The 72089-nt window shown below is 39.1% G+C and overlaps 1 protein-coding gene across 5 annotated transcripts; it reads right to left on the bottom strand.

Annotated features, from left to right (window-relative positions):
- Positions 1–11840: 11840 nt before the first annotated feature.
- Positions 11841–54718, bottom strand: NEIL3 (nei like DNA glycosylase 3). Of its 5 annotated transcripts, none has more exons than XM_082374590.1 (10): positions 54545–54718; positions 46010–46137; positions 38425–38559; positions 37901–38114; positions 34749–34823; positions 32988–33154; positions 23360–23529; positions 21495–21912; positions 15628–15802; positions 11841–14225 (listed from the first exon to the last, which is right to left on the bottom strand). In XM_082374590.1, the coding sequence occupies exons 1-10, from the start codon at positions 54698–54700 to the stop codon at positions 14043–14045; spliced, it is 1821 nt and encodes a 606-aa protein (XP_082230716.1). In that variant the 5' UTR covers positions 54701–54718; the 3' UTR covers positions 11841–14042. The 5 variants fall into 5 exon arrangements, with proteins under 5 accessions (XP_082230716.1, XP_082230717.1, XP_082230719.1 ...); XM_082374591.1 differs by having other exon boundaries at positions 38066–38114; positions 54545–54714; XM_082374593.1 differs by lacking the exons at positions 11841–14225; positions 15628–15802 and adding an exon at positions 19444–19552.
- Between the last annotated feature and the right edge of the window lie 17371 nt (positions 54719–72089).

Raw genomic sequence — 72089 nt, 5'->3', positions numbered from 1 at the left:
CACAACTCTCTTTTTTGGTGCATTTTTCTATAATTTTTGAAATACTTCCTCAGTCTTAACTCATTAAATACTTCCTTCATGAGGGCAATTAAGCCTGAATTTGGATCTCCCAGTGTAATTCTGATGACAGTATTTAACAATTATACTGGTCTCCCCAAATCTCTCCTAGTCTCCCCAAATCTCTCCTAGTCTCCAGCTACCCAGTACTCACATCACAACCTTAGACGTAGGAGAGTCATACAAGTAGTTCTCAGCCATGGTGTTCAAATCACTCACTTTGGAAATGCCCCATTTTAACATTCTTTATATACACATTATTCTTGACCTTGTTTTCTCATCTGTGGAGTGATCATAATAAAATCTATTTGTATATGTATATTATATCAAATATCACAGGGTATACCTCAAATATGTAAAACTTTTATTTGTCAATTATACCTCAATAAAGCTCAGGGGAAATCTTAAAAAAAAAAATCAAAATTATACTTGTCTCAGACCTAACCTATCTACATCTTTTATTCTTTAGTTTGACTCTGTTATCTTCCTGAACTTCTATGTCTATTCATTCTTCATTCTTTAAAGAATGCAGTGTACTTCCTTGTTATACGAGACAGCAGTTTGCTTGTGCTCTTTTTCTTCCAAAAGTTCTCCTTTTATATTGCTCCCAAGGCCCCAGATAGTTCAGTTACCCTTGACTTGAACCTACCATTTCCTCCTCTGCCTTTTCACCTGTCATGCACCCTTGTACATTTCTAATACATGCCCTTACCAGAGGCTTGCCTATGCTGAAATTCTTATTTATATCTTAATCATTTTCTATATCAAATACTACCTCTACCTCATTTACAGCCTTCTTAAATCTTTAATCTGTGAGTTTCAGAAGATCTAGGATTCTGCTGCTACACTATGTTACCTCTGCATTTTTCAAAGCTCTATATTCTCGACCTTTTCCTATAATCATTAAAGATTATACCTCAAGGCTTTTTCATCCTTTTTTTTTTTCCCTAAACTCTCAGTTACCAGCTCACTTGGTTTATTCTGGATATCTTTTAAACTTTCTTATACTCTACTCTTGAAATGGTCCCATTAAAAAAAAAAAAAAATCCCAATACAATGTACCTAATCTCCATTGTGTTTCTGTGAAGTTTATTTTCACAGTATTATTCAACATACAGCAGTTGAATTCCTATAGTCTGTGCTAGAAAATGTGTAGGGCACTGAATATAAAACGTTATGCTGTATATAGGGCATCTGTCATTACGTGTTTACTGAATTGATTCCTCAGTGTCATCTTTATGAACTTAGATTCCTATTCGAGGCTATAATAAAGGGTTGACTTTACAGTTGAATGAGACAGTAAGGTCCCTTACATTTTGAATTCTTGATCTCTGCTTTTTGTGGTTTCCTGCATTTCTCTGTGTTTTCTTGCTTTTAACAGTGTGGATACCAAGAAGCAACCTCTCTCCCTAACTCGCATTTCTGCTTTTGTCTCCCAAAGTCTGGAATAATAGACATTTATAATGAAAATAATGCACAAAGAGTAAATAGGCCGAGAAGCTGATCCTCATTGTTAAGACGGTAGGAGTTCACCCCGAAAGTAAGTTGTGGAAATTTAGTGCCTAGACTTGGGGAGCTGCACTTTATCTCCTCAAAAGCATGTTTTGCTTATTCCATGGTGCTCTACTTCTGTATGACTGTTGCATACACAGGTTCAAAATACAGATGTCATTAAATCTGTTAGTGAGGTAGCTAAGGGTATGCTAAAAATTTATTCACCTCTAAAATGCATGTGCCATGGCCACTCCTTTAGGTGAAGAGAATAATAATTTAGGGACGGACAGTAGGCAAGGAAGAAAGAGGAGAGTGGTTTGTGGTCTCCACAAGCCCCCCACCCCCCCAGTTATTTGCCAGGTGTGGTTAGTCCAGGGGAGGGCAGGAGAGTCACCCCGGGGAGTCTGAGATAAAGTTGTCCTCCAAGAATAAAATCAGGAAGATTCAAAAAGGTAATGGATGAGATTAGTTATCTGTGGAAATGACATACCCTAAGGAATAGCCAGAAAGATTATGTGGAGAAATTTAGAAACACCCTGAGGAATTTGACAATGGCAGAAACTTGATTGTATCCATATATTTCCAGCAACAATCGAATCAAAGTAAATGGATGAAGCTGTAACACAATCAGGCAGGAACCTAATCTGTTATAGTGAATAGATTAAGTGCTCTAATCACAATCAATTGTACTGTAACCCACCTGAAGAACGAATGTACTAGCGGATGCTGGGGGCGTGGAGAGTCCAGGAAGCCAGGATTTGTCTGTGACCAGCTCCCTCCAGCATGAGAAAGGCAGCCTCAACCTCCACTTCCAAAACTGAACCCGGGGCTGTTTCCATAGCAATTTGTATTTCAAAGGCTTAATTCACATGTAGATTTGCCTACTGGGGAGAGCCAGCTTATCAGCAAAGCAGACTTCCCCATCAGTTTGGAGGCCAAAGGATTGCATTCTTAGAATTAAAATAACAGCCAAAGAGCAGCCAGTAAATCTAGTAAAGTAAGAGGATAACGTTAATTCGACAGCCACTATGGAACACCTACCATATTGAAGCCGCTGGCCTAGGAGCTGGGAATCCCGTGTTGACTAAGAGAAAACCCGTGCCTGCGTGGAGGGTTCCGCGGAGGAAGACAGACATTAAACAGTTAATTATCCAGTACATTATTTCGTTACAACTGTGATTATTTCTAGGAAGAAAATACACAGGATTTACTTGAACAGAAAAAAACAAAAAAACAAAAAACCCGCAGAGGCCCCTGAACTGATCTGAGGTTTAGAGAAAGCTTTTATGGGGATCCCTTTGGTTGATTTACGCTTGTCTTACAAAGGGGAAAGGGATGGAGGAAGATGAGAATAAACACAAGTTGAGGGAATAAAATTAGATTAATACTGTGCATATAGTGGTGAGAGTAAGTAGCTCAAAAATGACCTGTGACAAAACAATTATCCACAGAGAGACTACTTAGAGGACTATTGCTAATATTCCTTTAAAAGTGGCTCCAAGAGAGGCTTACAGAGTGATCCACATTCTGGAGATGATGTACTCTTCAGAAGTGAACGCCTTCCGAAATATTTAGACCAGACAACAGCTTTGAAGATTTTACACCCCTGGAGTTGACCAGGGATCAGAATTACCTATGCTCGCTCCCGAAACAAAATGAAGAGTTCTGGAGACGTGTTCTGGACGCATGCAGCCCCTTTGCAGAGTGCTGGACAATCAGCTACAGCGGACAAGACCAATCTGGGGATGCAAGACCGGAAGACGTAAAGGTGGAATGACTGCAAAGTGATGCTGAAATAGAGCATTCTCCTGTACTTTCCTATTCGAGGCAGAGAAGGGTTACTGAAAAGTTTTAGATCAACCAAGCACATGCTCTAAGTGGGTCTCAAGGGTGCTCGAGCAGAAGCTGCATTACCCAGGAACGTGTTAGGAGTGGGGTGCTGGGACGTAAAACATGGAGTGCCAACATCCTGTGCTGTGTAAGAGAGAGGAGAGAGCCCGCATGTGTCAGCTCCCCAGTCAGAGATTGCATCAGAAAGGGAGCAGGGGCAGATGAAGCAGCAAATAGGTGAATCGAAAAACTGTCCCTCCTTGCAAGAACACAGAGAAAATATTTTGGAGAGATGATCCAAGGATTGTAAAGGGAACCAATCTTACTGGGGCTAAGATTATAAGGCATTAAGCATTGATTCTTTAAGTCTGTATCCCTTAAACTTTTATTGAGAAAGTATTTGTTAAGAGTGTTATGCTAAATGTTATGGGGGGGTTACCAAATCCTGCCTTTTAGAAGTTTACAGTTTCATATATGCAAGATTTGGTGCCAAAGCAGCTCAACAGAAAGCAAATCAGTACAAGAGAAGATGGATGGAAGGAAGGAAGGAAGGGAAATTCTAATGGACTGTGTACAAAGGGAAGGGTTAAGTTTTTTCTCTAGGTCTCTAGCTTCTGAAATCTTAACTTTAGTGAAACATTGTTTTCTTCTTAGTTCCCATCCCCTGTGAATTGTTCACTTGACATTCAAGGCAGAATATTTCACACTCCAAGATAAAGACTATTTGTTTTGTTTTCTTCTAAAAGTCTATTGGGGAGTTTTAATCAAGGAGCCTTCAGGGGAGTTTTAATATGTATCAAAGTAAGGGGATCCCATTTTAAATAACTATGTAGTGAACCAATCACTGACCCCAAAGTGGGAAGGTAGAAAGAAAAGGAGGTTTAAAAATGATGGACGGGAAACACAGCAGAGAGCAAGGGCTGGACCGCTTTCAAAAGACGCAAGAGGAGAACACAGCTGAAGATCACCTGCAAAGAGACTGACATGTATAAATTATTTAATTATGCAAATAATTACTGTTAAAACCCCTTCAGAACCACAGTATTTTAGACTTGGAAAGGGATTTTAGAAATCTTCCAATATAACCTCTTTGTTTAATGGCTGAAGACCCTGAGGTCCAAGAGAAGTTCAGTATCTTGGCGGAGTGAGACTTTATTTAGCGGCATTTATTGTTACCATTTAGAGGCAGGGCTGGAGTTAGAAACGAGGCGGCCTGACTCCCAGCGCATTCACTGTTTTCTCCAACCTCACGTCCCCATTTCACGTCAGATTAATTTACCTGTTAGAGCACACTTAAAAAAAAATTGTCACATGTTTATTCTAGTATATTAGATTCAATGTTGTCTAAAACACACGCAGATACTCTGCTCCAGAACAGCGGTTCACAAGCTTGAGCTTGTAGAGAGGTTACCTGGGGAGCTTGTTGAAGCGGGCCTGCCTGGGCCTGCATCCTGCAGCGGTTACCAAGCTCGAAGGCGACGCTGATGTGGCGGGCTCACATTTTCATCGGCACGTTTCCTAGCACTGGCCTTAAGGGACAGACAGTAGTGACAGTAAACCGTTCTTGGAAATCTGGATGAGAACAATCAACAACTTACGATGAGTGAACAACACGGGAAGAACGACCAGCGCCAGAGTTACTTGGTTAGCTCTAGCCATCGATCAGAGAGGCGCCATCAATAGCCGCTTTCCAGGCCAAAGCGCCTTGCACAAACCTTTCTCTCTGCCTACAGCCTCCTGCGTTCCACCTGGCACACTCCTCATCCCCAGCCTTGCCTCCTGGTGTCTTGCAGGTTGTCATGGGAGTTCTCTCCCCTATTTTCTCTTCGAACCCCGTATCTCTGTCACTCTGAACCGAGACTGCGATTGCCGCTTTGAACGCTCACTTCCCTGCGAAGACTTTAAACTCCTTGAGGCACTGTTCTTCATCTACACTTTCAGCCTCGCCCAGCAACAGGCACAGAAATAACATCTGTTGAATGAATGCTTTTATAAATGAGGATAACTCGAGAGAAAACAAATATAAAATACATATGATAGAACTAATTCTCGGTGAGTGAAATGCATGGTTCTTAGTTGTGTGTTTATTACCTTTTATTTATCTATGTATCTGTCTATCCATCTATCCATCCATTTTATCCTTAGTAGGCCTATAAATAAAATGAAAACTTCTGTCAAAAAACAATAAGCATGTGAACATGTGTAAATGTCATTTCACGTGATATCAAATCTTTAATGCAAGTATTCAGAAAATACCACCCAAAAGTTTAGCACCATTGATGATAATACATTCATTTATTGCTGTACTATCTCCTCTAGAGATGGGATTTTACAATGTACCTTCTCCTCTAGTGTCTGAGATTACAGTGGAAAAAAAAACCTTTGATAGAACCTGAGGTCCTTCTAACCACATCCAGCCTTGCAGGAAGTCAGGCACTGAATTTAGTTGATGACATTCCTGGCAGGACCTAAGCACCTTCCAGTATACTCATTTCCATTTTAAGAACTCTGAAAATTTTTGGAATTTTGCCTTGTTATTAAATCTATCATCTCATGTTTTTCTGGACTTGTACAGAATGAACATGATTCTTTTTCCCGTCAGTCCCTCAGATTTCTAGATTGTTATCATGGTCCATCCAGCATGTTTCCTTTAGTTAAAAAGGGATAGAAAACAATGAAACTGTGTTTTTTGCATTTTTTAATTTAAGAAATACTTATCAAGTACATTTATTAATTCAAATGCAACTATATATTTACTGCATATATCATCATTCAGATACATATCTGAATATAATCTCATTCAGAAGGGATATATGGGAATGATATACACTCATTAAGAGAACTTTACAAATTGACTTCTGTCTTATCCTATTTCAATTTCCAATTTTACAGGAGCTTTTTGGTCACTGGTAGTATCCTTGCTTCCGTATTTCTCATTTATAGAATTATATCCACATGAACATTAGGAATATTATCATCAGAAGAAAATGTAAAGTGGCCATCTGCCATCCAGCCTTAGAATCGTCCTTGATTTTATTTCATGGTGACGCTCCCACCCAGTTCAAGACATAGCTGATACACCTCCCTTCCACTTGAAGTCTCCATGTCTGTTAAAAAATGAGATACTTGAGTTTATGCAGCTGTTCACGAGCTAATAATCTGCAATCACTTCTGATTACTTAATAGGCCATGGTAGGATGTGTGTTTGCTGCTATGCGGAGTTTACACATTAGGTTTTAATGCGCTGATATGGTTAATTGTGCTCACTGCTGCCTGCTAATAGACCATTCCTGAAAACGAGACCATATCTCAATGGAATTTGCTTGTTTATTTAAATAAGTAATAATTACAAACTCAGATCCTAGATCTAGTGTTTACCGTTTTAAGAACACACTTTTCTTTTTTTTTAGTGCTGGTCATTCCTAATGCATTCAAATTATTCAAGTTTGGAGAAAATGAGTTATTAAACTAATGAGTCCATAACCAACTCAGATAGTTAGATTTAACATTTTTCCTGCTCTGTTCAGTTTCCTAAATTGTTTTCTGCCACTGACAGCAAAATAAATTCTTTTTAAATGGAGCTAAACACTCTTGAGTATAATAATATAATGAGAAAGATATATGCATATTAAAAGCAGATGAATATTTATTAATATGTAAACCAAGATGCCAAGGTGAGCAATTGGGAGTGATAGAGATGTGCACACACGGACAGTAGGTGTGGAATTGTAATGAGACTGCTCATTTGCTTTGCAGTTTTGCATTTTATGATAGCATTTAGTCCAAAAGCTAGTGCTTAGTTTTAAAAATTTACAAGGCTGTTCTTTTGTTGACTATCCATATATTTGTGTTTCTGATTGCTAAAAATGCAGGCATAGTGTCCGTATAGATGCTTTAGACATTTCTCTTTGTCTTTTCCTTTCTGTTCATAAGATCTCTTTTTTCCTACCATCACTTTTTCATTTCTTCATCTCTTTTAATTTCCTGTGTTTGCCCCTCCTTCACTACTCTTTCATTAGAGAAGCAAATACGATTTGAATAATAAATAGAAAGTATTTCAAGCCCAAAACCCTTGGCTTTTATTCTGCAACTTCCAAGAACAGTAGCGTTCATCCACTCTCCATGTGTTTGGGGGCCTTGCTCTGCCTGGTCAAGCACTGGATTTACCCCTTTAAAAATAGATTTCAGTGAATGGGACTCTATGCACTGCTGGGGCCCATCACTCTGGGTGAAACTGTGCGACCCAATGACCTGCTTTCCCAGAAACACTATATGCAGTGCTTCCACGTGCTCAAAGCCAGAATCTCTTCTGCAGTCAAAGAAATAGGGAGAGAAGGGGATGCGAGTGATTGTGGTTGATAAAGATTTATACTCATTGTTGGGATATATGATTTCTATCTAGAATAATGGATGCCTGGATTACTATGAATCTTCGGATCTCTCAATTCTTCATGAATGAAGGCTTTTCATAGTTCTTTCATGTTTTGTATTCCTAAATTTCTGATGCGTCACTGGAAACTTAAAACTGAGTCCACTGTCTTCTTCCTAATACCTTCCTTATAAAGTTCCAGGCTCTCCGTTCCCCAAACACAACTGCACTTCCTCCTGCCCCCACGCTTTCCTCCTATTGCTCCCTTCCATCCCGAGTCCTTCTCTGTCTGGTGAAATCCACATTCTTTTTTAAGGCCACCACCAGTGCTATTTCCTCTCTGAAACCTCCCACGATAACCACTGTAAGGGTAGGAGGAGGAGTAGGAATAATGAAGATAAAAAAATGAACTCTTGTGTTTTGACGGCCAGGGATTGTGCTCAGCCCTTTAAACAGATACAGCACTTTATCCTCAAAGGAGCGTTGGAGATGGTACCCTCGCCACCTAACAGGTGAGGTACCTAAGACAGCACACAGTATCCCAAACCTAATAAAATATCACGTTCAAGGTCACAGGGTCAAGGTCAGGGTCAGGGGTGGGGCAGGCTTTGAACTAGCAGTCTTGACTCCAGAACTCAATTGTTTTCTAGAATCTAAGTAATTAAACACTATACATACCATCTTGCACAGCATTGGCAGAATAATTCCTTTTTTCATTTGTTCAGAAGGCCCACTGGTTGCATCATTAACCCAGCACAGGTCCCAGTGTGCACTGGCTTGCTTCTCTGCCATGGGCTCCCTAAGGGGAAAGAGTGACTTTTTATTTTTATATCCTGGGAACAAAGAACTGGCCCATCTTAGGAACTCCATTTGTAGCAGCGAAATGGAATGAATTCTTCCTTTACAGATTTTCCCCCTGTATTCTCCTTCATATTCCCTATGATCTAGCCAAACAGGACTCTTTGCTATTCCCCACACATTCCCTGTGCTCTGAGCTTCTTTGCTTACGCTGCACCTATACTCTGAAATGCCCTTGCACATATGCAAATCTTCACCAAGGTGAAATTCCAGCTGCTGTCCTGAGGCTCCTCCAGCTCCTGAATCAGGCGTGGGCTCTCCTTCCACACTCCGCTTACAGAGCTGCTATCCCTTATTATCTCTCCCTCATTTAGGCATTGGCAAGATCTACTTTAAAAATACGTATCATTGAATTTTTCACATAGTAGGTGCTCAATAGAGATTACTTGAATTAAACACTAAGAAGTAATTTAAACCAGTTGACTTGGCTTCCTACAAAATGAAGAGGTTAAAACTCATGGGCGTTGTAAGGGGTACTCACATTTTTTTTCATCTCTATATGTTATGAAACACAGGGTAGCACTAAGGCAGCCTTATGCTTTCTTTCCTTTCCAGTGAATGCATACCCTTTGATCTGATTAGTTTGGGCCTGTCCGTGAAGACTTTCATTTAAATTACCAGGAAGATTTAACAGCTTTTAGACACCAAGGAATTTCTTTCTCTTTTATAATAAACCAGTAACACTCTTTTCAATGACATTTAAGTGACTTCATGTTTGAATAGTAGTAACAAGGTTAACAATGTTCAAAAGACTGACATGATATTAAACCTTCATCTATTAGATTCATCAAATGTTTACCAAGTTTCTACTGTGTACAAGGCACAATCTTTGGTAAGAGTCTGTGAAGAACAAAGAAGGGTTACATACAATCCCTTAGGTGAACATCAGGAAACGCAGACAGGACAAGTAATACAACACAAGGCAAACACTAGCATAAGCTCCAGAAGAGATATAAGTGCTGGAAAGATATACCAAGAAAAAGGAGGTTAAATTTTTTGGAAACTCATTGGAACATTTGTTCCTTCATCCCACACCCCAACTTGCTAATAATGGTGGTCTAGAATATACGATGGCAGGTACCTTTAGAAAGTACATGAAAATAACAGATTTTTAAAAAGAATTTTAATAGAAATTAAATAAATAAAAGCAATGGAAAGTAATGGAGATTTCAAATAAATTTATAGAAATTTTAACATGACAAATTTTAGAGAAAAAAAATGACCACAATCTTATTGTCATCTGACAATTATTTTCATTTGTGTACGTTAGATATTTGTACATATCAACAACACGCAATTCTGGGTACAGCCAATTTTCTTTAATACATGGAGAGGGGAGAAGCTTATTCAGAGCATGCAAACTTCATTCAAACCACAGCCTGCGTGACACATATTTCTGACTTAACCTACAACAAGCCAGCTTTCTTAAAGTGTAAAATGAGAAATAACTGTAATAGATGTCACAGGGCAGTCAAGAGGATGAAATGAAAGAATCTATGGAAAGTGACAGCAGCTGTCACCAAATAAGGGCTCAGAAACAGTGGCTCTTAAAATCATCTTCCTCATTTTTACCCTCTCTCTCATTGTTTTCCCCCAATCATGAAAAGCCTTTATATTCATATGCTATGGTCTGAAGTACCAAGAAATAGGCAGGTAAACTCCAGAGAGATGAATACCAGCAGACCACACAGCAGCTTCCAAAGGTTCAGACAGTGATGAACAGATGCAGCTCTGAAGGCTGACAGCCCGGTCCTGGTTCTGCTTCGGTGGTAACCAATGTTGTTGATGCGGAAGATAACAATACCAGTTCCCCCACCTGGTGGCATAAGGAGACACAGCACAGTGGCTTCTGCCCACACCCCTCTGCAGAAGATGTCCTAGAAGCACCAGGCAGCCCAGGGAATCACCTTCTGTGTCTGCAGACAGCACCAGAGGGCTTGATGAGGACCCACAGCAAAACCAGAAAAAAGCAGACCAGAACTGGATTGCAAAGGCTCCGAAAACTAAGCTGTCACTGGAAATAAAGCCCACAATGTAAGTCAGAGCCTACACACTTAACTAATCTGGACGACTGCATGCTAAAATATAATATTTACATAGGACCTAGAGCCTTCTAACATAATAACAAACATCCAGGATACAATCAAAAAATCACCTGTCCTGCCCCAAACTGAAGAAACCACATCTGAAGGAGAAAAGACACTCAACTAATGAAGATACTGAGATAAATCAGATATTAGAATTATCCGATAAGGATTTTAAAGCCGACATCATAAAAGTGCTTCTGGAATCAACTATAAATTATCTTGAAACCAATGGAAAAAATGGAAAATCTCAATAAAGAAATAGAAATTATAAAAAAAGGACCAGGTGGAAGTTATAGGTATGAAAAATACAATTATTGAAATAAAAAATTAGCTGGATGATCTCAATAGTAGAGTGATGAAGACAACAGAGTCAGTGAACTTGAAGACAGATCAATAAAATTTACTCAATTTGAATGAGAGTGGGAAAAATAGGGAAAAATAAATAGAGCCCAGAAATCTGTGGGACAATAACAATCTAATGATCTAATATTTGTATCACTGGAATCTCAGAGAGGAGGAAGCGTGTGGAACTAAAAAAGTACTCAAAGAAATAGTGGTTGAAAACTTCCCAAGTCTGATAATAGATATCACATGCAGACACTTAACTTTTTACAATTAGAGTTAATATAGAACCACTTCACACAAAACGTAGAAAACTTGTAACTGTATAGCTCCTTTGACCTCTTTACGCTACAGTTCTCATATCTACATGCATTATAAATCTCACAAGACTATGTTGTAACATTTTTTTGCTTTGAACAGTCCCATGTATTATAATGAAACTAAGAGACAAAAATAATATTTTATGTTTATTTAGATATTTGCCATTTAAGAGTTTCTCTATTGCTTCTTGAAGATTTGAATTTCCATTTGGTATCATCTCCATTTAGCGTTTACGTCAGTGAGCACAGTTATAACGGCTGCTTTAAGATCCTTGGTAGATTCCAACATCGTGGTCATCTTGGAGTCGGTCTTGGGTGTTAGTCTTTTCTCTGAATGTCACATTACTCTGGATCTTCTTATGTTGCATAATTCCCGACGGAACCCTGAACATGTGAATATGATGTGGTGGAGACTCTGGATTTGGCATATTCCTCTAGACAGGAATATGATCCTGTCTAGAGGAATGTTGATCCTTTTGTCTAGAGGAATGTTGATCCCTTTTTCCTAGAGGAATGTTGATCGACTTTTGTCTAAGGACAAGTGGATTCAAAGTGCAAATTCTCTTGGTTCAGTTCTTTTATCTATCCAGTTCTTTCAGCTGCTCTGTGTTGTCTGCCCCACGCCTGTGTGTGTGGTCCAGGGGTCATTCAAGGTCATGGGCAGTTTAGACACAGAACTTGGGCTCCCCATCTTGGAATCTCTTCTGAGATTTCCCCCTTCCCAGTGGCTGTGGTTGGCCAGACTGTCTGCTGGCTCTTCAGCCCAGGAAGACTCTGGGTTGAAACCGACTTTGTGCCGCCCTCAGGATAAAAACTGTAAAACCTGGGAAATTACCTCCAGGCAGTCCCTTCTTCCACATTCTACACGCCTCCAGAATCTGCCTGCTTTTGTTCACTCTCCAGTATTGTTTATTTGTCCAGAATCTGAAGCTGGGTTCAGCTGGAGCTTACTCCACAATGGAAGCAGAAACCTCCTTAAGATTTTGATGGGAAGTTTCCTTAAAACTCGAAATTAAGTTTGGAAGAATGACATTTTTTAAACATCCATTCTTTCCAGTCAAGATCCTGCTTTGTCTATCCATCTGATTCTTTGATGTTTGTCAGTAAAATTTTCTTTGTTTCTTAGTAGATAAGTCTCTAAACTTATTATATTGAAATCTATTGTTTCACTTGCCTATATTTCCTTGTAATTAATTTGCTAATTTTTGGAGACTGGAATTTATGGAAGCTTGATTTGCAGTAGGCCTTCTCCCTTGTTGTTGTACAATTAATTTGTAGTTGTCTTCTGAATACAAACTATGTGTACTTCACATCATGTCACTAAGACCATCAATGATCCAGTCTCATTCCTGGTTTGCTCTGTAGTTATTACCCTGTTGAGCAATTTAGGTGAAGACCACTGGTCTTAGGTTGGTTCTAATTGTGTCTCTTCAGGGTAGAGTTCAAACACAGGACGATGAAATATGCTCTGTCCCTGCTGGTAATTTCGTATGCTGTTAACTTCTAGAGCTCTGCATGGGCCATTTAGTTTTAGAAGGGGGAAGGGTTCCAGCCATCTTCCATGCTGTCTTTTTTTTTTTTTTTTTTAAATAGATTGAACCAGCTCTGAATGGAATTTTCCACCAATATGCAGAAATGCATTGATTAACGTTTTTCTTTTCTTTTGGGAAATAATAATACCTGAACTAAATTTTTTAAAAAAAGGAGAGGAGTTAAAATAAAACTAGAAATAAAAAAATAATATCACATTAAGCTTTTGAAATGAACTTACTTTTAAAAATTAATTAATAGGTATTAAAATCAAGATCGGAAAAGTTTAAACCAACTTCTCTTTTAAAGATATACAGATGACTTCTTTTCTTAAATGTTACTTTTATATTCTGAATCCCCACAGCTTTTCACAAAAATGCATTTGAAGTTATACAAGTGTTTGGCATGTCTCTAGCATCTAGAGGAACTTGATGTTTTTATTTATTTGTTTATTTGTTTATTTATTTAATTTATTATTTTTGGCTGCGTTGGGTCTTCGTTGCTGCACGCGGGCTTTCTCTAGTTGCGGCGAGCCAGGGCTGCTCTTCGTTGCGGTGCACGGGCTTCTCATTGCGGTGGCTTGTCTTGTTGCAGAGCACAGGCTCTAGGTGCACGGGCTTTGGTAGTTGTGGTGCGTGAGCTCAGTAGTTGTAGCTCGCGGGCTCCAGAGCGCAGGCTCAGTAGTTGTGGCGCATGGGCTTAGTTGCTCTGCGGCATGTGGGATCTTCCCGGACCAGGGCTCGAACCTGTGTCCCCTGCACTGGCAGGCGGATTCTTAACCACTGTGCCACCAGGGAAGCCCTAGAGGAACTTGATGTTTGTTAAATAGAAAAAAAGAAGAAAATATGATTTTCTATAACGAAGATCCCATTTCTTACATTTCATTTAAGAAAACAAGAAGTTTCTTTAATCATATGTTATGAACAGTGGTGATACTTGAGAAATTATTCATTTCAGACAGAATACCTTATTATTTTATTGTACTGCATACTCCACTCCTAAAAAAAAAATCACTGCTTCCCCAAAGAAGTTACAAGAGACCAAGAGCATACTAAAAATACTTTATTGTCATAACTAAATGCATTAAATATACATTCTAAATGGAATATATTGTATATTTGATAAAATGAAGAGTTCTCAAATATTGCAATAACTTTAGCATCCTGGAATAATGTTTATTCCTGGCCCATTTTTTGCCCATTGGAAAAAATTGCACTGTTTTTCCTTCCCAAGAGGGCACACAAAAAAATTCTTTCCATTATTAGGTCCAATCTTCAACACTGTTCTCATGATGGAGCGTTTGCCATGGCTGCAGAATGGGAAGGACAAATCTGCCCACTGGGGGGGAAAAAGATTGTAAAGTTTAGATGGAAGGTAGAATGACAGACAGGCTGAGCCTCGGCGCATTTGATTAGTACTGTACTGTCTTCACTGCTGTTCCTATTAATTTGACATTGTAAGATACACGTAAGTCATTAGTTGTTGCTCCTAAAAAACCTTATATCCTATAAGCATCTCTAACAAATTCGCTTGAATCACACAGAAAATTGTCATAATTCTGAGTTTCCCTCTGTCCAAAGGCATACTTACAGAAGTTCCTTCACTTTATTGAAAATCTCTCTGTAAAGCAAATCACCAGTGTTCCTGCTATAGCTCTGTTTAAGCTATTAAAGTCAAAGATTTGTTATGATTTTAATATTAAACTTCCTTAGTCTCCTAGGAAAAGAAAGCATCCAATACAGAATTACCAGGACTAATTCACGCAAATTCCATTGTATTATTCTTATCCTTATTAATTTTGGCCTCAAGAGAGCTACCAAGAAGGCTGTGATATTAATATTGCTAATAATATTTTCTCCATTACATCTATACAAGCTTTGAGGGGAGGAGATCAGGAAGTTGAGTAGGAGGGAGCCACATCTCGGGCAGGGGTTATGCTCTAAGATCATGATCAAATTTTCCCTGGGGAATTCCTTAGGAAGGTATCACACTGAAGACAGATCATTTCTCTCTCAGCAAGCCCAACCAGAAAACTTTTGCTCCCGTGCTGAAACAGATCCATATTTTCTTCTTCTAGTTAGGCACCAGATGAAGCAGCTGGGAAAAATATGTATCTTTAAACCTTCGGATCACAGTCAGAAGTGAGAGGCTCTCGTTCTGTGGAAGGCAGAACGACTGACCAAAAGCGCCCAGATTCCTGTCTTGTATCTCACACTCATTTGCAGGGACAAACTCATAGATTGAAAGGTTGGGGAATCACCTACATCTAAACTGTTATTGTGCCATCACTTTTTTTGGTTAAGCCTGTGCAGCAGGATTTGCTAAGTTTACTGTAAATCCAGGGCATGTAAATTATTTCTCTGGGTTCTTCTACCCAATGCATAAACCAAAGGTTTGGATGTCACACTGAAGTCAGGAAGAGCAAATATCTACCTTGGATTATCAGTCACCTGGGTGACTCAATACCTCTCTCTTTGTAAACCAAGGGGGCAACACTTCTACCCTGTGGTTACAAATATGATATACTCTAATAATGGAATAGCTGTCATTTGATTAATTTTTCTTTTTGGGATGAACCTCTTTGAATTTTCAGTTATTCAACATTCAGGTTTTAGACTAAATGTCAGTCAGCATGGCTTTTAAATTTAAAGGTAAAACCAGAAACGGACTGCTATTTGTGACATTTTAATAACTGAAGTATTCAAGGACACTATCATTAAGCTTGAGGTCATACACTTACCTCGAAAAATCCACATTGTGCTTCTCTCGGTAGAGGACAAGCATAAAAGTGCCTGCCCTTGTTTTCTCCATCCTTCCTCACCACTCGGAGAACGCAGGGGCGGTCATGTTTACTGCAGCGGGGACTGCTGGCATTTAATGAACGAGGACCATCTGTCGTGTTACTTTGAAGTTCCCTGTAATGACAAGTTACAAAATAACTGCAGCATGATAGTGCTAAAAGGGGTCATTCACACCACCTCACCCCTGCATCGGAATCCCGCCTGTACAAAGAAATGGTACCAGAAAGTGACCACGGTCAACTTCCCGCAATTACTGGGTTGGCCAAAAAGTTCGTTCGGTCTTTTTTTTTTTTATTTTTTTTATTTTTTTCGTTTTTTTTCGTTCGGTTTTAAGTAAAAATAAAAGACATCTTTCATTTTCACCAAGAATTTTATTGAACAATGTATTCACTAACCGAACGATCTTTTTGGCCAACCCAATACATAGACTCCTACATCTTTCTAATTCTTGGTTTTCCCAGGTAATTTCCTTCCAAAGCTACCTATTTATGTAAATTAAATTTAAATTAGACATATCATTTAAATTTCTCAAGAATAAAAGCAGCTGAATTGCACATCCAGTCTTCTTAGTTTTCATTTGTGACATTTGGTTCTTTTCTTACCCAACATGACAGGGTGGCCACTTTTATTTCCCCTAAAATATTCTCAAGTCCAGCTGTCCCCTGACCCCAAAGGAACTAGAGTCACAGTCTTCTCCAATTATTTTCTCATCGGTAGCAAACTCTCATCAATGGTTCTGACAAGGCCAAAGAGATCTACTGTCCAATTTAAAGACAATTTTCTATGCTTTTCTTTGATCAAGTCTACCATACTAGTTGCAATCATATTTCAGCAAGTAACAGGCTGTCTGGCAGAGCAGAAATGTGTATTTTGTAAAGCTAGCGAGGAAGCTTTAGTCTCCCCCCATGATTAGATCAAGAGTGTCTATTCAGGAGGTTACCCCTGAACACAGTGTATAAAGGCCAGAAGCCGGGCTTCCACTGTAGCTGTCTAGGTGCAATGTTTTCTTTGAAAAGGAGCTTCATGATTATTTTTAATTTTTTTATATTTTGCATATTTTAATAATGCCTTTATAAAAGTCTTTTTAATAAACCAATTGAAGAGAAAAAGAGCTCTTATTAAAACCAGAAGTCCTTCCCCTTAATAGCCCCATTTTTAACTTTTTAATGATAAAGTTCTTCCTTTCTTTTTTTGTTAACTTCTAAAGAACCAAATACCATTCTTAAATGATTTTTTAAAAACACTTATAAATCAGAGGTTGGTTCCCTCTTCCTTGCTTCCTAAACCACATTCTTCCCATACTTGTTCCTATAATGATGCCTTGAGGCGTCATATCTAATCGAAATGTTCAGAGTGTGAGATATTTTTTCCAGTCTTATTGAGATAGAATTGACATATAAGGGACCTTTTAGTTGTGGTGAAATTGGCTTACACTCGTTTATAAAATAGATGCTTAAATATATTTCTTTAAATGGACTCAAGCATCCTGATATCTGGGATGGACTCAAACATCCTGAAGTTTCTGAAGCTGCTTGGGCAGCGGGCGTCTGCAAGATGAAAGCAGCTGTGGGCACTGCTAAGGAAACTGTTATAGTTAAATATTTCTCCAGCAGCTATTTTGTTGGTAGCATTTTCAGGGTAGGGGATAGTGGCTTACATTTTAGCATCACGGGGGATGTTAACCAGAAATAGGGAGTGTGAGGGACAACAGACTTCTCTTTTCCAAACCCCCTTCACTTCAACAGCCCCCCTCCCCAAAAGGGGCAATATTAAAACGTTAACTTCAAGAGAAGCTGAACATCTGGGTGGTTGTAGAGAAGTTGAGTGACTTCAAAATTGAAGCAAGTGGGTCATAAACAGTGCTTAAAAAAAATTTAGAGGAGGAACACAGAAGGTCAAGAATCGTAACGGAAAGAAAGAAACTGATGCTTTCGTAAAAAAAAAAAGTACACCCATGCAAACGGTTTTATATATTATTTGGAAGGCTGTCTGAGGTAACAATTAGTGAAACATTTGCAAACCCACTTGCTTCAACCCAGAAATCTCCAGAGTTTCGCAAATCCAGGGAGATGTTTACATTTTCTTACTAGTAAAGCTTTTCTGGAGAGGAGCACGGTGGAAGGCAGGATGAAGGCAGAAAGGAGAGATCCCAGTGTTTCCTCCAGGTTCCTCATTTCTGTCTGCAATCTGTTTCCTCCTTGGTACAGAGGTGAAGGAGAAGAGAGCCACCTGCTGTCTGATCCCGGCCCTTAGAGTGCGGTCCATCTGACCAGCAGCGGCAGCATCGCCGGGCAGCTCCTCACAAGCACGGAGTTACCCTCCCCTACTCCAGCCCCTCCCCTACTCCAGCTCGCTGGCAGAATCAGCATCTGCATGTTAACAGGACGCCCAGGTGATTCGTATACGCATTAAGTACTGAAGCACTGAGTTAATGTAACCAAGACACTGATGCCATCTGTGAACACATCAGCTCTAAAGATGTACAGGGAATCTTAATTTTATGATAGCAAACATTATCTAGGGTAATTAAATGTTCTGATTAATTGAGGACATCTTGGTTCCTCTTTGTTTCAATCATTACTTTAAAAACTTCCAAAAATGTAGCAGAGCATCTTCTTGGGTAAACTTAGCATATGGGATAGTTTAACTTATTTTGATAACTAGGACCATCATTTTGAATACTAATACTGGATTATAAATGGTCAATATAATAGATCAGGGTTGGAAAATCTTTTTCAGAAGGGACATACGTTTAGGCTTGTGGGTCTTATGGTCTCTGTTGCAAAATACTCAAATCTGCTGTTTTAGCATGAAAAGCAGCCAGAGGGAATATGTAAACCAATGGGAATGGGATGTGTCCCAATAAAACTTTATTTATAAAAACAGGGGGTGGGCTGACTTTGGCCCTGCTGGCTGTAGTTTGCTGAGGTAGAGGTCGTCATTAGAACCAAGAGTAATGCTTAATGTATAATAGGTTCTTAATAAATACTTATTAATAAATAAACACTGAACATGTTCAATAAGCATTGTTCAAGTAACACTGAACAGAGATCAGATAAAAACTATTATCAAGAAGGAAGACATTACCAAGCACAGGTTTGTAATTTTTAAAACGGGTATTTTTTCAGTGATCAATTTATCATGGTTTAACTTATTTTACAGATAGGGTGATTCATTATAATAAAAACATTGAACTGATCAGTCTCACTGAATGTAGATTTTGTAGTTCAGCAGTATTTCAAGGATCATAACAAACAAACAGAGGTTAAATGACTCATCCTGGATGGTCCCAGGTGGTTCTGACATCCTTGGGGACTGAAAACACCAAAAGGTGAACCAGAAGCATGAATGAGAGGTGAGGGCTTCACTGGTGATTAGAGGTAGAATTTGGCAACCCTGATGGCGGCAGACCTGAGAAAATGTTAGTGATTTTATTTGTTTCATTTCACTCATCTACGTGAACCTTTGCATCAGCTCAGGAAAAACTTCAACCCAAAACACATTACGCTTCTTTGAAGTGGTATCACTGTGTTTTGCTCTGCATTTACAATAATTGGATCAAAGACTTAAAACTGTCTAACAGTCATTCTTAACTGCTTAAAAATTGGTTCAACGATCTAATTTATAATCCAGTAGCTGGATAAAATTCAAGTCTATCTAAAGACCAATCTGAAAATATGCCCCATCAACATAGCACGTATCATGTGGTGATGAGAGCAGTAATTAAGAGAACAAAAGGCAAATTAATTAGCATACCATTATTAAAGAAACAATGAGCTGGCTTTGAATTCTCTGAGTGGACCACCTGCTTTAACCCTATTATGTTGTGAGCTTCTGCTTGGCATCTTGTCCGCAAGATGAACACTGTAGCAGCCAGACAAGGAGAAAAATGAAATAAATGACAGTAATTTGCAATTTATTCCTTGTAAAGTAGCTGGGTGCAGAAGGGCTGCTGGGTGAATGTATTTCATCACTTGACATTTATTCTGCTAGTTGATGTTGATTGATTTTGGAGTCTCATTCCTGGGGTTCTTATATTCAACACATACGCACGCTGCAGTGTTTCTAAGTAAAGCTGTGTGCTGTGATTAATCATATGACCCTATTACTAATGGCTTATGAAGAAATCTTTAAAATTTAAGGTTACATTAATGTTTTTTTAAATCCATAATTCATTAGTTAAATTGTCTGAGATTTTCTACAAAGCACGAAGGAAATAAAAATATGCCAAGATACTTCATTTGAGTACAACAAAAGCCACAATATTTTTAAATGATCACATCTGCTTCTTTCCACTTAAGCTACACAACAGAAAAGGCTGTTCAAAAATGATTTTCCTACAGCATAGCCTCCCAACTCAGACACTCTTAACTAGCTTCTTCATGAACTTTCGTCATGACACATTAATTAGTGTTCAGTGAAAAGGTGGTGTACTGATCAAGTCAGTTAAAAGTTTGCCCTCCATAGCTTAACTCAAATGTCTATATTTTGTGAGTATTATGGACAAAAGTCAAACCAGTTATTATAAATGATTATGAACAACAACAACAACAAAAATCAGCCAAGGATAAATGATCAAGATTAACTGATGGTAAAATTAGAGTCAGTACAGGAAACTCGAGATTAAAGCATCTATTGACCAAAAACCATCTCAGAATTCTGTTATTAAAGGATTCCCAGAGGTCGGTCTAGGTTTGTGCAATGGTGGTCCTTGATCTCACTGCCCAAAGAATCTTTCCATCAGCAAAGACATAGCTCATCAGATGAGAAGTTGGAAGTCAGAATCCCTCCTGAGATTATTTTAGATCCCATCCACAGCAACTCTTCCTCTTCTCATCCCCCGTTGGCAAGAAAAGGCACAGGGGAAGAAAACTCACCTTCACTCCATTTAAAATAGTCTTCCTTTCATTTAAAGATGCTGGATATACAGTGTCTGCTTTCTGAAGGAAAAAAAAATTGTGGAGACACCTGTCTCCCTGACGGAGGCATAATATCAGGTGTGATAGGAGCCCCAGATAAAGAAATTAAACAAGGTTGGGGAAGAATAGTTCCAGGATCTGCCAATAATCATTAAGGAACAAGGATGACATTGTTTATGAAAATTTCTCTATCTCTGGTGACAGCAACTGGCGGTGGTGGGGGGGGGGTCCTTCTCCTGAATGTGTAGCTGGTAGTCTCATAAAACATATCTGATCTGGTAGCATTCATTAATTGGAACTCCAACTTTTTAATTTCAGGTCCAAAAGTAGTACTCACGCTCTTTGAGCCTTTTTGGTTGAAACAAAGACCACCCTCCCTGCCCCCTGGCTGTTTGAAATACAGTCACTTTCTTTAGCAGAAATGTCACTAAAAATATCTCAGATCCCTCTCTTTAGAACAGAAGACATTTACTAAACGTTATGAATGATAGTTTCCCTTCTAGAAGAACTATCTTTCATTGGAAGAAAAGCTTAAACAAAACTGCTAACAGTGGAGACTGCTAACCGGTAAGATTATGGGGGATTTAATCATTATTCTTTATACTTTCCAATATTTTCCAAACATTCTGTATTAAGCATATATATGGTTACAGTCAGAGAAAAGCAAAACAAAACTTTCTACAGATGGAGGAAATTCTGTTTTTCATTCCCTTCCCTTCTCTAATATTATAAGCTAGAGGAGGCAAGGGATGCAAATTACTGTAATAGTCTTTCAGGGTTTGACTGACATTTCCAAGATCAATTCAGCTTCCTCAGCAATGGATGATCTTTCTGCATTCTTAAAACTTAAGCAAATACCTTAAAGAGCAAGGTTAGAAGCATCATACCTGTTAGATAATCCAGGGTTGCCACTTTTGAGATCCCGTGATGAGTAGTGGGTTGTTTTAAATTTTTTATATGCTGGACTAAATAATTTAGACGGAGAGCAGACCACAGATGATATGTTTACTTTGTTAGATAGTTGAGTTCTATAGTTTGTTCTCTCCTTGGAGGGGTGCACTGTATCACTAAAACAAACGTTAGTAGGATGGTTTAGAAATTCCCCATCTAGTATCTGGTTTTGGCTTTCTTCTCTTTCCAAAGCACTGGATTTATTGCTGAAATCCGTCAAAACAAGGGTTGCAGTTCCAAATGCAGTTTTCCTGTTGATCTTCACTTCCGTCCTTGGCTTTCCAAAGCTATTACAAGGGTATTTCACTAAACTGTTAAAGGCAATAGGATTTTCTTCATTCTTGGGTACCGAATCTGGAAGGAGAGACCAGTAATTCTGCATTATTCCTATAAATACATTGACTGTTTGAAACATCTTTTCATTTGATTAAAACATTTAGTTCATTTATTACAGTGACCTCATGTATAGAACTAATAATACAAAGTTAGCTTGAGCAATTCAGAATTAACCACCTTCAGATTAAGAAATAAAGTACCATATGAAGTACAAAATTTCCAGGGACTTAGAGGTGGGTTTAATAAAGATTTCTACTTGTTGTGCTTTATGTTATGTTTAAGCATTTAAAGGTTACTGAGCTATCAATTTTGTTGCTATTAGGCCAAATATTAAAGCAATGTAAATAAGGGGTGACACCCCACAAAGCTTTAGATCAGCAGTTAGAGCCTATATCTAGATTATCAGGAATGCTTCTGTGAATGACAAGACCAAGTGAAAGGCCTATTAAAATTAAGTAAAGATGAATTACAAAGATTTACATTTATTAAATATGTTTCAAAAAAGCATCCTAGGATTTTGGAATCTGTAATTTATTCTAAATTGCAGTTATCTGCCTTTCATACTCAGAAAAAAATAACAAGAAAATAATTAAGATGTGTAAAGGCATTTCAGAATGTCAGAATAAATGTGGAAACCTAAGACTGGGGTTTTCTGAGGGCTCTCTGTTGAATGATACTGCAGAGGGAGGGACAGAAATAGGAGACACAGTCCCTTCTGCTACCAGCAAAGCTGTATAAGGGGTGATGCCTGCATTTCTGGCCCAGCGAACAAAACACAATATGACAGCTCACACAATGGGGGGTCCAGAAGTCAAGAATGAACTTTCTCCTCTCTAATTGAAGAAAGAAAGAACACTTTGAGAACACAATAGAAGCTGCATCAATGAGATGGTTCTTAATCACAGGTTTCCTCTGAGGTTCTACATCCTCTGAACGCATGAAATTGTGAGCTATAAAGAGTTATTCTGAAGGATTTCAATGAAATCAGTACAATTGTCTGGGTAAAGATTTTAATAACAAGGGGTAGGAGGGATAAAGAAGAGAAAAAATTCAGCATTTTTCTCTTCCACCTGCAAAGATATTCTTACAGAAATCCTCCCTTTCAATTTTTGAAACACTTGGACTGAATAACAAACTCAAAAGTTGCTGAAATCTGCATAAAACAAAGCTTTATTGAATAATTCATTAGAAACAGTAGAGAACAGATGTGATCATCTCAGTTTTTTGAGATACAATGGCACATACTCTTTTAGCACAAGCGTGTTTTCCCCCCGTTAAAAAAAAAAGTGCTCAACAGAATGTCAGCACGGTTTACATGCAAAGGCTGGCAATTCCTTTAAACCTTCCAGAAAGAGAGCATTTTACTTCATTATGAAATATCAAGATGGAACAAGATATGTACCTGACTTTGTATAATTAACCCTCTTTGAAATGGAAGGAACTCGGAATCAAAATTCAGTCTTACCCGCAGGCCTTGAAGTCAGGCAAGCATCACATGCTCTAGAAGACGGCTGATTTATTAGCGTACAGACCTCACATGTCCACTGCTCTTCAGACTTCCGGGCCACCGAGTCCGTAAGATGACCCCCTCTGCTAGATGGCCAACTGACTGTAGTATTTCTAGCTGGCAGCCTGCTATAAGAGAACTTCTAAAGTTAATCATTAACACTTTCATTATTGTCTTGTTCTTATACATTCTGGGTATCTTAGAAACAATTACAGAACCATTAATACCCAAATGCTACATGTTTACCATTGCTTAGAAGTTCTCTCTCTCTGGGAATAAAATGTTTTTACTTGGGCCCTGCTGATTGCTTTTAAAGACAGAAATAACAAAAGTTTTAGAGTCAAAGAGTTGTGTGCGTGTGTTTTTTAAACTAACTAAAAATATTTGACATAACCACTAGGGAGCATTTCTCAACTAGTTTTTTAAGCAAGTGGGACTCTTCCCAAAGCAAAACTAAAATATCTTTATTCAAATTAGGGAGGAAAAAAGTCATGTAGAAATGAGAGCGCTGAACGTAAGATGAGAAAAGTTCCACACTTACTTCGTGTGCCTCTGGAATTCCTCAGTATCTACTGGGCACTAAATCACCTGATCTATAATCTATAACGACGGAATTCCTAATTGACTCTTCACTCTTATAGGAAACACCTTTCTGAAGCTCTGATACCGTCCTGCTCTTCAGCACGTGGCTCTGGGCCTACAGAGCACATCACGTGGCTCCTCTTACAGGAAACGCCTTTCTGAAGCTCTGATACCATCCTGCTCTTCAGCACGTGGCTCTGGGCCTACAGAGCACATCACGTGGCTCAGCAGCCAAGGCAGTGTCATGGATTCCTTTCATGATTCCAAACATTAATACTGAAAAAAAGCTCTTTCAGGAAAGGCTTTGTACCATACGTTTCAGAACATGAGTTCTTTGACTTTCAAAGGTAGCCTTGTCTTCTGTAACATTTTGCTCCTACACATAATTATAACAGGTTTAAAATTCAGACTTGTCTGGAAAAATCATAAATAGCATAAGAAAATCTGAAAGTAAGACACATCTCATTATGGTTTTTTTTATCTTTACTTACCTTGACTTTTAATGCCATTCAATATTTCTTATCCCTGTAAATCAACTATACTTAGATAAAATAAATTTTAAAAAATCTTTCTTATTCCTATGGAACAGCAGACCTTCTATAGAATTTACTTGACCTAATCCCTGCCCTCTAATAACTTACTCTGAGAGGCCGCATCATACATTGACTCATAATTAAGTAAACACCATTTAAATAACCTTCAGATTTTCAATGTGCTCCAACTTTTAACCACTTTCATCTTCTATCCTATAAATTTCATTAACCATGAGGGGATATTTGTTGTTACATAAAGAAGCTTTGGAAGCATTCTCTCCTTACTGCTCCATTTCTTAATCGCCTACTAATAAATTCTTTCCAATCTCCAGTTGGACGTTTAACAGGAATTTCAACCTTAACCTGTCTGTAGTAGGCTGAATGATGGCCTCCTAAAGATAGCAGGTCACAAAACCAGGAACCTGTAAATGTTACTTTATAAAGAGGATCTTTGCAGATGTCATTAAGGATCTTGACATGGGGAGATGATTCTGGATTATCAGGGTGATCTCTTAATCCAAACACAAGTGTCCTTATGAGAGAGAGGCAGAGGGAGATATGATACACACAGAAGGGGAGAAGGCAATGTGACCGCACACGCAGAGATGTGAGGAGTCGTGTAGCCACAAATGAAGAACACTGGCAGCCACCGGAAGCTTGAAGAGGCAAGAAATGGATTCTCCCCTAGAGCCTCCGGGGGAGCACAGACCTGCCCACACCTTGACTTTGGCCCAATGAAACGGATGCTGAGCTTCTGGCATCCAGAACCGTGAGAGAATAAAGTTCTGTTGCTTTAAGCTATCAGGTTAGTGGTAATGTGTTATGGCAGCCATGGGAAACTGGTACAAATAAGTCAGGACCCCCTGCCCCCATCCGCGACTCCGCTACTTTGTCCCATCTCAGTAAATGGCATCGCCATCGCTCAGTTGACCAGGCCAGAAGCCTGTGAACCGCCCCTAACACTTCCTACCCTCACACCTGGTCCACCAGCCAATCCTGCAGGCTCTGCCGCAGGGGCAGATCTGCTAGAAGCTCACGAAGCCGCCACGGCTTGCTGCGCTGTCCTCTGCGGATCCGAGAGGGAGCGAGCAGAGCGGGAGCAGCCCCTCCGGCTGCACGGACGTTGAGGACACTGCCGCTGGTGCCAGTGCTGGGGTTCTTCCGGGCAAGGCCCTCGTGCTGCCAGCACCAGCGCACACCTGCTCAGTGCCCAGGGGCAGTGGGCCCTGGTGACGTCAGGGAGCAGGTGGATCGTCTTAAACTTCCAGGACGAGAGGTGCTGCTCCATTCCTCACTTAGGGGACGTTATGACCTGGGCTGCAAGCCCACTCGGCACAGGCGCCACCCGCCACCGACCCACGAACAGCCCGGTAGAGGCGCGAGTCAGAGACAGCTGAGGGAGACCCAAAGGCTGGTGGCTCTCAGAGAAAGGTCCCTGGGCTCACAGCGCCAGCACCACGTGGGAACTCGTTAGTCATACAGCTCAGGCCTCTCCCCAGACCGGTGAATCGCACACTCTGGGGGTAAAGCCCAGCAATCTGTCCAAATTCTACTTCAACTGAATCAATTGCCACAGTCTACTCCGATCCCTTGGTCGGGGAGCCACAGTACTTCCTAGAAGCCCCCCAGAATGTGTTTCTCCTGCTGAAACCAGAGAGAATCTGCTACCATGAGACTTGAAATGAGAGGGTTAAGCGGGAAGCAGCTTAGACCTGCCTGTATCCTTTCCACTTGTTCCATCTGTGGACAGCCCAGGCAAGGTCACCTTCAGGCGTTCCAGTCCCTGAGACGTGGGTTTTCATAGTTTTTCCATTGATGCTATGAAATCACCCCAATATTGATTTTGGTTCCATGACCCATAAATCCCCATTTTAATTTGAGATAATTTGCACTGGGTATCTTTCGCTGTAGTCAGAAGAATCCTTTGTAAATTATGGTTTTAAACATGACAACTATGTAATCAAACTCTCTTCCCCAAACAGGGCTATCCTGTCAAGATTAACCCATCACAGATTTTCTTCACGTCTCCCAAATGCCCTGTAATTGCTCCATCCCCCTGAAAACTCTCTGCCAGGTCAGGTCGGCCTTAAGGACTGGTTTGCAGACAACACTAAATTCTCATTAACTGGCAACCAACCCTCAACACGTTTCCAAACTAGACGGTTTCTAGGGACGTAAATACGTCTTCGTACAGGAGCAAAACATCCCCCTCTCCGGCAGCTCCCCGAATGCACAGGGCGTTTCCCCGGGCACCTTGTCAGGGGCTGTGTTCTCTTCCAGGAAATCCCCTTCCTGCCTCTTGTCTTTGATGAGTTCCTATTTCTTCCCACGCTAAGCTCAAACTTCACCTCCCCAGAGAGGTTTCTTTGTTCTTCCCAGGTGGATTTCAGGGTTTCCTCATCCATACTACAGCTCCATTGCCATTAGCACAAATGTGCCCTTTTGCAGCATTTCCATCAAGGGGTTCTAGTGATCTATTTACTCCCCACATTAGACCCTGAGCACTTCGAGTGACTGTATTGTTTTCTCTTTGTTTTCCCAGTACCTGGCATATAGTAGACCCTAAGAAAGAAAGTAAATAGTACAGAAATGAAAAAGTGAAACAGAAAATTATAAAGACTCTAGTAAAAAACAAAGAAAAATGCAGTTTCCCCTTAAGGAAACAATACTCACACATGTAAATTATGCTAGTATATAAAGGAGAGCCAACAATAACTGGTATATAGGTATTCAAAGTGTGGTGTGATCAATGAAAACTGGAAAATCTGGGGAGGACTTCGGGAAGGGGTGAAGTAAACTTTTAGTGACTGAAGGAACACAAGAATTTAGATCATTACTACTGGGCTTCTCATATTTCAATTTAATTTGAAATGACTTTAAAGTGAAAAAATTTAGTCAATATAAAAAGTGCTCAAATGCTCATCCAGAAAATGAACTGAATATACTTAATTACAGAAATCTCTAGGAGTGGGGCAAATATTACTGGTTTTCAAATGTTTTATTTTGTATACACTTATTTTGCAATGTGTCTTGAGCAGGATGCCAATATAGAGAACAGAACTAGGTCAGGAGGGAGGAGGGAATGCAGGGCCCAGGACATTTCCAGTACAGCACGGCCTCCCTAACTCATAGTAACTCCCAAGTCTCTTTCAGGGAACCCTTGAGGTTTTGAATCCTAGTTTCAAAAAACCTTTGGAATTGACAATGATCTTATTTATATGATAAATAACATGTTTACTTGATAATCTGGAAGAATTTTTTAAAAATTCAAAAGTTATCAATTCACAGGAAACAAATACATATGGAACATTAATCACTTATTCAGTAGACAAATATATATTGAATGTACTCTATCTTCCAGATCCAGTGTTATACACTTTTGATCAAATAAATGTACACCTATAACATTAAAAATAAGAATCCCACAAATCTGTGTAATATAACATATTATTTAAACATATTTCAGATCTCTATGATAGTAAAATGGGATGAGGAAGCTTAGAAAAAGGGGATATGGTGTGGCTTAGAGAAAAGTAATCGATAACGAAAGGTGATGAAGAAAATGAAACACAGGAACAAGGAGAAAAAAAAAAAGATAGCTGCAAATATATTTATGAAGACATAATGGGGATCTGGACCACATCATCTCCATCCCAGGGCCCTGAGCTCTCCACAGACAAGATGGCAACTCCCTCCTCCTTTGTTCTTTTCTATATACTTTTTCAGTGAACTGATCCTGCTTTAATACTTCAACTAAGAACACAGGTAGTAACACTCAAGCCATCATCTCCCACCCCCTTCCCACCCTATGTGGACTATCTAGTCCACACATCCAAAACTTAATTTATCTCTTCCATTCTACCCATCTTTCCCACGTCTATAAAGTGAAAATTTCTGTTTTTGGGCCTGGAACTTTTTGCTTTATCCTCCATAGCAAACCTCTCACAATACTTGCTGGCATTAAAATTTTCTTAAAGTACCTATTTTTTCCTCCATTTCCAGTGTCTTGACCTCAGGACTGGAAACCATCTCTCGCCCATTACACAAGTTTCACATCTGTTTCTTCATTTCCCATCCTAATTATGCTATAATCAATTAAAAAGTCCTTAATCTACTGATTCAGGTAAGACATTAGCCATCTCCAGAACTACTACTGATTCCTTCTAGTTGATCCCATCCTACCTGCAAAACTAGCTTTTGCTATTTAACAAACTTGGAGACTTCGTTTGGCTCCGCCACTGTTATCATCAATGATTCAAGGTTTGTGGCAATGCTCCTTCTTTCCAAGTAAATAATGTCTGTTTGCTCATTTATTTAGCCAAAATTCTTTTTTTTTTAAACATCTTTATTGGAGTATAATTGCTTTACAAACTTGTTAGTTTCTGCTGTATAACAAAGTGAATCAGCTATACACATACATATATCCCCATATCCCCTCCCTCTTGCATCTCCCTCCCACCCTCCCTATCCCACCCCTCTAGGTGGTCACAAAGCACCGAGCTGATCTCCCTGTGCTATGTGGCTGCTTCCCACTAGCCATCCATTTTACATTTGGTACTGTGTATATGTCAATGTTACTCTCTCACTTCATCCCAGCTTACCCTTCCCCGTCCCCGTGTCAAGTCCATTCTCTACGTCTGCATCTTTATTCCTGTCCTGCCCCTAAGTTCATCAGAACCATGCTTTTTTTTTTTTTTTTAAGATTCCATATATATGTGTTAGCATACAGTATCTGTTTTTCTCTTTCTGACTTACTTCACCCTGTATGGCAGACTCTAGGTCCATCCACCTCACTACAAATAACTCAATTTTGTTTCTTTTTATGGTCAAGTACTATTCCATTGTATATACGTGCCATATCTTCTTTATCCATTCATCTGTCAGTGGACACTTAGGTTACTTCCATATCCTGGCTAGTGTAAATAGAGCTGAAATGAACATTGTGGCACATGACTCTTTTTGATTATGATTTTCTCAGGGTATATGCCCAGTAGCGGGATTGCTGGGACATACGGTAGTTCTATTTTTAGTTAAGGAACCTCCATACTGTCCTCCATAGTGGCTGTATCAATTTACATTCCCACCAACAGTGCAAGAGGGTTCCCTTTTCTCCACACCCTCTCCAGAATTTATGGTTTGTAGATTTTTTGATGATGGCCATTCTGACTGGTGTGAGGTGATACCTCATTGTAGTTTTGATTTGCATTTCTCTAATGATCAGTGATGTTGAGCATCCTTTCATGTGTTTGTTGGCAATCTGTATATCTTCTTTGGAGAAATGTCTATTTAGGTCTTCTGCCCATTTTGGATTGGGTTGTTTGTTTTTTGATATTGAGCTGCATGAGCTGCTTGTAAATTTTGGAGATTAATCCTTTCTCAGTTGCTTCGTTTGCACATATTTTCTCCCATTCTGAGGGTTGTCTTTTCGTCTTGTTTATGGTTTCCTTTGCTGTGCGAAAGCTTTTAAGTTTCATTAGGTCCCATTTGTTTATTTTTGTTTTTATTTCCATTTCTCTAGGAGGTGGGTCAAAAAGGATCTTGCTGTGATGTATGTCATAGAGTGTTCTGCCTATGTTTTCCTCTGAGAATTTTATAGGGTCTGGCCTTACATTTAGGTCTTTAATCCATTTTGAGTTTATTTTTGTGTATGGTGTTAGGAGGTGTTCTAATTTAATTCTTTTACATGTAGCTGTCCAGTTTTCCCAGCACCACTTGTTGAAGAGGCTTTCTTTTCTCCTTTGTATACTCTTGCCTCCTTTATCAAAGATAAGGTGACCATATGTGCATGGGTTTATCTCTGGGCTTTCTGTCCTGTTCCATTGATCTGTATTTCTGTTTTTCTGTCACTACCATACTGTCTTGATTACTGTAGCTGTGTAGTATAGTCTGAAGTCCGGGAGCCTGATTCCTCCAGCTCCATTTTTCATTCTCAAGATTGCTTTGGCTATTCGGGGTCTTTTGTGTTTCCATGCAAATTGTGAAATTTTTTGTTCTAGTTCTGTGAAAAATGCCATTGGTAATTTGATAGGGATTGCATTGAATCTGTAGATTGCTTTGGGTAGTAGAGTCATTTTCACAGTGCTGATTCTTCCAATCCAAGAACATGGTATATCTCTCCATCTGTTTGTATCATCTTTAATTACTTTCATCAGTGTCTTGTAGATATCTGCATACAGGTCTTTTGTCTCCTTACGTAGGTTTATTCCTAGGTATTTTATTCTTTCTGTTGCAGTGGTAAATGGGAGTGTTTCCTTAATTTCTCTTTCAGATTTTTCATCATTAGTGTATAGGAATGCAAGAGATTTCTGTGCATTAATTTTGTATCCCGCTACTCTACCAAATTCATTGATTAGCTCTAATAGTTTGTATGTTATTTGCTGCTTTTCCCTTGCTGCTTTCAATATTTTTTTCTTCGTATTTAATTTTTGATAGTTTCATTAATATGTGTCTCGGTGTGTTTCTCTTTGGGTTTATCCTGTATGGTACTCTCTGTGTTTCCTGGACTTGATTGACTATTTCCTTTCCCATGTTAGGGAAGTTTTCGACTATAATCTCTTCAAATATTTTCTCAACCCCCCCTTTTTTTCTCTTATTCTTCTGGGACCACTATAATTCGAATGTTGGTTCGTTTAATGTTGTCCCAGAGGTCTCTTGAGACTGCCCTCAATTCTTTTCTTTGTTTTTTTCTTTTCTGCTCTCTGGCAGTTATTTCCACCGTTTTATCTTCCAGCTCACTTATCTGTTCTTCTGCCTCAGTTATTCTGCTACTGGTTCCTTCTAGAATATTTTTAATTTCAGTAATTGTGTTGTTCATCTCTGTTTGTTTGCTCTTTAGTTCTTCTAGATCCTTGGTAAGTGTTTCTTGCATTTTATCTATTCTGTCTCCCAGATTTCGGATCATCTTTACTATCAATACTCTGAACTCTTTTTCAGTTAGGTTGCCTATTTCATCTTCATTTATTTGGTCTTGTAGGTTTTTACCTTGCTCCTTCACCTGTAACATATTTTTCCGTGGTTTCATCTTTTTTTTTTGTTTGTTTCCTCTTTTTGATAGGTGGTGCTGTAGTCCTGTCTTACTGGTTGTTTGGCCTGAGACGTCCAGCACTGGAGTTTGCAGGCAGTTGGATAGATCCAGGTCTTGGTGCTGAGATGAGGACCTCCGGGAGGCCTTACTCTGATTAATATTCCCTGGGGTCTGAGGTTCTCTGTTAGTCCAGTGGTTTGGACTCGGAGCTTCCACCACAGGAGCTTGGTCCCGACCTCTGTCCTGAGAACCAACATCTTGCAAGCTTCGTAGTGTGGTTAAAAAAAAAAGAAAGAAAGAAAGAAGGAAAAAAAGGAGCAGTACAGTATCAAAGAATAAAAAACAAACTAAAATTAGAATGATAAAAAATACATTAAGAGAAATAAAAGTATAATTGAAACAACCAGTCACTGGAGGTTCCTCCCATCCCCTTAGGTGTCTGTGGTCTCCCACCGGTGCCTGGTAGGTGCCCTAGTTGTGCAGAGCCGCAAATTCCGCATCCTCGTAGTACGCCATCTTGACCCCGTCCCCCTATCTCTTTAAAATAAACTTCAAATTACACTTTTTCTATGAGATTTTCCAAACCTTTTGTATACCTATAAACTTCTAACATCCCCCAAACTTTTGTAGCACTTTATGTGCTTCATGTCTGTACTGGTTATTTTGGCTTGTAATCACATATAGTTCAGCTCCTTTATATTGTTAATATTTCAGCCAGCCATCCCCAAAGGGACCTATGGCCTCTTACCGGGGTAAGTGTACACTGCGGAAAAGGAAAGTGTCAAAGCATTGAGGCCTACTGGACACTGGTTCTGCACTGACACTAATTCCAGGAGACCCAGGAGTGCCACTGTGCTCCGCCAGTCAGAGCAGGGGCTTGTGGAGGTCAGGTGATCAATGGGGTTTTAGTTCAAGTTCATCCCACAGCGGGTCCAGTAGGGCCCTGAGCCCATCCTGTGGTTACTTCCCCAGCTCTGGAATGCAGAATGGGAACAGCCTTACTCAGCCACTGGCTGAATCACCACACAAGTGCTTAGTAAGTAGTCAGCTGTTTCACCAAGAAGACTGCAATTTTGTAAAGAGAGCTTGCTAATGTTTTATAATATTATTTCAAAAGCAAGAACTTTTGAAAATACTTGCATTTTTCCAATTACTGACAAAACTACATCTCCTGGTAATCACTTTACAAATGAGATGAAAGTCAAAGCCTGGATATTAACATCAAAGTTAGAGATTTTCTACTGAATTCAGAAGAGGCTCATAAATCATCTTCAGCTCATTCTGGTTTTTGGATGATATTATTTACTATTTCCTTCCAAGGGTTCAAATACTTGTGAGTTATGTTCTGTTCTTAATAGCCTGATAGCTATTCAACTATGTTCTCTTATTAATAGCATTTTTGTTAGAGAATTAGGGCAAACAGTACACTTTAAATTAGACTTCTCACCATATGTCAGCATGTTGAGGATTTTCCTTCTGACAGTGAGGACAGAAATATGTCATTCTCTTATTCTCCCCTAAGCGACACACAGTTATTTTGCAGCAGCAGTGACCACAATTAGGACGCTTATAAACCTTATAGTGGTTAGAGACAGCAGATCCTGCTTTGTGGCACTAAAAACAAACAAACAAACAAACATTACAATGTTATCTACAAAATAGTATTGAAAGATACATTCTTAAAAGTCATTTCTAAAAATAATTTGTTAAAAATATACATATGTTTATACATATGTCCTCATAATCTTTTCTTTCATCTGAGAAAAAGGTATTGACAAGATTCAGCAATATTTGTCAAATAAGATTTGTGTGAAATAATTAAGTCATTATTTTATAACTTATTAGTATTTAAAATTGTTCTTTGCATGGCTTTACCCTCCTATCTAAATGGGATATAAAAGTTCTATAATTTAAAATGTCTTTCATGCTTTTAAGGTTTTTATAATTAAACATAATTATGTGGTTATATGAAAAAGACTAGATTAGCTTTAAATCTGATTACTTTTAGAACACTGAAGCTGCTCACTTTGTTTCAACAGTCAAAAAATTTACTCCTAGGGAGAAACACTTAACAAGATCATCTTTTTTGTTGACCTGAAAAGGGACAGTTTTTTGTTTTTAATCTTACAGATTCACTGAAAAAGAAAAATTTAAATGCCATCTTAGCAGCGAACATGTTCTGTTTTGGCATAAGTTCTATTTCAAAAGACACTGATATTCTCTGTCACAGTTTTATTCTACTCACATACAGTTAAAGCTCCTACAAAGAGAGCGTTAGGGATTTACATCAGCAGTGTGAAAATATAAAAGCCCAGAAATATGGTGGATCATATTACAAGCTGAAAATTACAGGAACAACTCATATTAATTTAAGCAAAGTATTGAAATACCCATCTTAATCTGAGCAGAAAATGGGTAGGTATCTGTAATCATCTTTCCCTAGAAGAATAAGTGAGCATATGTAATATTAAAATAGCCATCGATACTCAGGACAGGTATGTAAAGCAAGAGGCTCATTAACACTTTAGGCCAATTAATGAAGAAGCCTACAATACCTGACTTTCTAACAGTAGTAAAAACAAACATTTTGAATACAGGAAATGGACTGTAGAGAAAAAGACAAATTTATGATACTTCGTTTAAAGACAAAATGTGTTTACTTAACTCTATATATGCATATATATGTGTGTATATATATATACAACATTCAAAATTTACAGTTTAGTGAGGACTTATTCTCAAAACAGTCTCTGTGGTAGATAGAGAAGTATTATTATCCCATTTTACAGATAAAGAAACTAAATCTAAATTAAGTTACCTAAATAATATTAACCACACTGATGGTAAGTGGCAAAATCTGATTGAACTGAAGTCTATATTTATCCCAAAGTATTGAATCTCTCTCTAGGCTACCTATATGTTACTTTTATATATCCAAAATTAGAACAAGAGTCTAAGTAAGTAAAATGCTAACATAGCTGTCCCCCAACTTAGTGTAAACATAATTTAATATAATTAGAGTTAGACAAGTTTGGACCGACCTGTGACCTAAAATTTCAAGGTGTTAATTATGCCCATAACATGTCACTCTCCCCTATTGCACCTCTATGCTCTTACCACTAGATGGCTACACACAGCCTTGACATTGCTGGTGCAATCAAAGGGAAATAACTGACATTTTATATAGTTGAAAAATTTTTGCTCTTACCCTGTAAAAAAGAAGGCTGAAATCACGTATCATTTTCACAAGGTGATGTATCTGGTCATGTGTTAACTGACAAACCTTAAAATAGAAAAACAACTCAGGAGAGTTTTGTAATTTGTTCATTATTGTAGAAAAACAATACCACTTGCCAGTTCTACCTAAGAGAACTTGAAATAGATTTGAAATGTATGCATCTCTTCTAAAACTCATGTATCTATTCAGTGTTATTAACAGTGCATATTTTTAAGTGATGGTACTACAGATAAAAAATACCATTCTCGAACTTATTTACAAAACAGAACTAGACCCACAGACACAGAAAACAAACTTATGGTTACCAAAGGGGTGAGCCAGGGGTGGGGTGGGAGATAAATTAGTACTTTGGGATTAATGGATACACACGACTATATAGAAAATAGATAAACAACAAGGACCTACTGTATAGCATGGGGAACTATACTCAGTATCTCTTTTTTTTTAAGATTTATTTTTTTTTGATGTGGACCATTTTTATAGTCTTCATTGAATTTTTTACAATATTGCTTCTGTTTGATGTTTTGGTTTTCTGGCCACGAGGCATGTGGGATCTTAGCTCCCCAACCAGGGATCGAACCCGCACCCCCTGCATTGGAAGGCAAAGTCTTAACCACTGGACCGCCACAGAAGTCCCCTCAGTATCTTTTAATAACCTATAATGGAAAAGATTCTGAAAAAGAATACATATATGTGTATAACTGAATCACTCTGCTGTACAGTTGAAACTAACACAACATTGCAAATTAACTATATCTCAATTTTAGAAAAATTCAAAAAAGGAAAAATACCAGTCATAAACTTTAATTCTAAATTCAAATATTTCTTGAATATCTATTCTGTACTGGACATCTTCAAAGTCCCAGCATTGCCTATCAGCCACCTTGAAAAGTCTTGCAGGAGAAAAAGGAAAGGAAAAAAAAAAGACCAGAAAGAAGGGACAAACAGGTACAGGAGCAGATGATCACCAAGGTCACTATCAAGCTTTAAAAAGATATGAATTTATAGACATGCTTTAATATTAAAGTACTTGTTAACACATGGAAGAACTCAGAAACAAACCTTACTGAAGAATTTTTTTGTGACACAGCCTAGCATAAACCTCAGGGTCACCCTTTGCAGAATTCATTATCATTTGGCACATGTAGTTTCAATAGTAATTCCAGAAGAAATTCTAAAGACTCACTTTTGTTGTGTGTATATGAATACATATGTATATCTTTATACAACAGAAACAAATTTATCAGTGCCTATAAAATCTAAAACCATCTAATCAACATAATCCTTCTAAAAGTATTATCTATTTTTTCATTTATTTAAAGTTTAAAACATATGTACTTCTCAAATTCATTTATTTCTTACCACATCTTATGTACTACGTTCAGTCACATCTTAAAAGGCTAGACTATACTTTTTCAATCATTGCCCATGTGCTTTTAGGGGGCTACTAGCTAAGCTTCAGAAATATTAATTTTTAACCCCCTCACGCATTACGGCCAAACGATCTTTACTAGATGAACGGCCGACTGGACGTACTGATAAAAAGTAAATTGTTGGGCTTCCCTGGTGGTGCAGTGGTTGAGAATCCGCCTGCCAATGCAGGGGACACGGGTTCGAGCCCTGGTCTGGGAAGATCCCACATGCCGCAGAGCAACTGGGCCCGTGAGCCACAACTACTGATCCTGCGCGTCTGGAGCCTGTGCTCTGCAACAAGAGAGGCCGCAATAGTGAGAGGCAGCGCACCGCGATGAAGAGTGGCCCCCGCTCGCCGCAACTAGAGAAAGCCCTCGCACAGAAACGAAGACCCAACACAGCCATAAATAAATAAATTAATTAATTAATTTTTTAAAAAAAGTAAATTGTCAGTTTATCAAAGATAATAACAGTGTTCTGGTCAACAACACTCTGGGTACTTTTTTCAAAAACATTTTCCATAGAGTTCTAGATGATTTTAAAAAGCTCATAAGCTCATTCGTGTTAAAATTCTGTTTCATTATTCCCATATTACAGAAATTTGACTAGCTTGCTCCAAGCGTCAAAAAACAGAACCAAATCTACAACAATTATTAACTGGTTTCTTCAAAAACTTATTTCCTACTGATTTGAATTTTATAAAAACTCTCTGGGAAGCAGTTACACAAAATAAATAGGTACCTTTGGAATCACGTAAAAGATGGTTTAGTTAATAGAGACTATTTGGGTCTGGATAAAAGCCCTAATGTAGCTTTCTTCCCTGGAAACTAAAATATATGTATCCTTCTACCTGGGTTTGAGTTCTAACTGCTCTGACCTTCTTACAACTTGGTCCTATTAATCACCGTCCCTTTTTTTTTTTTTCAATTTTAACCTCTCCCTCTCGACCAGTTTGTGTTTTTTTCCCCAACATATAAATAAGTTCATGTCACTCCAGTTGAAGAACAAGAAAAAAAACCCCTAAAAATCCAGTTCTTGTCCCAACTTCTCCATCCAGCAGTCTAATATTTTCCCTTTGCTCCAATCTAAGCTATTTTAACAATTACTCTAAGTTTTGTTTCCATTTCCTCACCAATCACTTATTCCTTATTCTCTGCTACCTGACTTCCATTCTTACCAGTCCACCAAAACAGCATCTTCTAATGTCATGAATAGGTACAAACAGGAATATATGAGTGTGTGTAGAGTGTGAATTTAATATGCCAGACAGTAAAAGAAAGTTGTGAGCTTAGCTCATTCATACATTCAACAAATATTTCTTTAATGCCTTCCAAATGCCAGACACTGTATTCTAGATACTTGGATACATCAACGAGCCAAACAGACACCTTCCTCCTAAGTCAGATCCTAAACAATATATATAACAGGTAAGGATCAGGCTACATCTGAAGGTGATCAGTGGTGTGGAGAAAAATAAAAAGAAAGCAAGTTATGGAAGCCTGGGAGGAAGAAGTGGGTGGCAGGGATGCACACAGCAATTTTAAAAAGAGAGGCCAGGGTTGGCCTCACGGAGAAGCTGACGTGAGCGAAGACCCCGGAAGTCTGTCTGGGGAGAATGTGTTACTGTCATGCCGATTTAAGTGTTCCACGTTGGTCCCTTCACAGTATTTAAAAATACAGAAATCATTTAAAAACTACTTAAAACCTACTTTAACAGCGGGATGAAGACCACTGTCAAAGAGAGCTTCATTTTTGATGATGTTTCCCACCCCGGGCAACACTTTCTGATCCATTAACACGTCACATAGCATCCGTCCTCTCTGCTTTTTCACTTCACTTTCTGCTCTTGAGAAACTAAAGTTAGGTGAACATACATCTAATTCTTCCATCATTCTTATTCTCTCTTGGCTTTCTGCTGAGTTTCTATAGAAAGGAATAGAAAACACATTAATCATGTGCCTGGTTACAATTCACAAAGTGTCATTTAAAATGATCTTTGATAAAAACATAAACACTTTATGTTAACCAGCTTATAAGAGTTACATAGCCAAACAATGACGACCCTAACCAAACATGTTATTTGAAGAATCTTTTAAAATGACGTTTTATCAGTTATAAACTACTTTTAAAATGTTTGTTTATTTATTTATTTTCACATGTGACATCCCAAACCCAACTGCAGAGTCAACTTTGCAGTTTTGCAGCTGAAGCAATTTTTAATTCAATCTTTTACCTGATTTCTACTGATGAGTCAAAGAAACAAATCAGATCTTTGGTGAGCTGTACTTCAAAAACAGGAGAAAGTCCATTTTTATTTTTAGACTTAACTGGATTAATCACGAGGGAGCCTTTCATTCCAAAATGAATCCTAGAACAAAAGCAAACCCATCTTTGAGCGGCAGTAAGTATATCATGCATGAAATTTTTGTTCCTTCACTTTTTGGAATATAAGCAAACAAATGTTAGTCACAATAGACACTTCAAGGGCACAAAATGATAGCTAATATTTTTCTGTTAATGGCTTTGTATCCTTATAAAACTAGATATGGCAATCATTTTTTCAACTCACAAAGAAAATAAGTTCCTAGAGAAATAATAAGGCCCTGACAATAAGCCCAAGAAAACATACCCCTGGTTCTCTGTTCTTGTCAGATGAGGTATCTTTTATTCACTCAACAGTCTACTGTCGCTCAGCTTTTTCTCTGATTCAAAGGCTTGGGGTGAGATAAGGCTAAATTTAAATTGCCTATAGTCGGTGTTTTTATGAATTCTACAAAGCCACAAACATTCATGTTCCTTATTTCTAGCCACAGTAGATTGGAAATGTTTACCTATTCCAAAATGAGATCTATAGTTTAAGACACTTACTCTTTTCTACCCCCCTGCTTTGGGATAACACAGTGAAACAATTTTTTGCAAAATCTTTCATATTAAAAGAAAAGAGAACAAGTCAAAATGCTATTGTCTTCAATTCTTCTAGTTTCCTTCTACCTTTATATGTATTGGGAAGAGGGGATTTATAAATATTTACAGTTAACTTGAAAGCCACAATGCAGTGATGAAAAATTCACAGCCTTTCAGTTTTTATAGGATTGATTAGCATGTCCAGTTTAAAAAAGAGGAAAAAAAAAAGTGGTTTTACGAGACTTCTGATGATGAAGATCAGAAATGATTCTCAAGATGAAATACTGTTTTCTGCCTTTCAAATCCTCCTCCTTATAGCTTTGTTGAGTTAATAAATATGGCTCTCTTGGCAGCAAATGTTACTGCTCTGTGCTTCTAATTCCAAAGCACCATGTTATAGTATTGTACAAGGTTAACCAGTCTAACTTTAAAGATGTGGGTTTTAAACTCTGTGTGCCCTACTATCAATCATAAATGCATTTTACATGCCCCATAGTTCTTGACAGGAAAAATGTGTGCCTGTAAGTACTGCATAATTTAGCTTATGGAGGTTCAACGCCAGTGAAAGGTGTACAACTGTCATGCCCAGAAGCCATCATACCTGAAATCTTTTCAGCTGCGTGGCCCCTAAAGTGGATTCTAAATCCCTTTCTATAATGAAACTGCATCTACATATAAAATCTCAAAGGTTAAGACCCAATTCAAATGCAGGAGTAACCCCAGTAAGAACCCCAAATCAAATAAGTATGCCTTTTTTTGGTCTTATAAATCTATTCAGGTGGAAATGTGCATAAAAATAACTATTTTTATAATAAATAAATTTTATTTTTATGAATTTTTATGAAATAGAAAAATGTTATGATAACTGAGCCCCAATAAACCAATAAATATTGTGTTTATTATTAAGTACCCTTTATCTTAAACTAAGAAAAACATATCAGTACCATGAAAATTTTCAAGGCACAGTAAATACCTGTACTGTTACAACAATTTTCATACTGATGTTTTATAAACTTGGACATATGCCCCTATTAACATTTGCATCCCAGAGTCAGATTTGCTTTCCAAGATTCCTCATTATTATCAAGCCAGTTTAGGAGAATTTTATTAGATCCTGATTTCTATCTCTTGATCCTCTCAAGCTCCATCCACTCACACTCCAACTGGCTACCTGAGACCATTCACCCCGCATAACATGACTGCCTGCCCACGCGGGGCTTTCGGCCCAGCCGGGAGTGGTCTCTGTCCTCCCTCTGACCCCATGCCTTTCACGCAGCTGATTCGGGAATGGACACCTGGATCAAGCTGGATTCATCAGCGTTTTCCTGAGGAATTTACCTGGGACACAGAGAGATCAGTTTCTCGTTAGGATTGGGAGATCGATCATGGGAGCTGTCTATGGTAATGTGTCCTGACACGGGCACCAGAAAAGCCGAGAGGCCTGTTTGCAGAGACACAGACGACAGTAGATGTCAGCGGGGAACAGAATCAAGAAATGCAGACAGTCCTCATGGCGCTTAGTCTTTGCTCCCAGTTCTACCTGAAGCCTGACTGCATTATCTTCCGCTATCAAAAGACACCCATATCTTATAATAAATAATTAGTAAACTTGTTTAAGTTGGGCTTCTGTCGCTTGCAACCAAAATTCTAATATAAAAATTATGTTCAAACTAAAAATTGAAGTGATAGTAAGAAAATTCCTCTAGTTAGAAATAACTGCCTGAAACAAATCAATAAATAAGACCCGACACTATTTTAACCACCAGCCACATTCTTCCTGGTTATCACTAGCAGAATAATCTGAACATCCTTAACCAAACATAAATAGCATCAACAACAGTATTGTCACAGGTTCAGACTAATGACAACTACACATGCAGATGAGGCAGTTGCTTATGAAAATTATCAAGTGGTCAAAAGTGTCATACGGATACTAGCGTGTAAAATAGTTGAATATGAAGATTGTAAAACTTATGCTGGGAATTCAAGGAAAGAGGTTATAAAAAGAAAGGTATGGTCTTAACCACGTTGAAAAGGAAAAAGGGAGTTCTGCTTCTACTTAGGACATAGGAGCTAAAAGTGAATGTGGATCCTACCCTAACAAGGAGAGAAAAATCACACTATTTACAAAATCCTAAATTTTCTCCAGCCCACCAGAGACAGGACATTGCAGGCAGCCAGGTGAAATAAATTCCAAAGAGTGACAAGCCCCTCTGTGGAAAGACGTCACACACAAATTATTCCATCTGGGGAAGAGTACGGGAGAAAGAGACAGCTACCGTAGAAATGGATAAGAAGAAAACAGCTAATATTTTCAACAAACTTTTAAATAGTGTGGCTAGTATGACGGTTTAGAATCTCTGGAGCCCCAGACACAAGGAGAGTGTGCCCTCACTTGTAAGCTCTTTCCCACGGGCATCCACAAGTTAGCTGCCCACAAGTAAGATGTGAGTCATGGCAGGGGACCTGAAAGAACCACCCTTGGTGACATGGGACCTGCCTGCATGAAACCCTGTCTCCTTGCTTCTTGAACATGCCTCTTATGTGAAGCAGAAGTCTTAGAAAGTTTTAAGATGCCCTAGCCAATAGAAAGGTACAAACAAAAAGCCGCCTGTCCCTGAAGGAGTAACAGGAAACTTCCTGCAGGCAGAGGAAGTCTTGTGCCAGGTAACAAGGATAAGCAAGCAGTCTGCCACTGGGGAGGGAAGGAAACCCTTCTGCCTCCAGGCCCAGGCCAAGTGCACTGCTGTTAAGAACTAGCGGAAGCAAAAGCCATCTGCCTCTAGGCATGAGGCAGGGAATCAGCTTTCCCGCAGACTCCTACAGTGATACAACGAGGCACCAGTCCCATGGGAGAGAGCAAGGAAACGCTCTCTGACCTAAGGCCACCTACACAGCGGAGGAAGCACAGCTGCCTTAGGGAGGAGAGGGGCAGCAGCCTTGAGAAAACTGCAACCCTGAGGCCCACATGCTCAGGGCCTGCCCCAAATTAAAGCTGGTCTAGAAGAAACCAGAACCTCTGTCTCCCCATCACGAACCTCTCACTGAGTAACAGGCAACAGCAGTCTGCCACCGGGGGGTGGGCTGGGGGACCTGAGTGTGCAGACTCCCTTAGGACAGGAATATGCAGGGTAGGTAGCCAGTAGGTAGCTGACTAAAAAAATGATGATACAGCCATAGAGTAGAACACTTCGTGCACATTAAAAATAATAATGTACGTTTTGACATTGACCAATGCAATACGCATGTTATGTAAAAGGGAAAAATATAAATTAAAATTCCTGTTTATATAAAAATCATAACATGCAATATATTATAATTCATGCATATGTAATATAAACTATATATGGTATATATACAATTTATATTTTATCTGTGACATTTACAAAAACTGTTGAGTGGTGTTTTTTTTAACAGTAGTAATTATGGGTGGTATTTACTTTTTCCTTTAGATATTTTGGAACTACCTTAAGGTTTTACAATTGGCTTATATATGACTTTAAAATATGGGAAAAACTGCAATAAAATGACGTGTACTGTGAAAAGAAGCAAGAAAAGGAAAGCGGCAGAACTAGTGACCCTGTAGGCTGTCAGGTGCAGAAGGGAACGTAAATGACTGCGGTAAAGATTTCCATATTTTCTCCAGTTACACATGAAAGCATTATGGTAATTGAAATACAAAATAAAAGCTACTATTTAAAATATTAAAAATATGTATTTTTCTACCTGTAGATTACTTTAATGGTCAGTTTTCTTAAATTGCAAGTGACAGAGACCCAACTCAAAAAGTTTAGGCATTAAGGGATATTTGGTAGTTTATGGAGTCTTAGGAAGGCTGAAGAATCACACTGCAGGAAAGGCAAGAATGTGGCTGGATCTTAGGAACAGAGGGAATTAGGGGCTAAAATGCCTCTGGGATTCTCTCTGCTTTATGGAGGCTGGCTGTATTTTCCATCACCTTGTCTTTCTGGACAAGCCAATGGCCACCTACAAGTCTTAAGGCCTCACATCCCCAGCTTTCCTCCAACACAGAGAGCCTAACCCACCTCAGCTCCTGCTGAGAAGAAGTTCTTCACAGAAGAACTCGGGTTGACCCAATCGACTACGTAGGAGAGAAAGTTAAGTAAGATTATGCGAAATTCAACTTGAATTCTTTGGTTATTGCGACCAGATGATCAGTTTCCAGAGGAAATGCTGTCCCCAAAAGATAAGTGGGTATGTTGGACAAACAGTAGGTATTCACTACTCTAAAGTACAAAATTTCATTTAGAGTCCTTATCACACTCCAACTTTTCCTAACATGTTTTGTGACAGATTACAAAACTATGTTTAAGCTCTAAAACCCTCTTATAAGTAGCGTATCATGGATTCCTTAAAGACTTTTCAGCAAACCAGAAAGAACTGTCACATTATCTTTTGCATTTCTCTTTAGAGGATCATATCACTCAAGCTCCAATAAATTACAAAATTGATTATGTATAATGCTTCACTAAAATGGCAAAGCCTCCAAAATATTTCAGATACAGTTTCTGGTCTCTGAGTATGCACGTAATTGCAAACAATTGGAGTCGCATAAACCATAAGTTGGAAACACCAAAGTGTTTTAGAAAAGATATTCATTTAAAAAACATATATATAAGTTCACGATATAAGCTGCATTCATTTTGATTGAAAATAGCAGCTTGTAGGATGGGCATGTCTGGGTGAATAGAGTTACAAATATATGCACACATAGTACCGGCAATACACGCACTCATGGTTAATAGAGATTCTATTTGGTAGTGGGATTGTGAAGGTATAAATTTATTCTTGTTTGTTCATTGTTTCTCAGTTTGCTCTAAGGAGTATTTGATACATATTTAACAAAAAATTAAACATGACTCTTTTTTTTTTGTTACAGATGAAGAGCTTCTGTAAAGTGTTCAGAAAGAGTATAGGTATTAATCACAACTAACACCAGATCTGCGCTCCTAAAATAAACGTATATCAAGTCATTTTTATTGTTTTCTGGCACTATTCCAGAGCACTTTGATACATCTTTTAGCAACAGAAATAGTCACTGTCTAATTTGTATCTTTCTGAAGTGTGGATTTTACACGGCAGATTCCCTTCCAGAGGGCTAGGCCTGTATTCTACTTTCATAACAAATGAATACCAGGAAGATTCATGGCCCGGCCTATAAGATGTACTAAATCCATGGGCAATTTTAGTTGTGAGAAGCTGCCTATTGAGGGAAAACTGTGATCATTAAGCATGTTTCCTGCTATCGGCTTTCTAAAGAGCAGACCAGCCTGGTGGGGAGGAAACAGAGGTCAGAAATGAAGACTACATTTCTATCTCACGCTCACAGACCTGCAGCCTTACACAGGACCCCATTTCGCTGACACTGCCATCCATCCTCCCAAGAAGCACAGGTTAGGAGAGCATTTTCGTAACTTATGTTAAACTGTGAAAGGGCATACAGGTGATTTTAGGTGGTTCACTTCATATTCAAACAGCTAACCTGCCAGTGACCTTGAACTGTTATGTCACACAGTGGTCACGGCAGTAGGAATCGCACTGCTCCCCAGCCATATGCTGAGACACGTGCTCGCCAGGGGCGGTACTAGTTCACTTAGTTTGAGGAAACAACTGCCTTTGTTTAGAACTTCATGGAACACTTGCTGACAGCTCTGCACTGAGAAATGATTCCCCCCTTTATCAGTCTGGTGGAGAACACTTGATAAAAACCTCCCTCTCGTGCTATAGAAATAAATCTGCACCTCACAACAGAGAATCAATAACATATCAATGTTTTCAACTATCTTACATGGATCCCATTGTGTCCTACTGTTTGGAGCAAAGAATTTTCAATCACATCAATCAATCTATTACCACAATAATGTAGCCTGCGGTAGATCACTGCTGCCTGAACCGGGAGGCGTGTGCTGATGCTATCAATTCCAGACTAAGAAAAACCACGGAGGGACAACGAAGGGACAACGCTGTCCAAGGGCAGCAGCTACTGACAATGAAGAGACCACGTCAAAGGAAAAGCAATCACGTAAAGTCTGAAGTACTCTAAACATGCAATAGATGAGATGCAATAAATAACAATCATAGAGTCATATTATCTCTTTGCAACCATTATTCATCTTCACTTAGAAGCATGGGGTCCAGTAACAGAACTTTCAAGAAGGGGAAAACTGTTTAATATCTTAAGGAAACATTAAAAAAGATTCAAATTTACAGTTTGCAATAGATTAGGCTAAACTCCGAGAAGACAGATTTGACAGACATATTAATCCACAGGCCTTTTTTTGTATTTTTGGCAAAAATTAGATAGGTGATTACATACATTTTGACATTTTTATCATTAAGTCAACCAGTGTGTTAGCAATGAATTTCCATAAGCACTGTGAAACAGCAGAGAACCGGTTACTTCTGTGCAAAGTTTTGAAATCTATAAATAAGTTTCCATTTCCGTACGAGGCTTCAGAGAAAGAAGAGAGAAAAATGTAAAAATCTAGAGACATTCACACCAAACGAGGAGCTGTCATAAATATAAAGAGAATAATGTCGCTAAATGCAATAAATATTTGGTGAAAGTGAGAGGGGAAAAGAGCGCCCTAGGGAGTGTGAGGAGGAGCAAAACAGAGCTGTAGTGCTCTAGCATCCCCTGGGAGGCCCTGCCAGACTAGCATCTTTTTTTAAGAGAAATAAATTGACTAACCCTCCAAGGAACAATGACATCACAATCTGTTCTTCTTCTGCTTATTGCTTGCCATGATAGAATCTCAACCTCTTGTATGAGAGCTCTCTTAAAAACGGAGTACTTTCTACATATTTCAACGTGACATGCAGCAAACTGCAAGAAAAGCCTTCTACACATCTTTAAACACAGAGATACGACGTACTGTACAGATTTACCTTACCGTAAAGCTTTTGGCCCAAAGTACATAAAGAGCTCCTTCCCCAAAGTTTCCACGCCACTGTAAATGTGTCCATTAAACAGTCTCAAGAAATTCTGGCTGGAATCTTTATTATTATTCAGTGCAGCAGCCTAGGAGACAATACATACACATATGTAAACACACACAAACTTGAAACAAAAATCATAATTTAATTCTTAATTTTTTATATTACTTCATGCCCAGGTACATCCAATGAGAAGAATAATCTCCAACAAGTCAAGTAACGTAATCAGCTGTTTACATACATTTTGTCAAATTACTAGGCAGTCATTTGAAAAGAGAGAGGCCAAATAAAAATTAAGTGGAAAAAAAGTCACTGGCACACAATCAAAATGAATTTTCTTCCAGGACCATATCGCTCTGTGCATATGAAAAGCACAGAAAAATGATGTGAATGTTTCAAAGCTAAAAACTAGGGCACAGAGTCTTTCATTTCCAACGTGCAGCCAAGGTCCTCGGAAGAGCATTCAGATACAAACAGCTAAAAATGGTGGATAAAATATGAAAACAAGACATTTTGACTTGTAAGCCAGTAAGGAAGAATAAGAGGTCACAAGCCAAGTAAAAGTGAGAGAGAACCCCAAAGGTAAGAAGCCAGCTTTTATCAGAAAGGCATTTTACCAGATGTAAGGAATGAGAGCTTCAATTTCATGGTCTTGTGGGATACGGGGGATCAGAGATAAAGCCTGGGGTCCCCCTGAGGAGGAGAATCTGATTTGAGGTCTGCGCCCCTCTCCCTCCCCAACTGCAGTGTTCAGAATAAAGGAAAAAGAAACCCACTATTCCTTCTCCCTATCAGCATGCAAAACCAAACAACATATTGTTAGAATTACAACATATGAACTGAACATTATCAAGAAGATCAAGGAAATTATAAACATAAAATCTCAGTTCTTCTGTGGGTGAAGGAAAGGAATGGGTTGAGTTTAGATATCCCTTGAGAAGCCCTGCCAACCTATCATTTTTTTTTTTAAAAGAAATCAATTGACTAGACTTCCAAGTAACAATGACATAATGACATAGAAAATGATGACATAGATAATGCTCTTTTTCTTAAGCTGGGCAGTATGGATACTGGTATCATAAAACTATAAAACAGTTTTAGATACTGTCTGTGAGCAAATCACAACTTTCCTTCCACTTATGTTAGGATGTTACCATTCAGTGATTCTCAGACTTTTGGTTTACAGACATCTGTCATCCTATATATTTAAGATGATATGTTCATTCTATTCTTTGACTAAATTGGTCCTTGTTTAAAAAAAAAAAAAAGACACAACTGTAGTATTTAGCTCAAAGGGATAAAGGAATAAGAGATGTTAAAAAGAAGAAAAAAAGATTGCAAATTGCTAGGGACTAAATTGTGTCCCCTCCAACACTCTTTACGTTGAAATTCTTACCCCCATTGTGACTGTATTTGAAAACAGGGCCTTTAAGAGGTAATTAAGGTTTAATCGGGTCATAAGGGTGGGACCCTGATCCAATAGGATTAGTATCTTTATAAGAAGAGACACCAGAGAACACACTCTCTTCCTCCTGTATACTCAGAGGAAAGGCCATGTGAAAAGAAAGTGGTATCAGCAAACTAGGAAGAGAGCTTCACCAGAAACAACTGGCTGGAACCCTGGTCTTAAACTTCTAGCCTCCAGAACTGTAAGGAAATTAACTTCTCTGTTGTCTAAGCCACCCAGTCTGTGGTATTTTGTTATAGCAGCCCAAGCAGATGAAGGCATGAACAGACACTATTCTTCCACTAAATCCATTCACAGTTGTAATGGCTACAGCCAATGCCAAACTTTCCCAACTGCCTGAAGTTCAGAGAACTGGCTTTACATCTCTCCTTTGCAAAATAATAACTGCGGAACCAATCACAGACTTAGAGAGACCAATGAACGAATGCACAGGAGTAATTAACAGTGACAGCCTTGCAGTTCTGCACGAACCAAAAAACAAAAAAACAAACAAAAAAAAACCTGTGGGAGAGTCTAGCATCAGGAACTACAGACACGTGCCACCATGTCCTCAGAACATTTGCCTCCGATTTCTCTTCTCTTTCTTGGATGAACTCTAGTGCCAATCCACTGGACCACCAGGGAATTCCCAGAATTCGTTTTTTAATACTTGATGAGGTGCTTGGGTTTAAAATGACATGTTAGTATAACCTCTTCCTTGCTCACATGTACTGTGTGTCCCTCTCTCTGGTTCTGGAATTTCCCCACTGGAAAGAGGAATCATCTTGAGGTTTTCAACCTGCCGAACCCAGCACAGTGCTTTCACCAACCACTATGATGGGACTGAACAAACTGAATGATGATCTGTCTTGTGTTTCTCTCTTATTTGTCCATAAGCTCCTGGGGAAAAGTAGCTCTGGTGTTTAATATCCCTGGGAGCCTCACACAATGCCTGGAATTCAGGAAACATCTGTGGGATTAATCAGATTCCTCCTTCTTTCCCTCTTAAAAATGAGTGTGGCTTTAAAATACAGGGTTGCTGTCTTCCCCACCCATCACCCTCATCTTGCTTTACCTTTCCCAAGGTTTCTTGGCAAAAACTTCTACTCTACCACCTGTTTTATCTCCTTTGAAAATTATTAACACCCTAGTCTCTTATTTTCTAATTATCTTCAATGGAATGAGGCTTAAATGTAGGAGGACCAAATTCTCATGACTACCAAAAGCTAGATGGATGTAAAATACTATATTTACCAGAGCTTCCCATAAAGTAAAAAGAACTTTATGGGAAGGTTTAGGAAAAGATTAATGTATTTTCAGCGACCAGTCCCAGCCTGTCCTGGTTTTTATTTAAGATGTTTACTTAGCATTTAAATGGCTGCTTTGAAAACATCTATTCCAATACCTTATTTGGGTTTTGAGAGAGGTGATACAAAAAGATCTTTTTATCCAGTTGTCTATCATGTGAGCACTTGACCAAATCCCCTGATTCCCAGTACACTATCACTTCTAAAATAATCAGCTTCAGATAATATACTCAGGGCAAAATAAAAATTTCAACTTATAATCACCCATCTCAAGCACCGGCATGTATTTTTACTGTTTTTTAAAAACTCCATTTAGGGGAAATTCTGGTGTACCAGTGATGGTTTGTTCCATTTATTTTGAGAGCGCCTGTGTACAAACTGGGTAAGGCTTTTGCAATAAACCATAGATTTACAAGATATTCACTTGTCCTACTGTGGAATCTGGGGTTATCACCTCTTTGTATAAGCTTCAGCTGTCCAAATTCAAAAATTAATTTCCACAAGCCTTATTTTTGCTGTAACTATACACAATGGCCCAATATATACTTGACTTTCTCATTTTGGCCCTTATAATCCTATTACAGTATTATTTGAACATTTCATCCTTTTTTTTTTTTCCTGAAATAGAGAGGAAAATCTCCATTGCCACAATTTTAAGTATGATTGAGAAGGGTTCATCTTCCCATTTTCAAGTGGCTTAATATGAAATCGTCAAAACAACATATATCTTCAGAGACAGCACATGATTTATTGTGCTGATTACCATTTATCCTGCCTATCCATGGGTGAACAAGGAAGATGAACTTTTCAGAACAGAATAAGGCTTTTCCATAGATAAATGTTTCAGCTCTAGTGCAGTTACGTATTTTCCCCAGAGAGGAAGAAAATAATACCATATTTACATTCATAGTCTGTCCTCCTTTTTGTCTCCCACATGCTTTACTTTCCTAATACGACAACACTTTCAGCAATCAGAAGTCACTTCTCTACCAATTTAAACCATCAAAGAACCTAATTTTAAAATGGTCTCTAAGCCCCCAAACAGAGGTCTTTAGGCCCTTTCATCAAAATATATTCTACAATTTTGTAAGAGCAGAGGTTATAAGCGCTTACTCAGAGGCTAAATGCTTTATACACAATATGAGGGCACCAAAAGATTACACCCCTTCATAAGGGAATAGGTCATGCCTCTGATAAATGGGTCTGGTGAAGACAGCCCTGATGTGGGAGAAAAAGGAACAAACAATTACCAGGACGTTTACTTTACATTGCTAGGCACTAAGCTCAGAGTTTTGTATGTCCTCTAATCTAATCCTGACCAAATAAGCAAAGATGTAAGTATAAGCACCTCCAGCTGAGGAAGTAACAAAGGAGCTGGAATTCAAAATCAAGATAGTCATGTGTTCTTTTCCCTACATCACCCCCAATACTTTGTTGTTTGGTGAAAGCTCCAATGGCCATGGAAAGTCATCTCCCTGAGTTTCCTCACCCGTAAGACTGTTCCCTGAGTTTCCTCACCCGTAAGACTGTTATCTGATCTCTGTTGACCCTTGTTCCACGACCCCATATAATGCCGAGTGCTGATAACAATGATCCTGAGTCATCAAGGTGAAGCCATTATCAGTAGCCACTGAAGAAGGTAAGCAGGGACTGCAACGCAATTTTAAAACCCCTTTTTGGATTTAAACAAGTAAGCTTCATTTAGCTGGAAAATGAATCTCTCTGTGGATTAGCTCCTTCCTTTACAGAATGGCAATGAAAATGAGCTATGATTCTTTCCCCCCACTATGAAGAAGAGAAAGGAGGGAGGAAAACCTTTACTATGTGGCTTCACGATTTTCTTGTCATAGGAATTTCCATTTAACATACATAACAAAATACATACTCATAAAGAAAGATTCTGAACTGAATCGATTTTTAAATCCTTCATCAAAACTACTTTTGCACTATTCAAAACTTCGCTCTTCTCCATCCAAATGTTTACTAAACGCCTACTCTGTTCAAGGCCCGTGAAGGGCAGATCAAGATGAGGAAGAGCTCGCTACATGTATCAATGCCTAAGGAGTGATGGAGTAGCCAGAGGATCGCGTTTCACATGAAAGGAATACTTATAAATAAACTGTTTCATATCCTGTTTTGTGAAAGGAGATTGAAAACTCATGCAGATTACACACCAATTTCACTAAAATATTGTATACATCCAACAATTAACATCAGAGGATTGACTCTTCACAGCTCATTAACCAGACATGTTCATTTATATTCCAATGTTGTTTCGTACCATAAGGTTCCAAAGCTCCAACAGAGTTTTATGCAGTGTACTTTCAGAGTTGCATAATTTTATGCTGACAAGACAGTGGATCAAAACTCAGAGAAATAATATAGTGCATGCAGGACTAGCAAATGCCGGGACCTTCTATGGCGAGCCTTTCTTCTTCAAAATGAGGATCACTTGTCACAGGGAGACATGCCTTAAAACGTGTTCTCTATGAACTTCAAACTGCAGCAAAGAGGAAGGCTATATGCCACAGTGACTGGTTCATTACGGCGGTAGCTACGGAGGTGTTTTTTTTGGTACAATGATTATCTGGAGTTTAAATCATTTATTTTAAATAGCCAATTAATATTTCTTTAACTCTCCTTTGTATTTTTTCCTGTTTATTGCAATATAAAGAAGACTGTATGCAGTTATTTTTCAACTGCTGCCTTGTGAAAACTAATGACTTCAAGCCAGTAGCAGACACCTTTAAATAGCTTTAACTCTGGCATAAAGGCCTAGAAAACACGGGATCATTACCTGTTACAGTAATGATCATGCCAGAGACCTGTGACAACCTACCATGTTTTGATGCAATTTACTATGGATCTAACAACCCTCTAAAATGCAAAGAACCCTTCATGTTGATAAAGATTATTATTTTTTTAGATCAAAGGCCCAGAAAGTGAAGCCATGGCAAAATATTTAGAATATTCCCAATAACCACAAAGGGATTATTCATTCCACACTGATTTTCAGAAAGGGATTATTCATTCCACATTGATTTTCAAAGCCAGTTCCCACAGAACCAGATTCCTGATCCCAATCATAAAGACCTCTTCTAACTTTTAATACCTCTTTATGTCAAGGTATTAAGCATAACAGCTTTATGTTCAAGGCTTTTTATTTAAGGGGTATAGAGCTCATTTAGTAATGCTTCCAAGTGATATTAATAATTGCCCAACCATTGACTAAGCGTTTGTATTATATTACCAGGCTGCACTGTGAACAAGGGAATGTAAGCCATTAGGATTATCAAATTAGGTAAGAGAATCAACCAAACTGAACAAAACTAAAAATGGTGGCAGACACAGCCAAAAACCTAAGGTCTCACTTCTCTGGTTAATCAGTAATCACCACTATATGCCGAGCAATATGGTGTTCCTGACAGTGAATTAGCCATTTTCCTACTGCACCGTTTATAACTGAGGGGATCTATGGTTAGGAGTGTAGGCTTTGGAGTCTGAAAGCAGGGAGGCCAAACCCTGGTTCACCCCTTCCTAGTCATGTGATCTTGATTATTTAAATTATTAACTTAATTATTTAAACTCACTCTGAGCTTCACATTCCTCATCTGTAGAATCAGGTTAATCCTTTATCATGGGGTTATTATCTCTAGTAACGAAATGAAATGGAACAGTTCTTCAAAAGCACTTTACGCCTTGCTACTAAAGATAATCACAAACTAAAGGGAATGTGCATGCTGTTTGGGCCTAAATACCAATGAGGTGATGTCTAGTTAAAACACTAAGTGGGATGCTCACAGAAGGAAGTTTATCTAACTCATCTTTGTATCCTCGGGAGCAAGCTTAAGACCTAATACAAAATGTATTATTGTTGAATGATGTCAATGATGATATCCGTAACATATTCATGCCACAGTTACCAAGCCCTGCTGCCTTTACTTCCGAAACAGTGACTCTTGTTCCCTTCTCTTCACCTCCGCCACCAGCACCCTCCTCCAAGGTCCAGGCGCGCCGCCCTGGATTCCTACAGTCCTCGTGTAACCGAGGGAGCTGTGTCTACCCTGCCTTTCCTCCACTCTCTTTATTTTACCTTTGCAAGGTAGAGTGGCCTTTTCAAAGTGTCAATGGATCTTATCACCCTTCAAAGACCCCCATTACTCCTAAAATGAATAGAGTCCCTACCCAGGTCTACAAAGATCCGCAGCGTCTGACTCCAACCCACCCATCCCAATCCTGTCTTATTTCAAACCACCTTCCTTCTATCTCATCCTCCCTTTTCCAGCCCCACAAGGTTTCTTTCGATCCCTCATACATTCGCAGCTCTCTTCCCTTGCTATTCTTCTGCCTGAAGCGTTCCGCCCGCCACCCTTCAGTTCAGGTCTGCATATCTCCTCACCCTTCATACCTCAGCTTAATTGTTACTTTCTCAGCAAAGCTTTCCCTGAACTTCCTGTAAGTTCTTATGGAACCGTGTATCTCTTCTTTAGAGAAGCTATCAATTTATATTTCTTTCTGTTCTTACTTAATGAATGTCTGTGTATCTTCCCAACTAAAGAACAGACTCCACAAGATGAAGTGTTAGTTTCTGTTCCCCAGGTTCCTTGAGTATTCAAAATTTTGTTGAATGAGTGATTTTCCTAAACGTTAATATTCTTAAGAGACCACTCAAGATCCATCTCTGTGGCACCCTGAAATGATTTTGAGAGAAACGCTACAATAAAAGAATAGGTGCAGAGTACTAACTGACATATAAAGTCAAAAATAAATTAAATACAAGGGCAACTGGAAGGAGATGCAAAACTTACTCTTTTTCCAAGTTTGAAAATGTATTTTCTCAGACTTAGAACCTCATTTCTTTCAAGTTGTAAGCATATGCTGATTTCATAGCAGGCAACTTTTTCTTCCGGGACCAAAGGCTATGGTGAAGCTTTGCAGGAGAAACTGAAGTACAGCGCAGAATGCATGCATCCATGAAATACAACCATCCGTACATCTAAAGGGCTTTTAAGGCACGATGTCTTAATCAGAATATTTTTAGTTCTAAATTCTAAATTCTCATTTAGTTCTAAGTTCTAAATTCTTACCAAATGACTACCACACCATCTGGAATGCATGCCTGAGTGGCAAGAAGCTGTGCTACAATTTCCTTTAAAAAGCAATAAATTCACTTAAGGGAACCAGAATGGGTTTCACTGCCCCTTCATTAGACGGCAATATTAATTTGAGTGGGAAGGTTGGTGCTAAATCTTCTATGTGAAATTTCAGAATTATATATTAGTTGTGATACATTTTCAATTGCAGAGTATTAGGCAAGCGAGAAGCTAGAATTGTATCCCACAAAGCTTACTGTCTTAAAAATGTGAAGGAAAAAAACACGTCAGGGGGTGCGGAGATCTGAGAACATTAACAGCAGAAAATGCAGCTCTAGACAGAAGGAATCACCTTTCGCTGGGCTGTAAAGAAGTGACGTGACCCGGAATAAAACACCTTCCGTCACTCCCCGCCCGGGCGTCTCCACCGCACCCTTAGCCCAGCGGCCCAGCAGCTCTCAACTGCGCAGGCGCAATAGCACGGCCTTCTCCCTCCGGTGAAGTCAAGGTCAGCTTTCGGGAACGCGGGGCCCCAGGGAGCCTGGACCAGAGCAAAGAGATGACACTTCGGACCCTGGAAACCCGATGGGGTTTTTAATCCACTTCGCCCTGCTGGTCCCCTCGCAAGATATGGGAGCGTCTCACCTGTGAGGAGCCCGCAGCGCCAGAGGCCGAGGGCGGCGAGCCGGGCCCCCCCGGGCTCTGCAGCGCTCGGCCCCGCATGTCCGTCACCGCCTGGCCCGGGCGCACTCGCGCCCGAATCTTCTCTCCATTGAGAGTACAGCCCGGTCCTTCCACCATCTCTCGGGCCGCCCGGTGCCCCACTAGGCTGCACGGCCCTGCTGAGAAAACTGCCGTGCAACCTCACCTCTGCGCGGGCGCGTACCTCGGCCGCGAGGAGATTCAAATCTCGCGCGCGTCCGGCCCCGCCCCGGAAGCCCCGCCCCCGTCCGCGGGCCGCGCTCCCGGGCGCAGGCGCAGTGGCTCAGCGCTCCGGGCCCGGACGCGGGATTACAGGCAGCGAAACGTGAGATCTGGCGCAGCCCACCTACCACCCACCGGGGCCGAATCGTAAAAGCGGAGGCAATTGGAACCTCAGAAGCTCCAACTTGTTCTTTGCTTTGAGGTTTTGCCTTTGTCTTTGAGCTACTCCGTACACCATTTTGGACCTTATCCTCTTATTCTGTCCTAAAATCCGAGGTTGCCTGGCAGGCCTTTGCTTGCCCTCTTTGGACGTGGGTGGGCGCAGAGGGAGTCAGAGGAGGGTTTTAGAGCAAGCAGCTTTTGCTTTTTCTCGTATAGGTTTAGCATGTCTTACAAAACGTGGCCTCATATGCCAAATATATTTTAGTGTGTATATTAAAATCCTCTTCATTTTTTGATAGCTGAACTAAGCGAGACCCTACCCAAATTCATGCAACCATTCTATTTTGGGATGAACGCTATTTGAAATTGCTTTGTAAAAGTCAGGGCTCTGTATAAATTTGAGGGCAATGCATAGCTTTTCAAATTTACACAAGGATGTGTGCATGTAAATACATAAAGATAAGGACTCCATACAATTTTTTAGAAAATGAAAAAATCTAATCATTTTTGAAAATTAAAACAGCACATTAAAACAGTGTCAATTTATAAGTGATTTAATAAGCATACCACTGCTGTCGTTAACCAGAAAAATATATGTAGTAGAGACTTGAATTAGAATACATTACTGGGCTTCCCTGGTGGCGCAGTGGTTGAGAGTCTGCCTGCCGGTGCAGGGGACACGGGTTCGAGCCCTGGTCTGGGAAGATCCCACATGCCGCGGAGCAACTGGGCCCGTGAGCCACAACTACTGAGCCTGCGCGTCTGGAGCCTGTGCTCCGCAACAAGAGGCCGCGATAGTGAGAGGCCCGCCCACCGCGATGAAGAGTGGCCCCTGCCTGCCGCAACTGGAGAAAGCCCTCGCACAGCAACGAAGACCCAACACAGCCAAAAAAGAAATTAATTAATTAATATTAAAAAAAAAGTATATTACTAAAGACTTGAATTCAAAACTTTTAAAACTAATAAGTCTTTCTGTAGGGAGAGATCAGTGGTCAAAAGTTAGCTGGTTCAGGTTTAGAATTCTTTGTACTTCCTTGCTTAATTGTTTTTTGTTTTTTTAATAAATTTATTTTATTTATTTTTGGTTGCGTTGGGTCTTCATTGCTGCATTGTGGGCTTTCTCTAGTTGCAGTGAGGTGTTTGGGTTTCTCATTGCGGTGGCTTTCTTGTTGCAGAGCAGGGACTCTAGGCACATGGGCTTCAGCAGTTGTGGCTTGCGGGCTCTAGAGCGCAGCCTCAGTAGTTGTGGCCCACAGGCTGAGTTGCTCTGAGGCATGTGGGATCTTCCCGGACCAGGGCTCGAACCCGTGTCGTCTGCATGGGCAGGCAGATTCTTAACCACTGCGCCACCAGGGAAGCCCTTCTTGTTTAATTGTTGTTTACTCTTCTAGGTCAAGTTACTAACTAATCAAGGAAGAATCCTATTCCCTACAACCCAGATTCAGTCATAATCTTTGCCCTTTGATGGGAGACAATCCTCATACACCTTATTCACGTTTACCTTTTTATTCATTATTTTTTGCTACCTAACAAATTATCCCATTTGTTATTTCAAAGTTTCTGCAGGTCAAAAATTTGGCAGGGGTCTGGCTCAGTGGTGCTGGCTCAGTGCTTGTCAAGCAGTTGCAGCCAAGACATTGGCCAGGGCTGCAGTCATCTAAAGGTTTGATTGTAGCTGGAAGATCCACTTCTGAGATGGCTCTCTTGCATAGCTCTTGGCAGAAGGCTTTGGTCTCTCATTTTACGGGTCTCTCCATAGGGTTGCTTGGCTGTTTTCCTGACATGGCAGGCGCCAACCCCACCGTGTGTGATCCAAGCGGGAAGGCAAGGAGGAAGCTGTACTGTAATGGCCTTTACTACCTTGTCTCTGAAGTGGCGTGCCCACACCTTCACTCCTTCAGTTCATTAGAATCCAGTCATTCGGTACAGCCCGCAACAGGTAAAGGAGGGGAATTAAGCTTTATCCCTGGAAGGGAGGAGTATCAAATAACTTGTGAATGTATTTTAACACCATCACAATCTTCATTCATCTGACTGATTCATCATGAACTTATTCTCTTTAGCTGTTGTGTACTGGGGTACATTTGGATCAAATAAAATCTTGAACTTGAATTAGGTTTACCATTCTCCAGAGAGCTGAGTAAGAGCTGGGGAGTAACACTGAAGACACTGAGAGACGTCACTGATGTGCCCCTGCAAGGCCAAGCCAGATTTTGTTTATCTGTGACGAGACTCTGAGTCTTTGGATACTTCTCTTTTTTATCCTTCCTTACGTGCAATTAAGAGCGAAATCGCATGCACTCTGCATCTGCAGTGTTTATAGACAGTCATCCCACCATTGCAAGCAAACCTTCCCTCGTATAGACTCGATTTCTTCTTAAGGGTTATTACTTGATGACTTTATAAAAGTCATTCATTTTCTCTAAAACAGACTTTTTTCTTATGTAAAATAAAATATACCTTTCCTATAAACCTCTACATGATTTTTTTTTGTTTTAATTCCCAAGTAGCATAACATATATGAAAGCACTTTGAAAACACACACTACAAATTCAAGGAATTAAGATAAATTCTATTTGCTCTGCCCAGAATATGCTCTGTTTCTCGGCTCATGCTGTTATTCTCACCTTTTTGTAACCTTGTCTTCATCCCAGTTTACTGAAATTCTCCCAATTTTTAAGTCCTAATTGAATGCATATCCTCTAAGAAACCTTCCAGGTACACTTTACAAATGAAGAAACGGAGAGGGGCACAGAGAGGTTAGGTAACATGCTCAAGGTCACAGAGTTGGGATTCAACCAGGCAAGCCAAGGTCTTAGCCAAATGTTTTCACCAACATCACTTACATGACACTAGCCCTCAATCAAATATTTTTAGGAACAACTTATGAAATGGTGGTTTAGAGGAAAAGCACCTTTTAGTCAGCCTTATATGGGAATTAAAGACAATCTCAAAACCTTCCTTTAGCATATTAAGTTTTAACATATTCTGGATAATGAAACTTTGTTTTTACCCTTCTCCTTACAAGGTCTGTGTGCAGATTTTTAGTTGGAATGATAAAAATGTAGCATGGGGGAAATTTCGTTAATTTCTGTGTTTTACATAAACTACCTGAATATATTTAACAGGTAGAGAGATAACATCCATCCTCTCTGAACACCCTCTTAATTTTAGCTCTGAATAGAGGAAACAGTCGTTAGTGAACATTACGTGCAGGTGTTTTCAGTGGTATTTACTAAATACCAGTTTATACTGGTATTTATACTCCAGTTTATACCCATTAAGAGAAACTTTTAACGTTAGATTACAAGAAGAATAAAATGCACAGCAGCAGAAACCATTTTTGACACTTTCATTGTTTGAAGCATATACCAAATGCTGGGACTTTGCAAAGCAGTGGATTTTGTTCCATTGTGAAGGCTGGAAGTGCCAGGTGACAGTTTTCTGCTTGCAAAGTCAAAATCTAAATTGCAGAATCAACCATGGGCTTCTGGGTAACTCACGAAACCGCCCTGACATACCTAGCCTTTTCACAGTGATGTGAAATCTAGGATTGGGTGCTTTGATTTTGCCAGATTCTCCATGGAAGGGATTTTTCTAATTTATTTCTTAATTTAAGCATATTTAGTAAGCAAAGGTAGTTTCTGAGCATGAACTTAATTTGGGGGAAAATAATAACTAGTTGTTAATCATAAAAGAGCCCAGATAACCTCTTTGTGAGGGGTTCTCTCCATGAGAGAGGATAGGAGAATTAATTCATTTTCTATTTTGAAATAGAAAAGCAGGTTATTTTTTGTCAATATCTTGGAGCAATATTCTTCGTCGGTCTCAGGCACTGGAGGGTGTATTCAAGTTGAGGCATGAAATCCGCCATTTATTCATTCATTCAAAAAGCAATGCAATTCTTGGGCACCTAATTTGTTGCAGGAAGAGTGCTAGATCCATGGATACAGATATAAGTAAGAGATCTAAACAGCCCACCAACTAGTGCAGCGAGAAGAGGAAATAAACACCAGCGTGCCGACAGGTAACCTCAGGGTGCTGCCGGCAGACACAGGGAGGAGACCTCGGTTTTCCGACATCTCAGATAAATTTTGAGGAGACGTAAATAAAAGTTTGTTGCATAAAGGATAGGAGAAGGGGATTTTTAGGCAGATAGGGGGAAACAGATTTTACAACGCCAGGAGGTGTGAGAGAACCTCATATTTGGGGGAACCACAAGAATATCTGGAGGACAAGAGGATAGGGAGTGAGGGCAGATGGGGCCAAGAGAAGTCAGCAAAGCCAGACGATGGAAAACCTGAATGGTGTGCTAAGAAGTATGAGTATTCTGTTGAAAGTAATAGGGGAACAAATAGAGAATTCTATGCAGGAGATGGACATGCTTAGCTTTGCTTTATTAAATGATCCCCAGAATAGTGTGAAGCAGTGGGTCTCAACCGGTGACATCTGGTCACGACTAGGGGGAGAGGTACTACCGGCATCTCATGGGTCGAGGGCAGGGGTGCCACTAAATATCTAACCACGCGCAGGACAAGCCGCCACAGCAGATAGTTAATTACCCGGTCGAGAAAGTGTTACCAGTGCCAAGGCTGAGAAAGCCTGGTGCGGTAGGCTGAATAAGGCTCCCCCCAACCCTAACGTGTTCATGACCTAATCCGTGGAATCTGTGAACACGTTTCCTTAAATGGCAAAAGGGATTTGACAGATGTCATTAAATTAAGGATTGTGAAATGAGGAGATGATCCTGAATTATCTGAGTGCACCCAGTGTAATCACAAGGGTCTGATAAGAGGGGGGCACGAGGGTCAAAGACAGAAAAGGCAATGTGAGGACAGACCCAGTCAGTGAAGGAGATGGATGACGCTTCCGAAGATGGAGGAGGGAACGAGGAGCCTAGGAACGCAGGCGACCTCCGAAAGGAGCAGCCCTGCTGACTCCTTGACTCCAGGCCAGTAGGACTGATGTTGGACTTTTGCCCTTCAGAAAAGTTAGAGAGTAAATCTGTGTTATTTAAAGCTGCTAAACATGAACTACTTAGAGCAGCAATAGGAAATTAATGTATCTGTCTCGGAGAACAGGACAGATGGGAAGTGAATCTTGATGCAGAATAAACAGTAAGCAGGTGTCAATATTGCCAGGCACTTATCTGAGCACTGGAGATACAACAGTGATTGAGGCAGAAAAAATATTCTACTCTCTTGAAACCTATAGTTTTTTTTTTTTTGTATGTGCGAGTTCTTTTTATAGTCCAGGAAATAATGTCTGTATAACACTAACTTCCTTTCCCAGTCCATCACACATCAGCTAACTTCCTCTAAAACTTGAGAGTTTTACTTTTGATTTATTCGAATTTATCAGTATTTTACATTACGATTTGTGCTTCCCCCCTCTAGCCCAAGGTATTTTAATGTCATAAAAATACCTTCCTACATTTTTCTACTAACTTTGTTTATAGTTTTATTATGATAGATTATTATTCCTAATTACCCACTCACTTCTTCATATCACTATTATTAACCCGTTCCTACCACGTGTCCCTATAAAGGAACAGACTTCACCACACCATTGTCAGGACAGGCCACTGGACTACCTTTGGCTGATTGAATGCAAGTTCTTTTATCTGATCATAAACTTGCGAGGGAGAAATAAAATGACTATTGTTGGAAGCCACTGAGCCCTGGGGATGGTTCATCATGCAGCTTACCCTCGAGAAATTTGACTAAAACATTTATGTTTACATTTAGGCCCTTTATCTATGATGCCATCATTGTTACATGCAGTTATCCTTTGTACATAAGTCTGTTTGGTCTTTCTATTCTGTGTCATTGATCTATCTGTTCGGGTACCAATTCAACACTATTTTTAGTCCTGTGATATTGTGTCTTAATATTTCATGAGTTTCCACTTTTAGTCTTCCTTCTCAAAATTATATAGCTTTGTATGAATGTGTAAACTTTATTATATTCAAAACCAGTTTCATGTTCTCTTGCAAATTCTGAGATACTGATTGTATATATACATTTAGTTTATAGATAAACTTGGGAAACCGTTAATAGCTTTACAATGTTAACATGCCTTCTTTTATTAAGGTCACATTTGATAAACTTTAGAAATCTTATAAATGTCTCTGTGAAGATGTCGTGCTTTCTTCGTTGGTCTAATTCCTAGGATTTCATGGTTTGGGTTGATATTTTGAGTGGCATATTATCTTCTCTTATATTTTTAGTTGGTTTTTACTATGTAAGGTGCTGGACTCCAGTGTAAAGTATACCCAACTGAGGAAGAGAAGAAAATATTAGCGCTTCTATAAATACTTATTTTTTATTTTATTTTCTTTTAACATTTTAATTTTTAGGCAAATAGTACCTAATGTATTAATACATTAATTCTATAATAATAATTATTATTATAATAATAGCTAATTTTTATGAGACACCAACTTTGTGCTATTCAAATGCTTTCCAAGTATTAATTCACTTAATCCTCACAATATCCTAAGTGGTAATTTTTTTCTTCTCATTTTATAGGCAAGAAAAATGAGGCAGAGAGTGGTTATGTAACTTGTCTAAGTTCACACAGGTGTAAATGACTGAACCAAGACTTGAACCCAAGGCAATCTTGCTTTCAATCTCTACACTATGTTGTTTGTAAAGTACATAACTGCAGTTTATAAATAAACACTGGGATCATACTGGGCTCATAAAATGAGTTGGTTTGCTTTTTAAAGATAAGAATTATATGTTTTTAAAGTTTTATTTATCAAATTTTAGAGGAACCAATATTTTGAGACTAGTGGTGTAGACAAATGCTATTAATCTTTAAAGTTTATCTTGTATCTGGCAATTTCACTTAACTCTTTTATTAGATACACTAATTTGTTCATTGTGTTGGGTTTTCTACATAATCTTATCATTTACAAATAATGACAGTTTTATGTCTTCCTTTCCAATTCTTATCATTGCAATTATTTTCCTTGTCTCACTGTGTTGGTTAGGGCCTTCAGTACTATACTGAATAGCAGTGGTGATAAAATATATCCTTGCTTTGTTGAGTTCAAAATTTCTTCAATAAACACTATCTAGCTGAGTCTTTTCAATGAAGACTTTTATTGTTAAGTTAAAGACATCATATTTGCTCCCAGTTTTCTTAGTTTCTTTTGTTTTCTCATTAAATAAGTGTAAATTTTATGAAATGCTTTTTCTGTATCTACTGAGGTGATAAATTTCTTTTTTTTAGTCCACTGTCATGATGAATTACACTGATAAAGTTTTGATCGGTAAGCCATTGTACCATTCCTGAGATAATTCCTACAAATTCACACTGTATTGTTCTTAACAGACAATGTTTACTTGGCTAATATTTTATTTAGTATTTTCTTATCTGTGTTTAGAAGTGGACTATTTTTCTTTTTCGTTTGTACTGTCCTTATATAGTTTTAATATCAAGATATTAAGCTCATAAAATGACTTGTGCAGTTTTTGTTTTTTCTGGAAAAGCTTTTATATGATAAAATTATCTGCCTTTTAAAGTTTCACTTAACCTCTAAAGGACCTTATTTCAACTAACTCCGAGGTATTTAGTTACCTAAGAAGAAAAAGAAGGATACCAAAACTGTACTATGGCATTTTCTAGAGATATCTTAGTCAGTTAAATATGTTCTGCAATTCATCATAAGATAAGTGAGCTTTAAAGCTTCATAGTAGAATTTTGAAATATGTAGTATTTGGCAATTTTGGAAAAGATTAAGAACATTAGTGCTTTTGTATATTTGCTTCATGGCACTGTCATTTGGTTGCCAACCATTTTTGTAGGGTGTTTCCCCACAATTCCTGTCAGATTACTAATGAAAAGAATTAAAATAACTACGTCAACATAAACTAAGTTTTACTGAGCAAACTGAAAGACGAAAAGGAATCAGGTCTCAGAAGGCCATTACTATAAACATTAGATTTCTGGTGGGGACCACATTTGTTCTAGTGAGAAGTTACATCAAGGATATCCTTCTTCAAAAATGTGGCATTGCACAGGAAATTATACTCAATATTTTCTAATAACTATGAGAGAAAAGAATCTGAAAAAGAATATATATATATATATGAAACTGAGTCACTTTGCTGTACACCTGAAACTAACACAACATTGTACATCAACTATACTCCAACTATAAAAAAAGAAAGAAAAAATCATCATGTTGTATGCTTGAAATATATTTTTAAAATGCGGCATTGTCACTTGAGGTAAAAAATAGGCAACTATTTTTTGCCTTGATTGGGTCAGAATGTGGGGAAGGGTTTAGTGAGGTGCCCTCCTTAAGAAGTAAAAGCTGAGAACAGAAATCTTAGTAGCTTTCAGGTAGCAACTTAGGCAGGGACTTGGTCATTTTAGACCAAGGATCAAGACTCTAAGAGGTTTGCAGTCTTCTTAATTGCAGATTCATTGTTGTTATTTTAAATGACTGCCAGTTTCATGTAATGAGTTACTGGAAAACTCTTAAGACCTTAGCAGGCTGTGTGCTCTTTTAGGAACAGCAAGGCATTTGGAGAAGTGGAAGCAAAACAGAGAGGGAGGTGACAGCACACAAGACAAGCAGAGACTGAGCCACTACAAGGAAGAAAAAGAGCACAGGAAATTGTCCTGAGCCTGAGAAAAGACCTGAAGTTTAAAACAGAAATGCTTGGACTCTGTCATTATGCCACGCTATCTATACTTTGTGGACATTCCAAGTTTGGCTGGATCGCACTGGGGCCTGATGTGAAGTCAGGCAGCTGTGATAGCTGTGGAATGACAGCAACAGATGGACCTTGCTACTAGCATGAAGCAACCAAAGGTGTGCACGGTTTAAGGAAGAATCCTCAATCCTGAGCTTGACAGACCATATAGAAGCAGCTTACGTCATTAACTAAAGGTCAGATATAAATACAGTGAGCTTGTTTGAGACAGTTGGGCATGCTCTAGACTTCTCAATCACATTTATCTACCTGGGAGATAACCTGTCAGCTATATGTGTATCCCTCTCTACCTATGTAACAGAACAAACAAAAATCTCAAGAGATGGTTGAGTCCAATCTATTGTATTTGATGTCTTATTGAGAACACAATGGGCATAATGTAGTAAAATAGATTTATATTCCTAGCAGAAGGGCCCAGTTCAGCAGACAAATATAAGATCACTTCTTGCCAAAGTGATAGCATATATAATTTTGCATATATAATTTTAATCAGCTACCCAAGTCAACAGAAAAACTTAGTCTTAAGTAATCTGTAGATGTCTTGAAACCCATTAAAAAAACAAGAACAATATTTTGACATTGTTCATATTATGCAGACAAGGCTCAAAGTTTATCTGTTAAACCTCAAGAGGATTCTTTGGCATTTCTGATCTAATTATTATTGGCTTGGACCCAATTTGGACTACTGATTAATTCACAACAGGCTCTATTTTCCATCATTAATCTCTTAAGACTTGAAAAGTTGATCAGACCCAAAGCTATTAGATATTTCAAATTCTGTACTTTTTGCTTACTTGCTATATATTGACTCCTAGTTTTTTTTCTGTTTCACTATTTTCATTCGTGAAGCAACTGGAAAATGCAAGTGTGTGTGTGTGTGTGCCTGTGCACACACAAGTAGAAGTTTTATAATCTTTCAGGGATAAGCACTCACCTTCACAAAATATTCAAATTTAAGTTAGCAGAGCTGAGAAACACTGCATTCTCTTCCTCTGCTAGGAAGTAGGGCATCTCAAGTAGGGCGTCCAGAGCCGTATGCTAGATGCCGAGTGGAACTTCTGTCTGTCCTAGATGTGGAAGTTTACATCAGTAGGTATTCATGTGAAAGCTTGATTGTGAACGGGTTGATTAATTCCCCAGCACATGCATGTGGGAATTTGCTTCTGAGGTTCAGTGCTAATGCGGAAGGGATTCGCACTGCACTTTGGGAATTCAAAACTCCCCAAGAGAAAAGGGTTAAGCCTGACGTCAACTCAGAGAGAAAAGGCCAAGGCAGTTACAGAAACACATTTGCCGAGATACCAGAGAAGAAAATAATTTTGTACAGACTTCACCTTGTAATGTCTTTCAAACTGTGCAGGAAGTCGAATTGTTTTACAGAAGGGCAGTCAACAATCTTCCTCTGTATAGCCTGGACTTAATGTTTCATTTTAGAAAAAGGAGTGATATTTCAAAGAGAAAACCACTGCTTGGAGGACTTCTGATTACCAAAATGATGCCAAATGGGTGAAAGTCTGCACTGAGTTCTTTGCATGATAACGTAGAAAGTTTTGAAGTTTATTTTTTAAAGAAATTGTTCTAGAAGAGTAGAAAATGTGCAAGTATAACTCAGGCAGAAGTTTGAATTTGGCTTCTGATAGAGTAATGAGTCTCTCAATACTTTATCTTTTTAAAGTTCAGCTGCATATAACAGAAACACAATTATGGCAGCTTAACCAAATAGGGGTTTCTTGTTCTTATACAGTAAGTCTGGACGTAGGCAGGCCAGGTGATGTAGCAGCCTTGTAATATCATCAACATCCTGGATTTATTTGGTCTTTCCGTTCCTTCATTCGCACGGTTACTTCACGGTTGCGAGATACCTCTGATCCCCCTTCTGTACTCCAAGCAGGAACAATAAGAAAGCTATGAGGAGGAAGACTGGCACCTATGTCAGGAAAGCAAAACGACACAGGAATTCCCGGTTAGGTTCCAGCTAATCTCACCGACGAAGCCCTGTCCTACGGTCAGCCTTTGCGGTAATAGAGTCTGAGAAGTGGTAGGGTCGGTTTGTTTTGGTTTTTTTGTTTGTGCGTTTTTTGGCTGCATTGCCAATGAAAGCTGAAAACAAGGGTGCTTTCAGTAGAAACAAAGGAGAGCGTGGTTCCCGGGCAGGCGAGCAGCACGTTGAGCCACCCGTGCGGCATGTTCACCAGCGCCCATCCTGAGCTGGCACTGCCGGGACGTTCCCACTGCTGCTCTGTACACTGTGCCCCCTTGTGCTTGACTGGAAGTAGATTTCGTTCAACGTAGCTCTGGTGCACAGAGCTGAAGTCCTCGGGGAGAAACGACATTCTGAGAGCTTGCTGCTCCGGACTCCCCTCCCCCACAGGCTCGCAAACGACAGCTGCGATGACCGCCCACGACCCGTCCACGGGGGGGGTTGCCCAGGTACGTCCGACTGCCAGCCCGGAGGCGAAGCCCAGAGCAAGTCTGGCGTCATGCTTCACGTGGGGCGGCGCTGAGAGCTGACACTTCAAGGATAAACCGCGTGGATACCAAAAAGCCCCAAGCAAACACTGGTGATAAACCTAATGGAGATTTTAACATCCCTTGTCAAGTGCATACAGTAAAATCTCCAAGAGAAACTCTATGCTGGGAAAGAAACACATTCAATCAACTTAAAAGGCTGGATTTTTAAAGCCTACTAACTGATAGTAACAGACTCAAATGAGAAATCAATAACACATCTAGATAAGCCTAGACGTTTGGAAATTAAAGAACTCCCTTCTAAATATCAAAGAAGTCAAGGGGAAAAAAATCACAAAGAAGATGAAAACTTGATTTGAGAAAAATTACAATGAAAATACAGCCTATGAAATGTTACGGGATGCTGTGGGATGTTGCTAAAGCAGTACTTAAAGGGAAATTCTTAAATTAGGAAAGAAAAAAAGACTTAAGATCACTCTAAATTTCCACCTTAAGAATCTAGAAAATGACAAGCAATTTCAACCCAAATATATAAAAGGACAAAAATAATAAACATAAGAGTGGAGATCAAGTAATATAAAACAAACAATGGAGGAAATTCACAAAACCAAAAGTAAGTCCTCTGAAAAGGTTAATAAAATATTTCTTTTGATAAAGACAAGAAAGTTAAAAAGAAAACCAAAACTATTTCTTTCAGGAATAAATGAGAGTTTGGTTTTTTCCATATATTATAGATATTAAAGGAATAATAAGGGAATATTTTGAACAACCATATACCAACATATATGACAATTTAGATGAGGTGGACAAATTCCTTTAAAAGCAAGTTACCAAAGCTAACAAAATAGCAAGTTACCAAAGCTAACAAAATAGAAAATCTGAGTAGCCCCATAATAATGGAGTTGAATCAAAGGGAACTCTACTCAATGCTCTGTGGTGACCTAAATGGGAAGGAAATCCAAAAAAGAGCAGATATATGTATACGTATAGCTGATTCACTTTGCTGTACAGTAGAAACTAACACAACATTGTAAAGCAGCTATACTCCAGTAAAAATTAAAAAAAAAAGAATCTTAACCACAAGTAGAACTTGAGTCTCAAATGGCTTTATTGGTGAATTCTATCAAACTTTAAAAAAGGAAATAATGCAAATCCTGCAGATAATTTCACATAAAATAGAAAAGGAGTTAATCCCCAACTTTTTCTATGAGGCTTATATCCAGCCTGGCAATTGATCTTATCTGACTTACAGGTTAATAAATTAGCCTATTCCTGTTTCATAGATTCAGAAGACATGAGACTCTTGGGTGGGAGACAAAGGACTTTGTTACTCACAGGCACCAAAGCAACATGAGTGCCATCGTGCTTGTGGCTGTTCCCCTTGTTCTCAAGTCCCACGGAAGTGACACAAAGGACCCAAATAGATGCTGTCACATGCAGGGACCTGCATTACAGGAGGGGGTCCTGAGTCTGGAGAACACACTGACTTGTGTGTCTGCTGACGTGGAGCCTGAATGAAAGTCAGGAAAAGGGGTTTGGGTGTTAGCTCAGCTACTGATATATTCCCAGCACGAGAGAAATCACCTGTGTTTTGGGATCTCAGCTTCATTATCCATAAAATCAGAGGATTTGGACAAGGTGATCTCTCAAGTCCCTTCCAACTCTATGATTTTAAGGGTCCATGTCCATGAACTAAAGAGGTTTGGAAAACAGAGGCTTAACTTATTTTATATAATGGAATTAAGAGCATGAAGTGAAAGACACGAGGAACTAACTCCTTCGGTCAACTTTTGGCCTGAAAGTATCAACCCCCCTAACCCTATGACTCATACATTACCTGGGGATCTATAACTTCCTGACACTTATATTTAAGATTTCAGATTTGTACTTCTCATAGTATTGTATTCTTTTCTTATCCATTAAAAAATATCTCTTGATGGTGAGAACAAATCAAGTAAATATACCTAGGTGTTTCTATGTGTATGCAAGTACCTAGCAAACATCCAGATATATGAGTACATAACTATATTTACATATGTACATGGGTATATATATGTGTGTGTGTATATAAAATATACAAATGTTTGTGCATGTGTACACATTGATAAATACGAGCATACCTCAGACACATTGCCTGTTTGATTCCACACCATGGGAAAAAGAGCCACACCAATTTTTTGTTTCCCAGTCCATATAAAAGTTATGTATTTAAAAATAATTCCACCAATAACACATGCTCTACATAACACCATGTTTGGCTTTGAGCTAGAAAAAAATCTGAAAAACAGTGGCTTAAACACAGAAAGCATTTCTTTTTCTCACATACAAGACACTGTGTAGATAGGGAGTCCAAGGCTGCTGTAGCTGAAGCCCTGCAAGGTCATCAAGGCTTCAAACTCCTATTTCCTATTCTGCCTTCCTCAGCACATGGCCTTTGCACTCATGTTTGCATAATAGCTGCTGCCCCTCCAGCCATCACATTCTGATCCCAGGCAGGAAAAAAGGGAAAGATCCAGAAGCCTTTCCCATAAGGCTTTGTCTTGTCTTGAGAAGGGATCCTATCCCCAGACATGTCTGCCTATACCTTACTGGCTAGAACTAGGTTAACATAGCTTTCCCTAGCTGCAAAGTTATTTGGGGAAAGTGAAGATATTTACATAGTAAGCTGGAAACCTTGATGATCATCTCCAACAAAACTGGAGTTCTGTTAGCAAGGAGGAAGGGGAGACTAGATCGTAGTAAGTGACAAGCAGTTTCTGCCATATGCCTACTGTAGAAAAGTTAGAAAAAAACGAAGAGGCATTTCTCCATTCTTTTCATTCCATTTATTTATTCCTTTGTTTAGCCTTTATCCTTCTGTCTCCTGATCCATACCTTATTTGAAAAATAGAGACTTTCGTGGCCTTACCTCAGAGAGTTAAAGCAACGTTGAGGCTATATCCTTAAGTGATAGCTTTCTGATACAAATAACATTTCTCCCCCCACCCCTCACCCCGGGAGAATTTAGTAGCCCTAAGATAGAACATTTAAGGGGGGAAAAAATGTAGATAAGGGTTTCGGGGCAAAAAATGGTTTCTTGACAGACTGTCAGCATTTTATTTGGGTCACAGAACAGGCCATTTCCGGTCTTTGCGAAGCCCTGCACTTCTTAAATCCCCGCCCTGTAACCGGCTTGTGGAGACAGACTTGGCCGAGGCCTCAGAGGCGGCGGCCTTCCCCGCCTGAGTGCCCAGTGCCCGGGGGCTGTTTACTAACGGCTCTAGACGCTGATGGCCCACCATTGTCTTAATCGCCGCGGGTTAGATTTCTGAGTGCCATGGGGGACATGGCACTGCGCGGTGCAAAGTGTTTACTGTCCTGTTCCTGCTTCCGAATCCTTAGATGCTGTGCTCACACTTAGCTCAGCTCAGACCACAAGCAATACTGTCCGCTGCTGTCAGCTACCTAAAGTTAAAGCTTTGCATACTGCAGACATTCCCGGAAGGAATCTGATGAGACAGTGACACTACCACCTTTTAGCTAAGTTTCTTCATCATTAATGGATTTGCTCAACAAGCCTATTAGCAGGTACTATTTTCTTGATTTACGGAGCTCAGCAATGGCGTCGCTGACTTCAAGGTTGGCCAGAACCTTCCGGATTTGGAGGAAAAAGAGCTAATATTTATCAGTCCTGGGGACAGTCTTACACACTACTATGTATAAAATAGATAACTAATAAGGACCTGCTGTAGAGCACAGGGAACTCTACTCAATACTGTGTAATGGCCTATATGGGAAAAGAATCTAAAAAAGAGTGGAGATATGTATACGTATAACTGAATCACTTTGCTGTACACCTGAAACTAACACAACATTGTAAATCAACTATACACCAATAAAAATTTTTTAAAAATAAAGATAAATGCTTTCTATTTCATTCTCGAATTATCTCTCTGAAGGTGTAATCAGTACACACATTTTGTAGATGAAGCAGCTGCTAGAAGAGTTTAGATGAGTCGTCCAAAGTCACATAAGCTGGTAAAAGATCAAAGCTGAACTTGAACCTGGGTCCTAATTTAATTATCTTTCAGCTACAGGACACTGTCCTTTAAGAAGTGTCATAATATTTCACCAAGAGGTCACAAAACCCAACCCTCATTAGCGAATTGGGTTTAACCTAAACTGAAGGACCCTCACCTCTTATTGACATCAGTGGTTACCCCATATGAGGAAGAAGAGGTGCTTTCACAAAGTAAGTGAAGGGACTTAGGAAGTCTAACAGAATTCAGGAATAAGGCATATTATTTTCTTCAAGGTATGTTATGTACTATGTACATTTAACGTAGCAGAACTAAAATTACACTCTATCCTTGTTCATTGTGCTTTATTTCCCCCGTACATATTTACAGTTTTATTCTGCTTACTGACTTTGAGTCCTCCATCATAGTGCTAGTTTTCCTAATAGTTTAACCTTGCTCTTAACTCTTCTTTCATTGAGTAGCAGTTCCTAGCGATGCTATATTTGATTCGTGCTTTCTTGCTTCTGTTCGAGTGCTTTCGTAATTTTCACCCTCATTCACATCAGCCTCAATCTCCTCCTGCATTATTTCTGAGTGGTACTAACTGCACATTTATTTCCTGAGTATGTTTTAGAATCCTCCCTCTCCCCTCTGTATTTTACAATTGCAGATGGCTTTTCTGCAGCATTCTTATTTTCTCAGAGTCTCTACTTGTTAGAGCTTGAGGCTCCGCTCACGTAATGACTCAGTAAGAACCTGCACATCTGCGATTATGATTGCTATTGAACCTGACTGTGCCTTCTATTTCATAGGTGTCATGATTTTCCTTATTTCTAATAATTCCATCTGTAATGATTTTAAACTGTATTATAACTTTAAAAAGGAATCTCAAAGATCTTTTTTTGCATGTTTCCTTCTCTACAGATTTTGCTGTACAGAGGCTGCTCTTTCCTGTAATCGTTCTCAGTAATGAAAAGTGTTTATATTAGAGACTAAAGCCCAAAGTTGTAGCATTAATCTCTCCTGTTTCTTATGCCACACTCTTTGGCCTTTAACCCCCATCTCCCATCTGATAACATGAGATACACCATGTTTGTAGCTTTTCAAAGCATTTTTCATTCGCCTCATACTGTCTTGATATTCAGGCATTGCCTTTGACAAGCACGATTATTTAATAATGTAATATTCTGGCCCATGTACTTCCCTACGATTACATGGTTAGAAAAAAAATGATTAGCTATATAATATATTCTGATAGAGACTAAAATATAATAGCAGATCTAAATATAGTTTTGAAATAAATAGACCAATTGAAGGAAAGAAGGCTTGCATAAGAACCAAGAAAAGAACACAAAGAACCCTGGGACTAAATGTAAAGGAATAGTAAAACAGCAACAGCTGTCTATAAAATACATGAAAATTAAACATCAGGTTCTTGGCATATTTTACCTCACAGAATCATGATAAAGTTTTTTTTTTTTTTTTTTTTTTTATTTATTTATTTATTTTTTTAAACATCTTTATCATGATAAAGTTTTTAACCCATTTGAAAGAAAATCAGCAAGCATTAGAATTACCCACAGTAAATGGCCAAGTAGATACTGAACAAGGCAGCCTGACATTCGACCTGCCCACATCAAAACGCTGGGGCAGACAAGGGTCCAGGTGTGCCAGCCTGAGCTGGGCACAGAAGACAGTAGCACTAGGGACCCAGCCTGGTGAGCAAAACTTTTGAGTCAAGAGAGGACACAAGAGGGGCTTAGGTTGGCTATAAGTGTGTAAATCTGAGCACTTAAGATATTCTGGGGTAAGGCAGACCTGCTCCATTTGCAACTGATTCTGAAAATGGGAAATTCATAAAGCATGTAGTCGGAAACTGCATTATATCACATGCTATTATTATCA

The sequence above is a fragment of the Balaenoptera borealis genome, assembly GCF_965194805.1.
Source record: "Balaenoptera borealis genome assembly, chromosome: 21".
Taxonomy (NCBI): Eukaryota; Metazoa; Chordata; class Mammalia; order Artiodactyla; family Balaenopteridae; genus Balaenoptera; species Balaenoptera borealis.
This window is presented reverse-complemented; position numbering and strand designations above follow the sequence as displayed.

What these genes read in the sequence shown, in the direction of transcription:
- NEIL3 (XM_082374590.1), bottom strand. Translation starts at nt 54,700, where the DNA reads ATGGTGGAAGGACCGGGCTGTACTCTCAATGGAGAGAAGATTCGGGCG. An exon ending in GCGCTGCGGGCTCCTCACAG is followed by an intron (nt 46,138 to 54,544) that starts GTGAGACGCTCC and finishes ATTGTCTCCTAG; the next exon opens with GCTGCTGCACTGAATAATAA. An exon ending in TTTGGGCCAAAAGCTTTACG is followed by an intron (nt 38,560 to 46,009) that starts GTAAGGTAAATC and finishes CTTTTGTTCTAG; the next exon opens with GATTCATTTTGGAATGAAAG.